The 72089-nt window shown below is 42.6% G+C and overlaps 2 protein-coding genes across 2 annotated transcripts; both read left to right on the top strand.

Annotated features, from left to right (window-relative positions):
- The first annotated feature begins 4885 nt into the window (after positions 1 to 4885).
- LOC123738288 (uncharacterized) lies at positions 4886 to 7164 on the top strand. The gene is made up of 2 exons (XM_045713347.2): positions 4886 to 5565; positions 5861 to 7164. The coding sequence occupies exons 1-2, from the start codon at positions 5551 to 5553 to the stop codon at positions 6602 to 6604; spliced, it is 759 nt and encodes a 252-aa protein (XP_045569303.2). The 5' UTR covers positions 4886 to 5550; the 3' UTR covers positions 6605 to 7164.
- Positions 7165 to 35646: 28482 nt separating this feature from the next.
- On the top strand, positions 35647 to 38573 carry LOC123728787 (endonuclease domain-containing 1 protein). The gene is made up of 2 exons (XM_045701747.2): positions 35647 to 36286; positions 37111 to 38573. Exons 1-2 carry the CDS (start codon positions 35942 to 35944, stop codon positions 37678 to 37680), a joined length of 915 nt encoding a protein of 304 aa, XP_045557703.1. The 5' UTR covers positions 35647 to 35941; the 3' UTR covers positions 37681 to 38573.
- The last annotated feature ends 33516 nt before the right edge of the window (positions 38574 to 72089 follow it).

Below are 72089 nucleotides of genomic sequence, written 5' to 3'. Positions count from 1 at the left end.
GTACACTGAGAGTTTTTCTTCCTCTCTCATGATCTATCAATGCCTCAGGATGTCACTGAGTAAACATTATCTTACTGAATGATTAACTATTCTCTCATGATATCTGGGAGAAGGTGTGTCTGAAGTTAACAGAGCACCCAGCCTGCAAGCAGTCAACTTCCTTTTCAGTTGTTTTATTACATTGACCAGATCAACCTGTAATTGTTTGTTTAAATGAGTCTTGTCTGGCATAATTATCTGACTTGAAACAGTCATTTTCCAACTTAGTGGCCTTGTGGGTAGAGTGTCCACCCTGATAGGGGTTTGGGGTTTGATCCCTGGTTGAGTCATACCAAAGACTCTAAAAAATGCTTCATGCTTCAGAAACAAGAGATAGGCTCTTGCCCTTTGGGCCGTTCTGGTTTCAGACAAGACTTACTTAAGCAGTCAGTTGACAATTAAAATGACATTTCACTCATTTTGTTTCCAAAGACACAGTTTAAGGTTGATCTTGTGAATTTGATGAATGAACTAAAATAAAATTGAAATAAATTAAGCTAAATGGTCAATTGACTTTTGAGGATTGTCATTTGGAGAAAAAAGCTGACACAAAATACAAAGACACAATACTGGTGCAGGCTTCCACAGTGTTAGAGTAGTAGTAGCCTAGTGGCAGGAATTAAATGTTATAATTGACCCAGTATGCAAAGTTTCCACAGGTTAATCATTTAAAAAAGGAGAGGGAGCAAGCATATTTACTTTAGTGACTCAAAACTCTTTTTAAACAAAACCTCTTGGTCATGTAGAGAAACTAACCAACCATTATCACATTGAATAAGAGCTTTCTACCTGGTTTCTAACTGGACTTATTTATCTGTTACAACTGACCCTGTGTTACTTTGTTCCCCAGTCTACCCTACCTTCATGGATAATATTTAAACTGACTGCTTCACTTATGTAAATCATTTTTACCTTCTTCAACTACATACAAATGTTAAACAGCTGAAGCAGGTCACACAATTATACTTCATATAAATGTTCCTTTGTAGTTGTGATTTAAAGGTGTGGACATTTATTTGTTAATTGTTTATATAAAGTGTTGCCTTAAATGTTGGCTTGTATGATGTATGACATACTATGAATACATTTCTTAGTTCATTAAACTACAGGAATCCTTATACATTATATTTGTTCAACATGCGTGTGGGGAGGAGTTTCCCTTTCTGTCCAATGACGTCAGTTCTGGACAATATTTCAGCAAGTAAAATGATGGTTCTACTTTAGAATGTGGAACACAGCCAATAGGGAGGTTTGATTGTTACACATTCTAAATAGTTCCACCTGTTCCACATACAGAGGAGTTTATCCAACCCTCCTTGTCCAGTCTGACCACTAATTATACCAGACAGGACTCATCTTCATACAGAGGAGTTTATCCAACCCTCCTTGTCCAGTCTGACCACTAATTATACCAGACAGGACTCATCTTCATTCAGAGGAGTTTATCCAACCCTCCTTGTCCAGTCTGACCACTAATTATACCAGACAGGACTCATCTTCATACAGAGGAGTTTATCCAACCCTCCTTGTCCAGTCTGACCACTAATTATACCAGACAGGACTCATCTTCATACAGAGGAGTTTATCCAACCCTCCTTGTCCAGTCTGACCACTAATTATACCAGGCAGGACTCATCTTCATACAGAGGAGTTTATCCAGCCCTCCTTGTCCAGTCTGACCACTAATTATACCAGACCAGACTCATCTTCATACAGAGTTTATCCAACCCTCCTTGTCCAGTCTGACCACTAATTATACCAGACAGGACTCATCTTCATACAGAGGAGTTTATCCAACCCTCCTTGTCCAGTCTGACCACTAATTATACCAGACAGGACTCATCTTCATACAGAGGAGTTTATCCAACCCTCCTTGTCCAGTCTGACCACTAATTATACCAGACAGGACTCATCTTCACACAGAGGAGTTTATCCAACCCTCCTTGTCCAGTCTGACCACTAATTATACCAGACAGGATTCATCTTCACACAGAGGAGTCCATTATTTCAGGGAAAAATACACACACACACACACACACACACACACACACACACACACACACACACACACACACACACACACACACACACACACAGCCAAACCCCCTGATACACACCGTGGAGTTGGAAGCAATGTGTTATCCACAGAGCACCACCCCTATGAAGGATGTTGAATACCTAAATATATGTTAGGAAGGTTGTTGAATACCTAAATATATGTTAGGAAGGTTGTTGAATACCTAAATATATGTTAGGAATGATGTTGAATACCTAAATATATGTTAGGAAGGTTGTTGAATACCTAAATATATGTTAGGAAGGTTGTTGAATACCTAAATATATGTTAGGAATGATGTTGAATACCTAAATATATGTTAGGAAGGTTGTTGAATACCTAAATATATGTTAGGAAGGTTGTTGAATACCTAAATATATGTTAGGAAGGTTGTTGAATACCTAAATATATGTTAGGAAGGTTGTTGAATACCTAAATATATGTTAGGAAGGTTGTTGAATACCTAAATATATATTAGGAAGGTTGTTGTGAATGATACTGCAACACTCATTAAGGTGTTATAACTGGTTTCATGAAGCTGTTAGGACTGGTTTCATGAAGGTGTTAGGACTGGTTTCATGAAGGTGTTAGGACTGGTTTCATGAAGGTGTTATAACTGGTTTCATGAAGCTGTTAGTACTGGATTCATAAAAATACTTTGATGGAAGTCGTTTCCTCAGTAGGTGATGTCAGGGTTGATGATGTGATGGAAGTCGTTTCCTCAGTAGGTGATGTCAGGGTTGATGATGTGATGGAAGTCGTTTCCTCAGTAGGTGATGTCAGGGTTCAGCATGTAGGAGAACTCGAGAGGGTACACTACATTAAACTAACAAAAGTGCTATTGCAACAGGCTCCTCCATCAACCTCACTACGACATCGCAACAGGTCAAGGTTCATCTGGTGAATTTGTCTCTCAGCTGCTAAGAGGGCAGGCATCTGTCGGGAGAAGGATGGGCAGGGAGAAAAACAAACATAATGACCTCAAATGGAGTCCTCCTAACACACAGGAGGGGCAGGGAGAAAAACAAACATAATGACCTCAAATGGAGTCCTCCTAACACACAGGAGGGGCAGGGAGAAAAACAAACATAATGACCTCAAATGGAGTCCTCCTAACACACAGGAGGGGCAGGGAGAAAAACAAACATAATGACCTCAAATGGAGTCCTCCTAACACACAGGAGGGGCAGGGAGAAAAACAAACATAATGACCTCAAATGGAGTCCTCCTAACACACAGGAGGGGCAGGGAGAAAAACAAACATAATGACCTCAAATGGAGTCCTCCTAACACACAGGAGGGGCAGGGAGAAAAACAAACATAATGACCTCAAATGGAGTCCTCCTAACACACAGGAGGGGCAGGGAGAAAAACAAACATAATGACCTCAAATGGAGTCCTCCTAACACACAGGAGGGGCAGGGAGAAAAACAAACATAATGACCTCAAATGGAGTCCTCCTAACACACAGGAGGGGCAGGGAGAAAAACAAACATAATGACCTCAAATGGAGTCCTCCTAACACACAGGAGGGGCAGGGAGAAAAACAAACATAATGACCTCAAATGGAGTCCTCCTAACACACAGGAGGGGCAGGGAGAAAAACAAACATAATGACCTCAAATGGAGTCCTCCTAACACACAGGAGGGGCAGGGAGAAAAACAAACATAATGACCTCAAATGGAGTCCTCCTAACACACAGGAGGGGCAGGGAGAAAAACAAACATAATGACCTCAAATGGAGTCCTCCTAACACACATGTTGTTTGTGATATTGAAATTCTAACAACATCAGTGTATTAAAACACTTATATAGAAAAAGTCCAGGAACGGGGACATGACATTCTCAATGGCAGTCATGGACCATTATAATCTGAAATGAACATGATTTATATTAAAACGTCTGTGGTGGTTCTTGTTAAAAGGCCTGGAGGTCTGATTACCATGCAGTATCCATGGAATCGGCCTACAGTTACAGCAGTTTATATGGAATAGGCCTACAGTTACAGCAGTTTATATGGAATAGGCCTACAGTTACAGCAGTTTATATGGAATAGGCCTACAGTTACAGCAGTTTATATGGAATAGGCCTACAGTTACAGCAGTTTATATGGAATAGGCCTAAAGTTACAGCAGTTTATATGGAATAGGCCTACAGTTACAGCAGTTTATATGGAATAGGCCTGAAGTTACAGCAGTTTATATGGAATAAGCCGACAGTTACAGCAGTTTATATGGAATAGGCCGACAGTTACAGCAGTTTATATGGAATAGGCCTAAAGTTACAGCAGTTTATATGGAATAAGCCGACAGTTACAGCAGTTTATATGGAATAGGCCGACAGTTACAGCAGTTTATATGGAATAAGCCTAAAGTTACAGCAGTTTATATGGAATAAGCCTACAGTTGCAGCAGTTTATATGGAATAGGCCTACAGTTACAGCAGTTTATATGGAATAAGCCTAAAGTTACAGCAGTTTATATGGAATAAGCCTACAGTTAGAGCAGTTTATATGGAATAGGCCTACAGTTGATGATGGTATAAAAAAATACAAAATAAAGTTTTTTTCTTTTCTTTGTATTATCTTTTACCAGATCTATTGTGTTATATTCTCCTACATTCCTTTCACATTTCCACAAACTTCAAAGTGTTTCCTTTCAAATGGTACCAAGAATCAGCATATCCTTGCTTCAGGTCCTGAGCTACAGGCAGTTAGATTTGGGAATGTCATTTTAGGCAACTTTTTTTTTTTAAAGGGGCGTCTCCTTAAGAGGTTATTAAAGCAGTCAGTCCTGACTCAGCTCAGCAGTCTCCAGTCTACCAACTGGTCTCTGTAATAACTATTTAAAGCAGTCTGTCCTGACTCAGCTCAGCAGTCTCCAGTCTACCAACTGGTCTCTGTAATAACTATTTAAAGCAGTCTGTCCTGACTCAGCTCAGCAGTCTCCAGTCTACCAACTGGTCTCTGTAATAACTATTTAAAGCAGTCTGTCCTGACTCAGCTCAGCAGTCTCCAGTCTACCAACTGGTCTCTGAAATAACTATTTAAAGCAGTCTGTCCTGACTCAGCTCAACAGTCTCCAGTCTACCAACTGGTCTCTGTAACTTCATCTTTGTCTCTGTGGTGTTCAGTCTTCAGGTGATGATGGGGGTATTGAATCATCTCTCTACTCTCCTCCTTCTCTCTCTCCTTCTTCCTGCTCTCTCTCATGTAGTGGAGAAGTTCAGTGATGTTAAAGATTGTGAGAAGTTCTTCCTGGAGGGGACAACTCCAAATCTCCCAGGTATTTTGGTTGGTGGGACAGTCCAGGACTAGAACCGCTACAAGCCGATTTGCCAGTTTTACAAGGACAGGTACAGGTTTGCAACTCTCCACGACACAACAAACAGGATCCCTGTTTTCTCAGCCTACACCTTCACTGGTAAGGTAGTTGGTAGACCAAGTCAGTCCTGGATGATAGAGCCCCAGGTAGTTCTAATCTCTATTCATTCAACATGTGTATTTGTTTACTGCTGTAGACATACTGTATCTTTGAGACACAATAATACACCTTTATTACAACCACTTTCAGCTTAATTCTGGGTTGTTAAATTGTGACTTTTTTGAGTTAATGTCTAAACTTGTTAAAGAGTTGTAATGTCTGAACTAGTTAAAGAGTTGTAATGTCTAAACTAGTTAAAGAGTTGTAATGTCTAAACTAGTTAAAGAGTTGTAATGTCTAAACTAGTTAAAGAGTTGTATTGTCTGACTGATGTTTCTGCAGCTTGAAGATCTAAAAAAACAACCTGACATGAAGGTGGATAATAAAGCTGTCACACACCAGGCTGTGGACACAGACTACGAAAATAACAACAAGCATCTGGACAGAGGTCACCTATTCCCATGTTCACACGCACTTGATGATGCTGCCAAGAGGTCCACTTTCACCCTGACAAACGCCGTTCCCCAGAACGAAAAGTTCAACCGAGGCAGCTGGAAGACAATGGAGTGCAGAGTCAGAAAATATCTTGTGGAGAACTGTAAGGATAACAACAACAAGATAAAGGCCTATGTGGTGACTGGAGCAGTTCCCAGTAAGAGCAACACACTGAACAACCGAGTGAACATCCCAGATCTCATGTGGACAGCCTACTGCTGTTACAACAACAACCTGAAACAGTGGGTGGCCCAAGCACACTGGAGTAAGAACGTACAGGACACCAACAAAAAAACATTGACACCGGAAACCTTGGGAGCACTTGAAGGCGAGTTGAAGAACAGCTACAAGGTTGATGGTTTTCAGGTGTTCCCAAAGAACTGTCCAAGAACCGTTATTCTGAGTGTATTAGAGGACGAGACAGGGAGGAACTTAGAGGGTGTAGAAGAGGTTGAGCCGGGGAAAAAGAGGGGCAGGGAAGGGAGCGGAGAGGGGAGCGGAGAAGGGAGCAATAAGATGGCGAGAACATCAGGGGAGTTAAAGGAATGTGATGATGAGGATGGATGTGACTGTGACTGTGATGAAAAGTGATGAGTTTTGTCCAGTGGTAATTCCCACAACTATTGCGTTCACATCCCCTAAGTTACAAGGGTTATAATGGTTAAGTAATAAGGGTTATAATGGTTATAATAAAAAGGTATAAGGGTTATAATGGTTATAATTAAACAAGTTTAAGGGTTATAAAGGTTAAAGACCAGCTCTGTTGCTTTGGCGACTAAGAAAGTATATTTTTAAACCTCCCACTTTGGGCTGGATGTATCAATGTGTCGTTCATACATGTAGAATCTATCAGCAGAATTACTGTTTCCCTACATTTCACCCCCCTAGCAATTTGAGTCTTAGCCATTGAGCATCAGCCCCTCACATTTGAGTGGGAACTAGTGTGGTGGCAGAATTAGTGTTGAATTGTTGTAACTTCTCAATGGACATGTTCTGTGTTGGACTGTGATGTCATGCCTTCCATAGAGTCCTGGTATGTCTGTACCTAAACACAAGGCCATTGTGTTCTGGAATTGTTGCTTGTAGAAAATAACTGTTGCTGGTGTCGTGTCTTTGGGCACCATTAAACTGAAGACATGTTTATCAAATAACTCTCTGTAATTATTATTATGCGATTTTACTGATTAATCGTTTAACTGTAATTAACTAGGAGATCAGGGCACCAAGGAAAATATTCAGATTACAAAGTTATAATTTTCCTAATATAACTTTCCTATATTATAACATTATATATTATATTATAGTATCTGACCGATTATCTTCTGGTTTAAATGGTGTATTCTTTACCTCGCGTCAGTCTCATTCCAAATGTCGTAAATTGTTGTTATCTGCATGAACGCAGTCTTCACTAAGAGTCATCCATACATCAATTGTCTTAAAATCATTTATTTACTAAACTAAGTAATTCACAGAAAGCATACAAAACAGTGGGTATCGTTACAAAGAAATGGTGGAGGAATGTGCCCTAGTGGGCTAAACCGGCATGGCGGCTTGTTGAACAAACAATGGGGTTGGGGGCAGCTGAGAAGGCACAACAGAGTTGATAAATATTAACAATTGATATGCTAAACCTTTGCACATGAACGCTCACTCATTCGGAAACAATTGCAATCAATATATATATTTACGCTCAGTGTGTCGTCGTGATCTTGGTTGGAGAGTTTCGTCCTCTCTCTCTCTCTCTCTCTCTCTCTCTCTCTCTCTCTCTCTCTCTCTCGGTTAGAATGGATGTTTCAAAGCGACATTCATTAATGTCGTTATAGAATGGATGTTTCGTCGGTCTTCGCGTTCAATGGTACCGAGTTTCTAGCTGCAGACTAGTACTTAATATCAAAGACTTGTTATTATTCTGTCGGTATCGATAGTCTAAAAGTTTAACCACGTGGTATGGTTATAACCTCTTGAAGCGCTCGTGCCGCATGCGGGATCAACATCCAGTGAAAAATCATATCGCCATATTCATAACCGAACCATAACGAAATATATATATATATTTTTTTCAAACATAGACTATTTTATACCGTTTTATAGATACAACTCTCCTGAATCGAACCACGTTGTCTGATTTCAAAAAGGCTTTATAGCAAAAGCAAAACATTAGATTATGTTAGAGGAGTACATCGTCAAACTAGCCACATCGCCATTTTCCGACCAACCACATGCGTCACAAATAACCAAAACACAGCTAAATGCAGCACTAACCTTTGACAATCTTCATCAGATGACACTCCTAGGACATCATGTTACACAATACATGCATTCTTTTGTTCGATAAAGTTCATATTTATATATAAAAACAGCATTTTACATCGGCGTGTGATGTTGAGAAAATATTTTCCCTCAAATGCATCCGGTGAATCAGCGCTACAATTTACTAAATTACTATTTTAAAATATTTTTTAAATGTAATATTGTCATTCAAAGAATTATAGATTAACATCTCGTGAATGCACCCGCATTGCCAGATTTAAAAATAACTTTACTGGGAAATCACACTTTGCAATAAAAGGGGATGCTATGCTCAGAAAAATAGGCTAGACGATACAGGTTAGCGCCATCTTGGAACAATCTAATATCAAATCTACTCTTGTATACTATTGTAAATATTCCCTTACCTTTGATTATCTTCATCAGAAGGCACTTCCAGGAATCCCAGGTCCACAACAAATGTAGTTTTGTTCGAAAAAGTTAATAATTTATGTCCCAATAGCTTCTTCTTGTTAGCGCGTTCCGAAGGCTACTCAAAATGTACCGTAGTGCGCGGGACTTGTCGTCACGAATGTGCAAAAAATATATATTTAAGTTTGTTCAAACATGTCAAACGTTGTATAACATAAATCTTTAGGGCCTTTTTCAACCAGAGCTTCAATAATATTCAAGAGGGACGATTGCATTGTCTTACTAAACGTTTTGAAAGGGGCGGGTAGCCAGGGGCGCCCGAGTCATAATGGTAATGGCCCTCCCCCTGTGACCAAGTTCCACAGCCTCTCTTTCGGTCAGTTTGTACCATAGAAGACTCAAACCACTTTGTAAAGACTGGTGACATCTAGTGGAAGCCTTAGGAAGTGCTCAATGAATCCTAACTCACGGTGTGTTTTATAGGCAAAGTGCTGAAGGTGAGTCCACAAAATCAGATTTCCACTTCCTGTTAGGATCTGTCTCGGGATTTTGACTGCAATATGAGTTCTGTTATACTCACAGACACCATTCAAACAGTTTTAGAAACTTTAGGGTGTTTCTATCCACATCTACTAATTATATGCATATCCTAGCTTCTGAGTTTTAGTAGGAGGCCGTTTAAAATGGGGACGTATTTTTTTCAAAATTCGCTGTAGCGCCCCCTATCCTTGGCGTGCGTCAAGAGGTTAAAGTTCAGTAGCGGAATGCATGGTCAAACCTATTGGCCAACTCGTAACGGAGTGGAGGCCTGGTCTGAAGAAAGTAATTCTGTGTGGGGCTTATATACTGAACGTAAAAAGGCTGCCACATGACGCCTTGTCCTGTCTGTGTCCCTGGGGGCGTGCCGTTGACAGAGTTAAGCTTTGTACAGAAATACAATTCTATCACATTAACATCAGTATATAGCATCTCAACATATTCCAAATAGCTTTAATCTTATTAAATCATTGTATACAGCCATTTAGATGTAAGTCTCATAGCTGAGGCTATTATATAAACATTATTATGGTAATATGGCAATATTGTCTCTAATGAGTATCATAAAATTGTACCAAGCGGACCAGTTCGTAGCTGGATTCTTCACCAATCCTTTATACCTTCTCCAGAACATAAATGTCGTCCGGTTCTCCAATTATGTGAGTTGGAAGAATTCCTTTGTCTCTCTATGAAAACACTCTGTCTCTTTATACTGGGGCTATGAGGCAGAACATTCTCCTTTGGAATTTTACGACCGCCAATACCACAGCAGTGTCAGAAGTATAGAGGTCGGGGGATGGTGCATAGAAAACCCAGAGGGCAACGTCATGACACTGGTATAAATAACTGTTGCTGGTATAAATAACTGTTGCCGGTATAAATAACTGTTGCTAGTATAAATAACTGTTGCTGATATAAATAACTGTTGCTGGTATAAATAACTGTTGCTGGTATAAATAACTGTTGCTGGTATAAATAACTGTTGCTGGTATAAATAACTGTTGCCGGTATAAATAACTGTTGCCGGTATAAATAACTGTTGCTGGTATAAATAACTGTTGCTGGTATAAATAACTGTTGCTAGTATAAATAACTGTTGCTGGTATAAATAACTGTTGCTGGTATAAATAACTGTTGCTGGTATAAATAACTGTTGCTGGTATAAATAACTGTTGCCGGTATAAATAACTGTTGTGTAACAATCTGATTGTATTATCACCTCTCACTATATAAGGGACATGGATCCATTTACTCAGGGAGTTCTTCCCTGTGAAATGAGAATAATCTCCCCTGCAGCTGCTTGATTAAAGATCTTTCTATACAATTAAAAAGTCTCTGCCTTCATCTTTGGATCTAATTTTCTACAACATTTGGTGCCGTGACCCAGATGGACTCAGACATCACTCTGATCGCAACTTAAAGAAGGTAAGAGACCTTATTAAAAACATCTCTGTGAAGGACAGTGTTTTCCAGCTGAGCCTTAATGGTGAAAGATCTCTTGTCCTCCTCAGCCACAAAATGTTGGTGTTCAATTTGGCAGAACAATTTCCTTATAATAATGAATCTAACTGGTTAACATTGATCAATGGGAGCACAGTGGTGTCTCCTATAGTAGTGATTGGTTTACCTATAATCACCTGAAACATACTGTTGGACCAGTATATTAGGAGGGATTGGTTTACCTATAATCACCTGAAACATACTGTTGGACCAGTATATTAGGAGGGATTGGTTTACCTATAATCACCTGTTGAACCAGTATATTAGGAGGGATTGGTTTACCTATAATCACCTGAAACATACTGTTGGACCAGTATATTAGGAGGAATTAGATAGCCTGCAGGTAGGAATTGGATAGCCTGCAAGCAGGAATTGGGTAGCCTGCAAGCAGGAATTGGATAGCCTATAGATTATAATACTGTATAGATAATCAGTTTTCAAACAGCTTCCAACAAAACATTTTGTCGCCACGTTAATCAGAGCCTTCATCCAGAATGAAAGGAAAACCACCCAGGTAATACCTGTTGAAACAAAACCCATGTCCTGTTCCATAGGACTGATCAATGTTGAACATGATTTTCTGTAATCACCCACTCAACCGTTTAACTTGCTAGGTAGAGACTGGTTAACTGAACTGAAGGCTACAATTTACTGTACTCCAGATGGACTTTTCATTGATACCCCAACAATGAAGATCTAAACCAATTAGCGAGTAGGCAAAATTTAACCACTCCCCAAGATGGAGTGGGAAACTGTCTCTCTCTCAGTCAATCCCAGGCCTGGGTAATTCCAGTCCTCGTGTGCCTGATTGGTGTCACACTTTTCCCCCCATCCACCCCATCTAGCAAACACACCTGATTTAAACTAATTGCGTTTTTAACTGAAGATCATGATTAGTTGATTATTGGAGTCAGGTGTGTTATCTGGGACTGGGGCAAAAGTGTGACACCAATCAGGCCCACGAGGACTGGAATTACACAGGCCTGGTCTATCCTGTGTCAGGTGACTCATTATGGACAGAGCACTCCAATGACAGTGGACTGATAGGCAGTACCAGCCCAGTTATAATACTGATCCTTGAAACAAACTCTAGTCTTGAGAGCTACAGTACCTTAAAAAGGAAGTTCCCTCCAAAGCGTATCTCTCCCCTTCTGAATTGGCCAATGAATTTTATAATTTCAACACATTACATATTAATCTCAAAATAATAGACGGATTTAGTCGGATTTAGCAGCAGCAGCACCACTGTCACCGGGGACGGGGAGCGACGAATCTGAGTCTGGGTCCAAGATAGTAGGGTCTTCTCCGGCATTGTTTGGAGGTGTAGCTGGGCCTGGTGCGACCACCTGTTCTTGTCCAGCCAGAGAGCTGTCATCATCGGTGGAAGTGCATGGCTCGGACTCCTCCGGTTTGTCCTCTTCGCTGCTAGAATCAGCTAACGGGGGCTCGTCGTTCTCGGTGAATGAATGGCTTGTCCTCGTAGGCTTGTAATTCTCCACACCGGCTGATGGACATTGCTGCACACTGATACATTTCACCAGAGATATTTCTTTGGTTTAGAGATTGTGCCTCTTTTCTCATTGTTTTTTTTAAATATTCGTGGGGGAGGGACTGTAGCAACACTATGAGCTGGTGGCTGGGGCGCAGCGGGCGGTGTAGTGACCGAACAGGGGCACCGGAGGGCGGCAGACAATTGTCAAAATATCACCTCAAATTCAAGTGCTGCCACAGGCGACGGCCTACTGGGAGGGCTGGCCCTGAACACGTCTGTAAACCCACAATGAGGACATCAAGTAAGTTTTCATAAATCATTGGGTTCCGTTCAAGAAAAAACGTCAGAGTAGTCTGAAGTGGAGGCATTAATTCATGTTCACATTTACAACATAACATGCATGGACATTTCATCATTAAGACCTTTAGGGAATAATGTCTGGAGGGTGAAAATCCCAAAACATTCTCATTAGCTCAGTGTTATATCACCTCCCCTGTCTGATATCTTGACTTTCTCTATGTCTCACAACCTAAAGGTAGAAATGTCATGTTTTAGGTCATTACAATGTACTGCGACTGGATAATCCCTGTCTTTACTCCTGATTCAACTTCTATGTTCACTAATTCTCTGAGATAACGAGAGGTTTTACCTACATAACACAGCTCACATGGACATGTAATAATGTAGATAACATGGGTGGTGGAGCAGGTAATGATGTCATTTATTTGGAACCGTTTTCCTGTATGTGGGTGACAGAAACATTCACACTTCATCATATTGTTGTACTGAGCTCAGCATCTGCATTTATAGCTACCATTCAGAAGAGGGTGTAAAGAGCCTGGCTCGTTTTCTTTTGTGGCTGGCAGTTTGGCATGGACCAATTTGTCACGTAAATTGCATCCTCTCCTATATACAATACGGGATGGGTTGTTAAATTCAGCTGGCAGAGCTGGGTCCGATGATAAAACATGACAATGGTTCTTGACAGCATCTCCCACTTTGTCTGAGTTCAAAGTCTATGTGGTGGTGAACATTACAGAGTTCTTTAGCTCTAATGGCTCTTTTTGTATCAGTTCATCTGGTGTTTTCCCTAATGCCACATTAAGAGCTTCATCCACACATTGTGGAGAGTAGCTTTACCTTAGAAACCTATTGCGCATCTCCGCTGATTTTTCTACAGAGTCCTCTTTGGAGTGGCAAATACCACACAGTCTGAAAAACTGGCTTCTTGGAAGTCCTCTTTTTAATGTCTCAGGGTGGAATCTGTCTCTCTGTAATATAGTATTGTCTCAGGGTGGAATCTGTCTCCCTGTAATGTAGTATTGTCTCAGGGTGGAATCTGTCTCTGTAATATAGTATTGTCTCAGGGTGGAATCTGTCTCTCTGTAATATAGTAATGTCTCAGGGTGGAATCTGTCTCTGTAATATAGTATTGTCTCAGGGTGGAATCTGTCTCTGTAATATAGTAATGTCTCAGGGTGGAATCTGTCTCTGTAATATAGTATTGTCTCAGGGTGGAATCTGTCTCTCTGTAATCTAGTATTGTCTCAGGGTGGAATCTGTCTCCCTGTAATAGAGTATTTCTGTTTGTTTTCTATACAGAGTTGTAAACAGGGTACCATGTGATTTCTCAATCCACATATCGAGGTAATGAACAAGTCTGGTGTCACATTCAATAGTGAATTTCAGATTGGGGTCAATGTCATTGAGAAATGCTATAAAGTCTGACAGCTCTTCTCCCGTTCCTCCCCATATGCAAAACATGTCATTAATATATCGATACAACTTCAGGATTTTTTATTTAAAAAACGATTTTAATTTTCATTGTTAACAAAATGTTCTTTAAAAATGACCCACATAAAGGTTAGCATTGCTTGGAGCAAATTAGGAGCCCTTCAACGTCCCATTCGTTTGGAGGTAGAATTCATCATCAAACCTGAAATAGTTATATGTCAAAACATATTCAACTGTAGAATAAAGTTTGTTGGGGGGTATTTGTTAGTTTCTCGTTCTCTCATATAATGAGCCAGGGCTGCCAGGCCCCGTGTGGGGAATGCTGGTATATAGACTCTCAACATCTAATGTGACCAAAATACATTGTTAAAAGTATTTTAGTTGAACTTCTCTCTGACAGGGCTTGTGATTAGTGTGTGTACACTACCTGTGGCTCCATTTAACACCATACAGACAAACCTTTAAACTCTCAAACACTTAAATCATTACAGTTTTTATTCCTTCAGTTGGGAAGAGGATGGATACATACAGTGATAGAATTACATTCAGAACATATAATAGTATCTCTATGGTAACAGTGATAGAATTACATTCAGAACATATAATAGTATCTCTATGGTAACAGTGATAGAATTACATTCAGAACATATAATAGTATCTCTATGGTAACAGTGATAGAATTACATTCAGAACATATAATAGTATCTCAATGGTAACAGTGATAGAATTACATTCAGAACATATAATAGTATCTCCATGGTAACAGTGATAGAATTACATTCAGAACATATAATAGTATCTCCATGGTAACAGTGATAGAATTACATTCAGAACATATAATAGTATCTCTATGGTAACAGTAATAGAATTACATTCAGAACATATAATAGTATCTCCATGGTAACAGTGATAGAATTACATTCAGAACATATAATAGTATCTCTATGGTAACAGTAATAGAATTACATTCAGAACATATAATAGTATCTCCATGGTAACAGTGATAGAATTACATTCAGAACATATAATAGAATCTCTATGGTAACAGTGATATAACAGATAGAACCTGATGTACTCTCTTAGATAAGAAGGTGTTATCAAGAACCTAAAAGTCCAACACAGAACATATTCCTTGAGAAGTTACAACAGCTCACCCCACATTCTGCCACCACAATTCCCCCTTTGGTGCCATGGAAACCATAGGCATCACCAAACATGACACATCTGAGATGTGGTCAGACAGAACTGAAAACCTTCTGGTTTCTGGGAAATTTGCATTTTACACAGAAAGGGGTGGCCTCAATGCAACTACTAAAAGGCCATTTAATAATAACAATCCAGGGAGTAGGGAGATTCATAGGGATCGTCTCGAATAGGACAATATCAGTATGTACTATCGTATGTACAGACCACAATCTCCTCACCAAGGATGTCAGGATGAGAACAGCCAGAATGATGTCACAAGGACGCCAACCAGGGCTAGGAGACTTTGCAACATGAGAGTTCCAATGTTCCGCAGGCTATTTTTCACCCATGCAAACAGATGCCAACCCCACTCGTTATCTTGCTTGTTTACAGTAGCAACCACCTGTCTTATAGTGGCAAAATACTCAGCAACCCCAATGGAAGAATCCAGAATGTAAGTACAACATTCTGAACAACATCCACACTTTTCTGCTAGGAGAATATCCAAAGACAATCTATTATGCAAGACCATGGTAATTATAGCCATAAGTTCAGCAATTCATTCTTACAAAGCAGTAGTATTCACCCATTCTTCCCACTTGATTGGCTAGTTCTCTAATGGAATCAAGCACAGTTGTCATGCCATCATTGGGAATTCATTCAGAGAAAAAAACGTTTGCAGGGCCAGCTACAATAGTCCTCCTATACAACTGAGAGAAATGGTGATTTTTGGGGTTCTGGGTTATCTTGGGCAGAGAGGTGGGATTATTCAAATAAAATCTTCTAATGTAAAACACCTTATCCTCCATCCAATTAACCTCTCTGTCTGTAAGGTTTCCTGCTTTGGTCCACATAAATATTTCATAAGCACCGAGGGGTACAGCTAGTAATGGTACAGTCTCAGCACCGTCTGGTAACCATCTACAACCTCAACAATCTGATACATTCTGTAGTACAGAGACATTACTAGATAATGTCTCTGTACTACAGAATGTATCAGATTATCTAGTAATGTCTCTGTACTACAGAATGTATCAGATTATATAGTCATCTGATACATTCTGTAGTACAGAGCAGTATACAGGGTAAGCAGAGAGCCCCTACTGGGTTGTGGGAGGTCCCAGGGTAAGCAGAGCGCCCCTACTGGGTTGTAGGAGGTCCCAGGGTAAGCAGAGAGCCCCTACTGGGTTGTAGGAGGTCCCAGGGTAAGCAGAGAGCCCCTACTGGGTTGTAGGAGGTCCCAGGGTAAGCAGAGTGCCCCTACTGGGTTGTAGAAGGTCCAAGGGTAAGCAGAGAGCCCCTACTGGGTTGTAGGAGGTCCCAGGGTAAGCAGAGAGCCCCTACTGGGTTGTAGGAGAGTCCCAGGGTAAGCAGAGTGCCCCTACTGGGTTGTAGAAGGTCCAAGGGTGTCACGACTCTCCTTGTTTGGGCGGTGCTCGGCGGTCAACGTCACCAGTCTTCTAGCCATCGCCGCTCCACCTTTCATTTTCCATTTGTTTTGTCTTGTTTTTCCGCACACCTTTTTTACATCCCCTCATCACTCTACGTGTGTATTATCCTCTGCTCCCCCCATGTCTGTGTGTGTAATTGTTCGTTACGTGTAATATGTGTGACGCTTCATGCTGTTTATTTTCACCGGGTCTTGTTTGGAACCCGTGGTATTGTATGCTGTATATTATTTGTGTGACGAGTGCGCTATTCGCTTTTGCCTTTGGCGGGAGTGTCGTTACGCAGTTGCGTCTGACTGTTTTCCTTCTGCAAAATAAAGTGTGCCTTTTCACTCATCTCTGCTCTCCTGCACCTTACTTCAGTTAACCAGGTCCGCACACTGTTGACACAGGCTAAGCAGAGAGATCCTACTGGGTTGTAGGAGGTCCCAGGGTAAGCAGAGAGATCCTACTGGGTTGTTGGAATAACAGCACTAAATCTTCCTCCAGCTCTCCTACTTGCTTACAGTTGTAGGCTTGGATCCAGGTGTCTTTCCATCAGCACTTAACCACCATTTGGGTGGTGATGACGGTCTGATTTGGTCCTGTCCACCTGAGTTTCAAAGGTTCTTTACGTCTGTCCTGCCTCCTGACCAATACCCAATCTCCAGGCTGGAGATGGTGATGGGGACGGTCATCTGGGGGAGATTGGGCAGCAGAGACCTGTGAGTGAACAGCTGGAATGCAGTTAGTCAGAGCTCTACAGTACTTCATAGCTTCATCCAACAGATGCAGATCAGGGACTGCTGCTGGTGGTGATGCAGGGGTCCTTATGGGATGGACTATCAGTACCTCATGAGGACTGAGGCCAGTTTTTGTAACTGAGGTGGAACGCATTGAATACAAGGCTATGGGTAGAGCATCCACCCAGTTAAGTCCTGGCTGAGCACATATCTATGGGTAGAGCATCCACCCAGTTAAGTCCTGGCTGAGCACATATCTATGGGTAGAGAATCCACCCAGTTAAGTCCTGGTTGAGCACATATCTATGGGTAGAGCATCCACCCAGTTAAGTCCTGGCTGAGCACATATCTATGGGTAGAGCATCCACCCAGTTAAGTCCTGGCTGAGCACATATCTACGGGTAGAGCTTCCATCCAGTTAAGTCCTGGCTGAGCACATATCTATGGGTAGAGCATCCACCCAGTTAAGTCCTGGCTGAGCACATATCTATGGGTAGAGCATCCACACAGGTAAGTCCTGGCTGAGCACATATCTATGGGTAGAGCTTCCACCCAGTTAAGTCCTGTCTGAGCACATATCTATGGGTAGAGCATCCACCCAGTTAAGTCATGGCTGAGCACATATCTATGGGTAGAGCATCCACCCAGGTAAGTCCTGGCTGAGCACATATCTATGGGTAGAGCTTCCACCCAGTTAAGTCCTGTCTGAGCACATATCTATGGGTAGAGCATCAGCCCAGTTAAGTCCTGGCTGATCACATATCTATGGGTAGAGCATCAGCCCAGTTAAGTCCTGGTTGAGCATATATCTACGGGTAGAGCATCAGCCCAGGTAAGTCCTGGCTGAGCACATATCTATGGGTAGAGCTTCCACCCAGGTAAGTCCTGTCTGAGCACATATCTATGGGTAGAGCATCAGCCCAGTTAAGTCCTGGCTGATCACATATCTATGGGTAGAGCATCAGCCCAGTTAAGTCCTGGTTGAGCATATATCTACGGGTAGAGCATCAGCCCAGGTAAGTCCTGGCTGAGCACATATCTATGGGTAGAGCATCCACCCAGTTAAGTCCTGGCTGAGCACATATCTATGGGTAGCACATCCACCCAGTTAAGTCCTGGCTGAGCACATATCTATGGGTAGAGAATCCACCCAGTTAAGTCCTGGCTGAGCACATATCTATGGGTAGAGCTTCCACCCAGTTAAGTCCTGGCTGAGCACATATCTATGGGTAGAGCATCCACCCAGTTAAGTCCTGGCTGAGCACATATCTATGGGTAGAGCTTCCATCCAGTTAAGTCCTGGCTGAGCACATATCTATGGGTAGAGCATCCACCCAGTTAAGTCCTGGCTGAGCACATATCTATGGGTAGAGCATCCACCCAGGTAAGTCCTGGCTGAGCACATATCTATGGGTAGAGCTTCCACCCAGTTAAGTCCTGTCTGAGCACATATCTATGGGTAGAGCATCCACCCAGTTAAGTCATGGCTGAGCACATATCTATGGGTAGAGCATCCACCCAGGTAAGTCCTGGCTGAGCACATATCTATGGGTAGAGCTTCCACCCAGTTAAGTCCTGTCTGAGCACATATCTATGGGTAGAGCATCAGCCCAGTTAAGTCCTGGCTGATCACATATCTATGGGTAGAGCATCAGCCCAGTTAAGTCCTGGTTGAGCATATATCTACGGGTAGAGCATCAGCCTAGGTAAGTCCTGGCTGAGCACATGTCTATGGGTAGAGCTTCCACCCAGTTAAGTCCTGTCTGAGCACATATCTATGGGTAGAGCATCAGCCCAGTTAAGTCCTGGCTGATCACATATCTATGGGTAGAGCATCAGCCCAGTTAAGTCCTGGTTGAGCATATATCTACGGGTAGAGCATCAGCCCAGGTAAGTCCTGGCTGAGCACATATCTATGGGTAGAGCATCCACCCAGTTAAGTCCTGGCTGAGCACATATCTATGGGTAGCACATCCACCCAGGTAAGTCCTGGCTGAGCACATACCTATGGGTAGCACATCCACCCAGGTAAGTCCTGGCTGAGCACATATCTATGGGTAGAGCTTCCACCCAGTTAAGTCCTGGCTGAGCACATATCTATGGGTAGAGCATCCACCCAGTTAAGTCCTGGCTGAGCACATATCTACGGGTAGAGCTTCCATCCAGTTAAGTCCTGGCTGAGCACATATCTATGGGTAGAGCATCCACCCAGTTAAGTCCTGGCTGAGCACATATCTATGGGTAGAGCATCCACCCAGGTAAGTCCTGGCTGAGCACATATCTATGGGTAGAGCTTCCACCCAGTTAAGTCCTGTCTGAGCACATATCTATGGGTAGAGCATCCACCCAGTTAAGTCATGGCTGAGCACATATCTATGGGTAGAGCATCCACCCAGTTAAGTCCTGGCTGAGCACATATCTATGGGTAGAGCTTCCACCCAGTTAAGTCCTGTCTGAGCACATATCTATGGGTAGAGCATCAGCCCAGTTAAGTCCTGGCTGATCACATATCTATGCTTAGAGCATCAGCCCAGTTAAGTCCTGGTTGAGCATATATCTACGGGTAGAGCATCAGCCCAGGTAAGTCCTGGCTGAGTACATATCTATGGGTAGAGCATCCACCCCGGTGAGTCCTGGTTGAGCACATATTTTTGCCAGTTAATTTTTCTAAACGTCATTGTAGCATTCTCTAGGTCCAGAACTATCTGGTAAACGGTAAATGCAAATTCCTCTTAATTTGCATCATGTCACACAGTTCTTTCATTATCTTCTTGGTGAAGTGTGTCCGACCATCACTATCTAGACTTTGTGGTACGTCGTGGAACAATGTCTTATAACAGGCAACTTAGCCACAGTCCTTGCTTCCTCATTTGATGTGGGGATGGCTTCAATCCATTTGGAGTAACTGTCTATCATTACCAACATACAGTGTTTTTATTTAACAGGCTGGCATGTGAACCAAACCATTTAGCATATCTACAAAAGAGCCCCAGGAGACTGGTAGTGTCACATGCGTGGATGAAAGGGGACCAAAACGCAGCGGGTATAGTGCTCATCTTCGTGTATTTATTTGGAGAGAGTGAACACTTAAACAAAATTAACAAAGACAATCAACAGTTCTGTAAGGTAACCAACTATACAGAAAGCAACCACCCACAAAAACACAGGAAAAACAGGCTGCCTAAGTATGGCTTCCAATCAGAGACAACGACAGACACCTGCCTCTGATTGGAAGCCATACCCGGCCACACATAGAAAAGAAAACTAGAACATATCCCCTGGAAACAAACAAACCCCAAAACACACAGAAACAACACCCCCTGCCACGCCCTGACCATACCACAATGACAACTGACCCCTTACTGGTCAGGACGTGACAGGTAGGCTTGACAAAGAGTTGGTACTTGCTTTCCTGCTTTTAGAGGTTGGACACAGATTTGAGCTGTGATTGTGGTAAATTTGGGTGTGTACCATTATTTTCTACAAGCACTTACCATTCCCCTTCTGGACACATGACTGACACCAAAACAATATAATACTGCTGGTTAAATACAAATAGACTAATCAGAATAACAAATACAATTAGAATGACAACCCCCGTGGAATAGACACCTTCTAAAGGAAACTATCCCAGAACCACTTTCACTTGTAATCTTATCATCTAGACCTGTAGAACCGACATATGTTCTGAATTATTGTCCCTGGGACATCAACTAGTAAAACGATGAAACCTGTTTTTTAACTAATCGGCTAGGGCTGTCAAAAAGTTGTTAATGGCTTATAAGCTTTAAAAATATATATTCCTCCCTGTTCCATCCTGTTCTACTCTCTCTGTTCCTCCCTGTTCTATCCTGTTCTACTCTCTCTGTTCCCCCCTGTCCATCCTGTTCTACTCTCTCTCTGTTCCTCCCTGTCTCATCCTGTTCTACTCTCTCTGTTCCTCCCTGTCTCGTCCTGTTCTACTCTCTCTGATCCTCCCTGTCTCATCCTGTTCTACTCTCTCTGTTCCTCCCTGTCACATCCTGTTCTACTCTCTCTGTTCCTCCCTGTCTCATCCTGTTCTACTCTCTCTGTTCCTCCCTGTCTCATCCTGTTCTACTCTCTCTGTTCCTCCCTGTCTCATCCTGTTCTACTCTCTCTGTTCCTCCCTGTCACATCCTGTTCTACTCTCTCTGTTCCTCCCTGTCTCATCCTGTTCTACTCTCTCTGTTCCTCCCTGTCCATCCTGTTCTACTCTCTCTGTTCCTCCCTGTCTCATCCTGTTCTACTCTCTCTGTTCCTCTCTGTCTCATCCTGTTCTACTCTCTCTCTCTGTTCCTCCCTGTCTCATCCTGTTCTACTCTCTCTGTTCCTCCCTGTCTCATCCTGTTCTACTCTCTCTGTTCCTCCCTGTCCATCCTGTTCTACTCTCTCTGTTCCTCCCTGTCTCATCCTGTTCTACTCTCTCTGTTCCTCCCTGTCCATCCTGTTCTACTCTCTCTGTTCCTCCCTGTCTCATCCTGTTCTACTCTCTCTGTTCCTCCCTGTCCATCCTGTTCTACTCTCTCTGTTCCTCCCTGTCTCATCCTGTTCTACTCTCTCTGTTCCTCTCTGTCTCATCCTGTTCTACTCTCTCTCTCTGTTCCTCCCTGTCCATCCTGTTCTACTCTCTCTGTTCCTCCCTGGCTTATCCTGTTCTACTCTCTCTTTCTCTGTTCCTCCCTGTCTCATCCTGTTCTACTCTCTCTGTTCCTCCCTGTCTAATCCTGTTCTACTCTCTCTGTTCCTCCCTTTGTCATCCTGTTCTACTCTCTCTGTTCCTCCATGTCTCATCCTGTTCTACTCTTTCTGTTCCTCCCTGTCTCATCCTGTTCTACTCTCTCTGTTCCTCCCTGTCTCATCCTGTTCTACTCTCTCTGTTCCTCCCTGTCTCATCCTGTTCTACTCTCTCTCTGTTCCTCCCTGTCTCATCCTGTTCTACTCTCTCTGTTCCTCCCTGTCTCATCCTGTTCTACTCTCTCTGTTCCTCCCTGTCTCATCCTGTTCTACTCTCTCTGTTCCTCCCTGTCTAATCCTGTTCTACTCTCTCTGTTCCTCCCTGTCTCATCCTGTTCTACTCTCTCTGTTCCTCCCTGTCTAATCCTGTTCTACTCTCTCTGTTCCTCCCTGTCTAATCCTGTTCTACTCTCTCTGTTCCTCCCTGTCTAATCCTGTTCTACTCTCTCTGTTCCTCCCTGTCTCATCCTGTTCTACTCTCTCTGTTCCTCCCTGTCCATCCTGTTCTACTCTCTCTCTCTCTGTTCCTCCCTGTCTCATCCTGTTCTACTCTCTCTGTTCCTCTCTGTCTCATCCTGTTCTACTCTCTCTCTCTGTTCCTCCCTGTCTCATCCTGTTCTACTCTCTCTGTTCCTCCCTGTCTCATCCTGTTCTACTCTCTCTGTTCCTCCCTGTCCATCCTGTTCTACTCTCTCTGTTCCTCCCTGTCTAATCCTGTTCTACTCTCTCTGTTCCTCCCTGTCTCATCCTGTTCTACTCTCTCTCTGTTCCTCCCTGTCTCATCTTGTTCTACTCTCTCTGTTCCTCCCTGTCTAATCCTGTTCTACTCTCTCTGTTCCTCCCTGTCTCATCCTGTTCTACTCTCTCTGTTCCTCCCTGTCTAATCCTGTTCTACTCTCTCTGTTCCTCCCTGTCTAATCCTGTTCTACTCTCTCTGTTCCTCCCTGTCCATCCTGTTCTACTCTCTCTGTTCCTCCCTGTCTCATCCTGTTCTACTCTCTCTGTTCCTCTCTGTCTCATCCTGTTCTACTCTCTCTCTCTGTTCCTCCCTGTCTCATCCTGTTCTACTCTCTCTGTTCCTCCCTGTCTCATCCTGTTCTACTCTCTCTGTTCCTCCCTGTCCATCCTGTTCTACTCTCTCTGTTCCTCCCTGTCTCATCCTGTTCTACTCTCTCTGTTCCTCCCTGTCCATCCTGTTCTACTCTCTCTGTTCCTCCCTGGCTTATCCTGTTCTACTCTCTCTTTCTCTGTTCCTCCCTGTCTCATCCTGTTCTACTCTCTCTGTTCCTCCCTGTCTAATCCTGTTCTACTCTCTCTGTTCCTCCCTTTGTCATCCTGTTCTACTCTCTCTGTTCCTCCATGTCTCATCCTGTTCTACTCTCTCTGTTCCTCCCTGTCTCATCCTGTTCTACTCTCTCTGTTCCTCCCTGTCTCATCCTGTTCTACTCTCTCTGTTCCTCCCTGTCTCATCCTGTTCTACTCTCTCTCTGTTCCTCCCTGTCTCATCCTGTTCTACTCTCTCTGTTCCTCCCTGTCTCATCCTGTTCTACTCTCTCTGTTCCTCCCTGTCTCATCCTGTTCTACTCTCTCTGTTCCTCCCTGTCTAATCCTGTTCTACTCTCTCTGTTCCTCCCTGTCTCATCCTGTTCTACTCTCTCTGTTCCTCCCTGTCTAATCCTGTTCTACTCTCTCTGTTCCTCCCTGTCTCATCCTGTTCTACTCTCTCTGTTCCTCCCTGTCCATCCTGTTCTACTCTCTCTCTCTCTGTTCCTCCCTGTCTCATCCTGTTCTACTCTCTCTGTTCCTCTCTGTCTCATCCTGTTCTACTCTCTCTCTCTGTTCCTCCCTGTCTCATCCTGTTCTACTCTCTCTCTCTGTTCCTCCCTGTCTCATCCTGTTCTACTCTCTCTGTTCCTCCCTGTCCATCCTGTTCTACTCTCTCTGTTCCTCCCTGTCTCATCCTGTTCTACTCTCTCTGTTCCTCCCTGTCTCATCCTATTCTACTCTCTCTGTTCCTCCCTGTCTCATCCTGTTCTACTCTCTCTTTCTCTGTTCCTCCCTGTCTCATCCTGTTCTACTCTCTCTGTTCCTCCCTGTCTAATCCTGTTCTACTCTCTCTGTTCCTCCCTTTCTCATCCTGTTCTACTCTCTCTGTTCCTCCCTGTCTCATCCTGTTCTACTCTCTCTGTTCCTCCCTGTCTCATCCTGTTCTACTCTCTCTGTTCCTCCATGTCTCATCCTGTTCTACTCTCTCTCTCTGTTCCTCCCTGTCTCATCCTGTTCTACTCTCTCTGTTCCTCCCTGTTCTACTCTCTCTCTTTTCCTCCATGTCTCATCATGTTCTACTCTCTCTGTTCCTCCCTGTCTGATCCCGTTCTACTCTCTCTCTCTCTGTTCCTCCCTGTCTCATCCTGTTCTACTCTCTCTCTGTTCCTCCCTGTCCATCCTGTTCTACTCTCTCTGTTCCTCCCTGTCTCATCCTGTTCTACTCTCTATCTGTTCCTCCCTGTCTCATCCTGTTCTACTCTCTCTCTGTTCCTCCCTGTCTCATCCTGTTCTACTCTCTCTGTTCCTCCCTGTCTAATCCTGTTCTACTCTCTCTGTTCCTCCCTGTCTCATCCTGTTCTACTCTCTCTGTTCCTCCCTGTCTCATCCTGTTCTACTCTCTCTCTCTCTGTTCCTCCCTGTCTCATCCTGTTCTACTCTCTCTGTTCCTCCCTGTCTCATCCTGTTCTACTCTCTCTGTTCCTCCCTGTCTCATCCTGTTCTACTCTCTCTGTTCCTCCCTGTCTCATCCTGTTCTACTCTCTCTCTCTGTTCCTCCCTGTCTCATCCTGTTCTACTCTCTCTCTGTTCCTCCCTGTCTCATCCTGTTCTACTCTCTCTGTTCCTCCCTGTCTCATCCTGTTCTACTCTCTCTCTGTTCCTCCCTGTCTCATCCTATTCTACTCTCTCTGTTCCTCTCTGTCTCATCCTGTTCTACTCTCTCTCTCTGTTCCTCCCTGTCTCATCCTGTTCTACTCTCTCTGTTCCTCCCTGTCTCATCCTGTTCTACTCTCTCTGTTCCTCCCTGTCCATCCTGTTCTACTCTCTCTGTTCCTCCCTGTCTCATCCTGATCTACTCTCTCTGTTCCTCCCTGTCCATCCTGTTCTACTCTCTCTGTTCCTCCCTGTCTTATCCTGTTCTACTCTCTCTCTGTTCCTCCCTGTCTCATCCTGTTCTACTCTCTCTGTTCCTCCCTGTCTCATCCTGTTCTACTCTCTCTGTTCCTCCCTGTCTCATCCTGTTCTACTCTCTCTGTTCCTCCCTGTCTAATCCTGTTCTACTCTCTCTGTTCCTCCCTGTCTCATCCTGTTCTACTCTCTCTGTTCCTCCCTGTCTAATCCTGTTCTACTCTCTCTGTTCCTCCCTGTCTAATCCTGTTCTACTCTCTCTGTTCCTCCCTGTCTAATCCTGTTCTACTCTCTCTGTTCCTCCCTGTCTCATCCTGTTCTACTCTCTCTGTTCCTCCCTGTCTCATCCTGTTCTACTCTCTCTCTCTGTTCCTCTCTGTCTCATCCTGTTCTACTCTCTCTCTGTTCCTCCCTGTCTAATCCTGTTCTACTCTCTCTGTTCCTCCCTGTCTCATCCTGTTCTACTCTCTCTGTTCCTCCCTGTCTCATCCTGTTCTACTCTCTCTCTCTGTTCCTCCCTGTCTCATCCTGTTCTACTCTCTCTCTCTGTTCCTCCCTGTCTCATCCTGTTCTACTCTCTCTCTCTCTGTTCCTCCCTGTCTCATCCTGTTCTACTCTCTCTGTTCCTCTCTGTCTCATCCTGTTCTACTCTCTCTCTGTTCCTCCCTGTCTCATCCTGTTCTACTCTCTCTCTGTTCCTCCCTGTCTCATCCTGTTCTACTCTCTCTGTTCCTCCCTGTCACATCCTGTTCTACTCTCTCTCTGTTCCTCCCTGTCTCATCCTGTTCTACTCTCTCTGTTCCTCCCTGTCTAATCCTGTTCTACTCTCTCTCTGTTCCTCCCTGTCTCATCCTGTTCTACTCTCTCTCTGTTCCTCACTGTCTCATCCTGTTCTACTCTCTCTGTTCCTCCCTGTCTAATCCTGTTCTACTCTCTCTGTTCCTCCCTGTCTCATCCTGTTCTACTCTCTCTGTTCCTCCCTGTCTAATCCTGTTCTACTCTCTCTGTTCCTCCCTGTCTCATCCTGTTCTACTCTCTCTGTTCCTCCCTGTCTCATCCTGTTCTACTCTCTCTGTTCCTCCCTGTCTCATCCTGTTCTACTCTCTCTGTTCCTCTCTGTCTCATCCTGTTCTACTCTCTCTCTCTGTTCCTCCCTGTCTCATCCTGTTCTACTCTCTCTGTTCCTCCCTGTCTCATCCTGTTCTACTCTCTCTGTTCCTCCCTGTCTTATCCTGTTCTACTCTCTCTGTTCCTCCCTGTCTCATCCTGTTCTACTCTCTCTGTTCCTCCCTGTCTCATCCTGTTCTACTCTCTCTGTTCCTCCCTGTCTCATCCTGTTCTACTCTCTTTCTCTGTTCCTCCCTGTCTCATCCTGTTCTACTCTCTCTGTTCCTCCCTGTCTCATCCTGTTCTACTCTCTCTCTGTTCCTCCCTGTCTCATCCTGTTCTACTCTCTCTGTTCCTCCCTGTCTCATCCTGTTCTACTCTCTCTGTTCCTCCCTGTCTAATCCTGTTCTACTCTCTCTGTTCCTCCCTGTCTCATCCTGTTCTACTCTCTCTGTTCCTCCCTGTCTAATCCTGTTCTACTCTCTCTGTTCCTCTCTGTCTCATCCTGTTCTACTCTCTCTCTGTTCCTCCCTGTCTAATCCTGTTCTACTCTCTCTGTTCCTCCCTGTCTAATCCTGTTCTACTCTCTCTGTTCCTCCCTGTCTAATCCTGTTCTACTCTCTCTGTTCCTCCCTGTCTCATCCTGTTCTACTCTCTCTGTTCCTCCCTGTCTCATCCTGTTCTACTCTCTCTCTCTCTGTTCCTCCCTGTCTCATCCTGTTCTACTCTCTCTGTTCCTCTCTGTCTCATCCTGTTCTACTCTCTCTGTTCCTCCCTGTCTCATCCTGTTCTAATCTCTCTGTTCCTCCCTGTCTCATCCTGTTCTACTCTCTCTGTTCCTCCCTGTCCATCCTGTTCTACTCTCTCTCTCTGTTCCTCCCTGTCTCATCCTGTTCTACTCTCTCTGTTCCTCTCTGTCTCATCCTGTTCTACTCTCTCTGTTCCTCCCTGTCTCATCCTGTTCTACTCTCTCTGTTCCTCCCTGGCTTATCCTGTTCTACTCTCTCTGTTCCTCTCTGTCACATCCTGTTCTACTCTCTCTGTTCCTCCCTGTCCCATCCTGTTCTACTCTCTCTTTCTCTGTTCCTCCCTGTCTCATCCTGTTCTACTCTCTCCGTTCCTCCCTGTCTCATCCTGTTCTACTCTCTCTGTTCCTCCCTGTCTCATCCTGTTCTACTCTCTCTGTTCCTCCCTGTCTCATCCTGTTCTACTCTCTCTGTTCCTCCATGTCTCATCCTGTTCTACTCTCTCTGTTCCTCCCTGTCGAATCCTGTTCTACTCTCTCTGTTCCTCCCTGTCTAATCCTGTTCTACTCTCTCTGTTCCTCCCTGTCTAATCCTGTTCTACTCTCTCTCTCTGTTCCTCCCTGTCTCATCCTGTTCTACTCTCTCTCTCTGTTCCTCCCTGTCTCATCCTGTTCTACTCTCTCTGTTCCTCCCTGTCTCATCCTGTTCTACTCTCTCTCTGTTCCTCCCTGCCTCATCCTGTTCTACTCTCTCTGTTCCTCCCTGTCAAATCCTGTTCTACTCTCTCTCTGTTCCTCCCTGTTCTACTCTCTCTGTTCCTCCCTGTCTCATCCTGTTCTACTCTCTCTGTTCCTCCCTGTCCATCCTGTTCTACTCTCTCTCTCTGTTCCTCCCTGTCTCATCCTGTTCTACTCTCTCTCTGTTCCTCCCTGTCTCATCCTGTTCTACTCTCTCTGTTCCTCCCTGTCTCATCCTGTTCTACTCTCTCTCTGTTCCTCCCTGTCTCATCCTGTTCTACTCTCTCTGTTCCTCCCTGTCTCATCCTGTTCTACTCTCTCTGTTCCTCCCTGTCTAATCCTGTTCTAATCTCTCTCTCTGTTCCTCCCTGTCTCATCCTGTTCTACTCTCTCTGTTCCTCCCTGTTCTACTCTCTCTCTGTTCCTCCCTGTCTCATCCTGTTCTACTCTCTCTCTCTGTTCCTCCCTGTCACATCCTGTTCTACTCTCTCTCTGTTCCTCCCTGTCTCATCCTATTCTACTCTCTCTGTTCCTCCCTGTCTAATCCTGTTCTACTCTCTCTCTGTTCCTCCCTGTCTCATCCTGTTCTACTCTCTCTCTCTCTCTGTTCCTTCCTGTCTCATCCAGTTCTACTCTCTCTCTGTTCCTTCCTGTCTCATCCTGTTCTACTCTCTCTCTGTTCCTCCCTGTCTCATCCTGTTCTACTCTCTCTGTTCCTCCCTGTCTCATCCTGTTCTACTCTCTCTCTCTGTTCCTCCCTGTCTCATCCTGTTCTACTCTCTCTGTTCCTCCCTGTCTAATCCTGTTCTACTCTCTCTCTCTGTTCCTCCCTGTCTCATCCTGTTCTACTCTCTCTGTTCCTCCCTGTCTCATCCTGTTCTACTCTCTCCGTTCCTCCCTGTCTCATCCTGTTCTACTCTCTCTGTTCCTCCCTGTCTCATCCTGTTCTACTCTCTCTCTGTTCCTCCCTGTCTCATCCTGTTCTACTCTCTCTGTTCCTCCCTGTCTCATCCTGTTCTACTCTCTCTGTTCCTCCCTGTCTCATCCTGTTCTACTCTCTCTGTTCCTCCCTGTCTCATCCTGTTCTACTCTCTCTCTCTGTTCCTCCCTGTCTCATCCTGTTCTACTCTCTCTCTCTGTTCCTCCCTGTCTCATCCTGTTCTACTCTCTCTCTGTTCCTCCCTGTCCTATCCTGTTCTACTCTCTCCGTTCCTCCCTGTCTCATCCTGTTCTACTCTCTCTCTGTTCCTCCCTGTCCTATCCTGTTCTACTCTCTCCGTTCCTCCCTGTCTCATCCTGTTCTACTCTCTCTCTGTTCCTCCCTGTCCTATCCTGTTCTACTCTCTCCGTTCCTCCCTGTCTCATCCTGTTCTACTCTCTCTGTTCCTCCCTGTCTCATCCTGTTCTACTCTCTCTCTGTTCCTCCCGGTCTCATCCTGTTCTACTCTCTCTGTTCCTCCCTGTCTCATCCTGTTCTACTCTCTCTGTTCCTCCCTGTCTAATCCTGTTCTACTCTCTCCGTTCCTCCCTGTCTCATCCTGTTCTACTCTCTCTGTTCCTCCCTGTCTCATCCTGTTCTACTCTCTCTGTTCCTCCCTGTCACATCCTGTTCTACTCTCTCAGTTCCTCCCTGTCTCATCCTGTTCTACTCTCTCTGTTCCTCCCTGTCTCATCCTGTTCTACTCTCTCTCTCTCTGTTCCTCCCTATCTCATCCTGTTCTACTCTCTCTATGTTCCTCCCTGTCTCATCCTATTCTACTCTCTCTGTTCCTCCCTGTCTCATCCTGTTCTACTCTCTCTCTGTTCCTCCCTGTCTCATCCTGTTCTACTCTCTCTGTTCCTCCCTGTCCCATCCTGTTCTACTCTCTCTCTCTGTTCCTCCCTGTCTCATCCTGTTCTACTCTCTCTCTCTGTTCCTCCCTGTCTCATCCTGTTCTACTCTCTCTGTTCCTCCCTGTCTCATCCTGTTCTACTCTCTCTGTTCCTCCCTGTCTCATCCTGTCCTACTCTCTCTGTTCCTCCCTGTCTCATCCTGTTCTACTCTCTCTCTGTTCCTCCCTGTCTCATCCTGTTCTACTCTCTCTGTTCCTCCCTTTCTCATCCTGGTCTACTCTCTCTCTGTTCCTCCCTGTCTCATCCTGGTCTACTCTCTCTCTGTTCCTCCCTGTATCATCCTGTTCTACTCTCTCTGTTCCTCCCTGTCTCGTCCTGTTCTACTCTTTCTGTTCCTCACTGTCTCATCCTGTTCTACTCTCTCTCTCTGTTCCTCCCTGTCCATCCTGTTCTACTCTCTCTGTTCCTCCCTGTCTCATCCTGTTCTACTCTCTCTGTTCCTCCCTGTCCATCCTGTTCTACTCTCTCTGTTCCTCCCTGTCTTATCCTGTTCTACTCTCTCTTTCTCTGTTCCTCCCTGTCTCATCCTGTTCTACTCTCTCTGTTCCTCCCTGTCTAATCCTGTTCTACTCTCTCTGCTCCTCCCTTTCACATCCTGTTCTACTCTCTTTGTTCCTCCATGTCTCATCCTGTTCTACTCTCTCTGTTCCTCCCTGTCTCATCCTGTTCTACTCTCTCTGTTCCTCCCTGTCTAATCCTGTTCTACTCTCTCTCTGTTCCTCCCTGTCTCATCCTGTTCTACTCTCTCTGTTCCTCCCTGTCTCATCCTGTTCTACTCTCTCTGTTCCTCCCTGTCTCATCCTGTTCTACTCTCTCTGTTCCTCCCTGTCTCATCCTGTTCTACTCTCTCTCTGTTCCTCCCTGTCTCATCCTGTTCTACTCTCTCTGTTCCTCCCTGTTCTACTCTCTCTCTGTTCCTCCCTGTCTCATCCTATTCTACTCTCTCTGTTCCTCCCTGTCTCATCCTGTTCTACTCTCTCTCTGTTCCTCCCTGTCTCATCCTGTTCTACTCTCTCTGTTCCTCCCTGTCTCATCCTGTTCTACTCTCTCTCTCTGTTCCTCCCTGTCTCATCCTGTTCTACTCTCTCTCTCTGTTCCTCCCTGTCTCATCCTGTTCTACTCTCTCTCTCTGTTCCTCCCTGTCTCATCCTGTTCTACTCTCTCTGTTCCTCCCTTTCTCATCCTGGTCTACTCTCTCTCTGTTCCTCCCTGTCTCATCCTGGTCTACTCTCTCTCTGTTCCTCCCTGTCTCATCCTGTTCTACTCTCTCTCTCTGTTCCTCCCTGTCTCCTCCTGTTCTACTCTCTCTGTTCCTCACTGTCTCATCCTGTTCTACTCTCTCTCTCTGTTCCTCCCTGTCCATCCTGTTCTACTCTCTCTGTTCCTCCCTGTCCATCCTGTTCTACTCTCTCTGTTCCTCCCTGTCTCATCCTGTTCTACTCTCTCTTTCTCTGTTCCTCCCTGTCTCATCCTGTTCTACTTTCTCTGTTCCTCCCCGTCTAATCCTGTTCTACTCTCTCTGCTCCTCCCTTTCACATCCTGTTCTACTCTCTTTGTTCCTCCATGTCTCATCCTGTTCTACTCTCTCTGTTCCTCCATGTCTCATCCTGTTCTACTCTCTTTGTTCCTCCCTGTCTCATCCTGTTCTACTCTCTCTCTGTTCCTCCCTGTCTCATCCTGTTCTACTCTCTCTGTTCCTCCCTGTCTCATCCTGTTCTACTCTCTCTGTTCCTCCCTGTCTCATCCTGTTCTACTCTCTCTCTGTTCCTCCCTGTCTCATCCTGTTCTACTCTCTCTGTTCCTCCCTGTTCTACTCTCTCTCTGTTCCTCCCTGTCTCATCCTGTTCTACTCTCTCTGTTCCTCCCTGTCTAATCCTGTTCTACTCTCTCTGTTCCTCCCTGTCTAATCCTGTTCTACTCTCTCTGTTCCTCCCTGTCTAATCCTGTTCTACTCTCTCTGTTCCTCCCTGTCTCATCCTGTTCTACTCTCTCTGTTCCTCCCTGTCTCATCCTGTTCTACTCTCTCTCTCTCTGTTCCTCCCTGTCTCATCCTGTTCTACTCTCTCTGTTCCTCTCTGTCTCATCCTGTTCTACTCTCTCTCTCTGTTCCTCCCTGTCTCATCCTGTTCTACTCTCTCTGTTCCTCCCTGTCTCATCCTGTTCTACTCTCTCTGTTCCTCCCTGTCTCATCCTGTTCTACTCTCTCTCTGTTCCTCCCTGTCTCATCCTGTTCTACTCTCTCTCTGTTCCTCCCTGTCTCATCCTGTTCTACTCTCTCTTTCTCTGTTCCTCCCTGTCTCATCCTGTTCTACTCTCTCTGTTTCTCCCTGTCTAATCCTGTTCTACTCTCTCTGTTCCTCCCTTTCTCATCCTGTTCTACTCTCTCTGTTCCTCCATGTCTCATCCTGTTCTACTCTCTCTCTCTGTTCCTCCCTGTCTCATCCTGTTCTACTCTCTCTGTTCCTCCCTGTCCATCCTGTTCTACTCTCTCTGTTCCTCCCTGTCGAATCCTGTTCTACTCTCTCTGTTCCTCCGTGTCTAATCCTGTTCTACTCTCTCTGTTCCTCCCTGTCTAATCCTGTTCTACTCTCTCTCTCTGTTCCTCCCTGTCAAATCCTGTTCTACTCTCTCTCTCTGTTCCTCCCTGTCACATCCTGTTCTACTCTCTCTCTGTTCCTCCCTGTCTCATCCTATTCTACTCTCTCTGTTCCTCCCTGTCTAATCCTGTTCTACTCTCTCTCTGTTCCTCCCTGTCTCATCCTGTTCTACTCTCTCTCTCTCTCTTTTCCTCCCTGTCTCATCCTGTTCTACTCTCTCTCTGTTCCTTCCTGTCTCATCCAGTTCTACTCTCTCTCTGTTCCTTCCTGTCTCATCCTGTTCTACTCTCTCTCTGTTCCTTCCTGTCTCATCCTGTTCTACTCTCTCTCTGTTCCTCCCTGTCTCATCCTGTTCTACTCTCTCTGTTCCTCCCTGTCTCATCCTGTTCTACTCTCTCTCTCTGTTCCTCCCTGTCTCATCCTGTTCTACTCTCTCTGTTCCTCCCTGTCTAATCCTGTTCTACTCTCTCTCTCTGTTCCTCCCTGTCTCATCCTGTTCTACTCTCTCTGTTCCTCCCTGTCTCATCCTGTTCTACTCTCTCCGTTCCTCCCTGTCTCATCCTGTTCTACTCTCTCTGTTCCTCCCTGTCTCATCCTGTTCTACTCTCTCTCTGTTCCTCCCTGTCTCATCCTGTTCTACTCTCTCTGTTCCTCCCTGTCTCATCCTGTTCTACTCTCTCTGTTCCTCCCTGTCTCATCCTGTTCTACTCTCTCTGTTCCTCCCTGTCTCATCCTGTTCTACTCTCTCTCTCTGTTCCTCCCTGTCTCATCCTGTTCTACTCTCTCTGTTCCTCCCTGTCTCATCCTGTTCTACTCTCTCTCTGTTCCTCCCTGTCGCATCCTGTTCTACTCTCTCCGTTCCTCCCTGTCTCATCCTGTTCTACTCTCTCTGTTCCTCCCTGTCTCATCCTGTTCTACTCTCTCTCTCAGTTCCTCCCTGTCTCATCCTGTTCTACTCTCTCTGTTCCTCCCTGTCTCATCCTGTTCTACTCTCTCTGTTCCTCCCTGTCTCATCCTGTTCTACTCTCTCTCTCTCTCTCTGTTCCTCCCTATCTCATCCTGTTCTACTCTCTCTATGTTCCTCCCTGTCTCATCCTATTCTACTCTCTCTGTTCCTCCCTGTCTCATCCTGTTCTACTCTCTCTGTTCCTCCCTGTCTCATCCTGTCCTACTCTCTCTGTTCCTCCCTGTCTCATCCTGTTCTACTCTCTCTGTTCCTCCCTGTCTCATCCTGTCCTACTCTCTCTGTTCCTCCCTGTCTCATCCTGTTCTACTCTCTCTCTGTTCCTCCCTGTCTCATCCTGTTCTACTCTCTCTGTTCCTCCCTTTCTCATCCTGGTCTACTCTCTCTCTGTTCCTCCCTGTCTCATCCTGGTCTACTCTCTCTCTGTTCCTCCCTGTCTCATCCTGTTCTACTCTCTCTGTTCCTCCCTTTCTCATCCTGGTCTACTCTCTCTCTGTTCCTCCCTGTCTCATCCTGGTCTACTCTCTCTCTGTTCCTCCCTGTCTCGTCCTGTTCTACTCTCTCTCTGTTTCTCCCTGTCTCATCCTGTTCTACTCTCTCTCTGTTCCTCCCTGTCTCATCCTGTCCTACTCTCTCTGTTCCTCCCTGTCTCATCCTGTTCTACTCTCTCTCTGTTCCTCCCTGTCTCATCCTGTTCTACTCTCTCTGTTCCTCCCTGTCTCATCCTGTTCTACTCTCTCTGTTCCTCCCTTTCTCATCCTGGTCTACTCTCTCTCTGTTCCTCCCTGTCTCATCCTGTTCTACTCTCTCTGTTCCTCACTGTCTCATCCTGTTCTACTCTCTCTCTCTGTTCCTCCCTGTCTCATCCTGTTCTACTCTCTCTCTCTGTTCCTCCCTGTCTCATCCTGTTCTACTCTCTCTCTGTTCCTCCCTGTCTCATCCTGTTCTACTCTCTCTGTTCCTCCCTGTCTCATCCTGTTCTACTCTCTCTGTTCCTCCCTGTCTCATCCTGTTCTACTCTCTCTGTTCCTCCCTGTCTCATCCTGTTCTACTCTCTCTCTCTGTTCCTCCCTGTCTCATCCTGTTCTACTCTCTCTGTTCCTCACTGTCTCATCCTGTTCTACTCTCTCTCTCTGTTCCTCCCTGTCTCATCCTGTTCTACTCTCTCTGTACCTCCCTGTCTCATCCTGTTCTACTCTCTCTCTCTGTTCCTCTGTATTGATTAATTTCTTTACAATCAAATGAGGAGAGACAAACTTATCACACATGTCAGAGTTCTAATTAATCTACATTTTTATTCAGGTATTATTAAGGGAGCAGGTCAATACAACACACATATAAAGTTAATTGATTGATTGCCCTGCGATAATGATGGCTGGTTGACTAATCACCCTCAGATAAGCCCCGAGATATAGCCCCTAAAGTTCCATCAGTTCCATGGAATAGGACTATAGTGACATCAGTTCTATGGAATAGGACTATAGTGACATCAGTTCTATGGAATAGAACTATAGTTACATCAGTTCTATGGAATAGGACTATAGTTACATCAGTTCTATGGAATAGGACTATAGTGACATCAGTTCCATGGAATAGGACTATAGTTACATCAGTTCTATGGAATAGGACTATAGTTACATCAGTTCTATGGAATAGGACTATAGTTACATCAGTTCTATGGAATAGGACTATAGTGACATCAGTTCTATGGAATAGAACTATAGTTACATCAGTTCTATGGAATAGGACTATAGTTACATCAGTTCTATGGAATAGGACTATAGTTACATCAGTTCTATGGAATAGGACTATAGTGACATCAGTTCCATGGAATAGGACTATAGTTACATCAGTTCTATGGAATAGGACTATAGTTACATCAGTTCTATGGAATAGGACTATAGTTACATCAGTTCTATGGAATAGGACTATAGTGACATCAGTTCTATGGAATAGAACTATAGTTACATCAGTTCTATGGAATAGGACTATAGTTACATCAGTTCTATGGAATAGGACTATAGTTACATCAGTTCTATGGAATAGGACTATAGTTACATCAGTTCTATGGAATAGGACTATAGTTACATCAGTTCTATGGAATAGGACTATAGTGACATCAGTTCTATGGAATAGAACTATAGTTACATCAGTTCTATGGAATAGGACTATAGTTACATCAGTTCCATGGAATAGGACTATAGTTACATCAGTTCTATGGAATAGGACTATAGTTACATCAGTTCTATGGAATAGGACTATAGTTATATCAGTTCCATGGAATCAGAGAGGATTTTAAGCAAATTCAACCCTCCTCCACTATTGACACATGAAGGAGGAGTCTCTGAAATAACTATTTAAAGCAGTCTGTCCTGACTCAGCTCAGCAGTCTCCAGTCTACCAACTGGTCTCTGTAATAACTATTTAAAGCAGTCTGTCCTGACTTAGCTCAGCAGTCTCCAGTCTACCAACTGGTCTCTGTAATAACTATTTAAAGCAGTCTGTCCTGACTCAGCTCAGCAGTCTCCAGTCTACCAACTGGTCTCTGAAATAACTATTTAAAGCAGTCTGTCCTGACTCAGCTCAACAGTCTCCAGTCTACCAACTGGTCTCTGTAACTTCATCTTTGTCTCTGTGGTGTTCAGTCTTCAGGTGACGATGGGGGTATTGAATAATCTCTCTACTCTCCTCCTCCTCTCTCTCCTTCCTCCTGCTCTCTCTCATGTGGTGGACAGGTTCAATCCAGAGTGCAATGAGTTCTTCCTGGAGGAGACAACTCCAAACCTCCCAGGTATTTTGGTTGGTGGGACAGTCCACGACCAGAACCGCTACAAGCCGATCTGCCAGAAGTTTAAATACACGAAGAAAAAGGTTGTTTACGAGACCTACATGTTTGCAACTCTCTACGACACGACCAACATGATCCCTGTGTTCTCAGCCTACACCTTCACTGGGTTTGGATCGAGCGAGAAAAGACCAGATAAATGGATGATTGAACCTCAGGTAATTTAACCATATTTTCAAATCGACATTTAATGCCAAGGTAGAACAATAACCTTCAATAGACAATTACTACTGTCTGTTCTAGCAAGATTACATGTCTGTATCGTTCCTTAAAGGGATAGTTTCTAAAATAAAAAACAGAAATACCTTATTTACATAAGTATTCAGACCCTGGTTTTGCTTTGTCATTATGGGGTATTGTGTGTAGATTGATGAGGGAAAAAACAATTGAATCAGTTTTAGAATAAGTCTGTAACGTAACAAAATGTGGAAAAGTAATTTGGTCTGAATACTTTCTGAATGAATGTACAGGTCCAATATACAGGTCTAATATACAGGTCTGATATACAGGTCAGGTCTAATATACAGGTCTAATATACAGGTCTAATATACAGGTCTGATATACAGGTCTAATATACAGGTCTGTTATACAGGTCTAATATACAGGTCTGATATACAGGTCTGTTATACAGGTCTAATATACAGGTCTGTTATACAGGTCTAATATACAGGTCTAATATACAGGTCTGTTATACAGGTCTAATATACAGGTCTGATATACAGGTCTGATATACAGGTCTAATATACAGGTCTGATATACAGGTCTAATATACAGGTCTGATATACAGGTCAGGTCTAATATACAGGTCTAATATACAGGTCTAATATACAGGTCTGATATACAGGTCTGATATACAGGTCTAATATACAGGTCAGGTCTAATATACAGGTCTATTATATATACAGGTCAGTGCCAGTAGCGTTATATCAGACCTGTATACAGTATAACTGCATTGAATGAATGATGAATACTGTTCTTACAGCTGGATGGAGGAGTAGAACCAGTTATGAGTCTGGAGGATCCAGGAGTCATTTATACACACCAGGCTGTCAATCAAGATTATGATATAGATGGTAACAACAAGAAGGTGAACAAAGGTCACATGTTTCCAAAAGTTTTCGCTCACCAACCTGTTAATCAGGACTCCACCTTTACCCTGACAAACGCTGTTCCTCAAGTAAAGACATTTAATGAAGGTAGCTGGAGAACGATGGAGCTTGAGGTTAAAAAGGATCTGAAGCAGTGTCTAGATAATACTGGTAAACCCAAGGCCTATTTGGTGACTGGAGCAGTTCCCAGTAAGAGCAACACACTGAACAACAGAGTGAACATCCCAGATCTCATGTGGACAGCCTACTGCTGTTACAACAACAAGAAAAAGTGGATGGCTAAAGCATACTGGGGGTGGAACCAAGAGGAACTGATCAAAAAAGTTTTGGAACCCCATACCTTGGCAGAGCTGTATAAAATGTTGAAGGATCACTACCAAGATGGTGGTGATGTCCAGGTGTTCCCAGAGCATCCATGTCCATTGGAGTCATTCTCAGAATGAGAGAGAGAAGAGCAGAGAGAGGGAGGTAGGAAGGGGGATGTTAGCGGGAAAATGTTAATGGTATGTGATGAGGATTGTAAATGTCTCACGTTGTACGTGTTACAGAAGAGTCCCAGAGTTTAGTCCAGTGGAATCACAGACTACAATAAAGTACATTCCCCCATGGAAGACCAGGGTTCAAGCCCAGAGTCAAATCTTTCTATTCTATCCTACCTTCTACTTTCACTGCTATGTCTGTATATCACATGAAAGGGAATAGAGTTCTGTAGAAAATAAAGTTTAATTAATTGATGATATAAAGACATTACTGTTGTTAATACATAGTCCAACATTATGTCAGGTTCTGACTACCATGTAACTGTTACCATGGAGATACTATTATATGTTCTGAATGTAATTCTATCACTGTTACCATAGAGATACTATTATATGTTCTGAATGTAATTCTATCACTGTTACCATAGAGATACTATTATATGTTCTGAATGTAATTCTATCACTGTTACCATAGAGATACTATTATATGTTCTGAATGTAATTCTATCACTGTTACCATAGAGATAATATTATATGTTCTGAATGTAATTCTATCACTGTTACCATAGAGATACTATTATATGTTCTGAATGTAATTCTATCACTGTTACCATAGAGATACTATTATATGTTCTGAATGTAATTCTATCACTGTTACCATAGAGATACTATTATATGTTCTGAATGTAATTCTATCACTGTTACCATGGAGATACTATTATATGTTCTGAATGTAATTCTATCACTGTTACCATGGAGATAATATTATATGTTCTGAATGTAATTCTATCACTGTATGTATCCATCTTCTTCCCATCTGAAGGAATAAACATCTATAATGAATGAAGCCTGTGAGAGTCTGGTGTTTTGTTCTCATAGTAATTAAATGTAGCCAAGTGTCTCCAAAATGTTCCAATTCAACATTAGACCACGTTATTTGAGCTAAAAAAATTAATGATTGAAGGCACTATTTTAGTTGTCAGATATTCATTCAAACTTTGACATAACTATGTGCCCAACCAGCTATGGTCCAAGATACCAGCTAGCTACCATGTCTCTAAACATACCTGGAGCTGGTCAAGAAGCTACCATGTCTCAAAACATACCTGGAGCTGGTCAAGAAGCTACCATGTCTATAAACATACCTGGAGCTGGTCATGAAGCTACCATGTCTCTAAACATACCTGGAGCTGGTCAAGAAGCTACCATGTCTCAAATCATACCTGGAGCTGGTCAAGAAGGATTTACAAACATTGTTCTGGAATCATCAAAATCCAGGCTTCATCACATCCGTCCGTGATTGGGTGTCCCATAGGGTGGCGCACAATTGGCCCATCATCGTCCAGGTTTGGCCGGGGTAGGCCGTCATTTTAAATAATAATTTGTTCTTAACTGCTTGTCTAGTTAAATACATTTTCAAGCAGTGTTCTCCAATCACCTCACCAGCAGGTGTCAGTCTTGTTCCAGTTTTCAAACCTCCACTCCATGAGCTCTGAACAGGAAAGGTTTTGGATTGATTGATTGATTAATTGATTGATAAATATATTATATATATTTTCATCATCTGTGTTTTTAGATCTATTATCCAAATAATTGATAATTAGCATATTTGCATTCAGTTACGATAAACAAGCAGACTAAAAACAGATTGTGAGACTTTACATCCCACATTCAGCCACACTTGAACCAGGAAATGTCCCCCTTTTGTCCAAGTCCACAAACAATAAATACTATTATTTCTCATCAAAATGTCACTGGATGAACTGCTTTAAAAAATATTACAAAATGTTTCCCTGCATTCAGTGGAAGGCAACTAAAGACACACCTGATGCTGAGGTCAGAGAGACAGGCTGACCTGACGCTGAGGTAAGAGAGACAGACTGACCTGACGCTGAGGTAAGAGAGACAGACTGACCTGACGCTGAGGTAAGAGAGACAGACTGACCTGATGCTGAGGTCAGAGAGACAGACTGACCTGACGCTGAGGTAAGAGAGACAGACTGACCTGACACTGAGGTAAGAGAGACAGACTGACCTGACGCTGAGGTAAGAGAGACAGACTGACCTGACGCTGAGGTAAGAGAGGCAGACTGACCTGACGCTGAGGTAAGAGAGACAGACTGACCTGACGCTGAGGTAAGAGAGACAGACTGACCTGACGCTGAGGTAAGAGAGACAGACTGACCTGACGCTGAGGTAAGAGAGACAGACTGACCTGACGCTGAGGTAAGAGAGACAGACTGACCTGACGCTGAGGTAAGAGAGACAGACTGACCTGACGCTGAGGTCAGAGAGACAGACTGACCTGACGCTGAGGTAAGAGAGACAGACTGACCTGACGCTGAGGTAAGAGAGACAGACTGACCTGACGCTGAGGTCAGAGAGACAGACTGACCTGACGCTGAGGTAAGAGAGACAGACTGACCTGACACTGAGGTAAGAGAGACAGACTGACCTGACGCTGAGGTAAGAGAGACAGACTGACCTGACGCTGAGGTAAGAGAGACAGACTGACCTGACGCTGAGGTCAGAGAGACAGACTGACCTGACGCTGAAGTAAGAGAGACAGACTGACCTGACGCTGAGGTTATAGAGACAGACTGACCTGACGCTGAGGTTATAGAGACAGACTGACCTGACGCTGAAGTAAGAGAGACAGACTGACCTGACACTGAGGTAAGAGAGACAGACTGACCTGACACTGAGGTAAGAGAGACAGACTGACCTGACGCTGAAGTAAGAGAGACAGACTGACCTGACGCTGAGGTAAGAGAGACAGACTGACCTGACGCTGAGGTAAGAGAGACAGACTGTCCTGACGCTGAGGTAAGATAGACAGACTGACCTGACACTGAGGTAAGAGAGACAGACTGACCTGACGCTGAGGTAAGAGAGACAGACTGACCTGACGCTGAGGTAAGAGAGACAGACTGACCTGACGCTGAGGTTAGAGAGACAGACTGACCTGACGCTGAGGTAAGAGAGACAGACTGACCTGACGCTGAGGTAAGAGAGACAGACTGACCTGACGCTGAGGTTAGAGAGACAGACTGACCTGACGCTGAGGTTAGAGAGACAGACTGACCTGACGCTGAGGTAAGAGAGACAGACTGACCTGACGCTGAGGTAAGAGAGACAGACTGACCTGATGCTGAGGTCAGAGAGACAGACTGACCTTGGGGGATGAAAGAAGAACCAATGTTGGAAAAAGCTGATGCTTTTCCACAAGTGATTTCAGTAATACTCTGAAATGAACAGCCCCTTCCATTTTACTTCCGGGTCGTGTCCCCAAATCTTTTGAAATGGCTTGACGTTTATGTCATAACATTTGTGAAAACACGGTCATTTACAATATATATATATATATATATATATATATATAATATGTTTTGGGTGAATTTACCTCTGCCTGGATTCCTTTTATGGATTATTTGGCTTGAAGACCATTGTGATGCGTTTTTGCCAATTGAAGACTATTCAGAAAGACCACAAAATACTACAATGCTACTTCCTGGAAAATGACGTGTCACTTTAGTAGTGTTAAGAAAAAAAAACTTGGATGAGTAGGAGAGAGAGAGAGAGGCAGAGAGATAGAGAGAGAGACAGAGAGAGAGAGAGGCAGACATAGATAGAGAGAGAGACACAGAGAGAGAGACAGAGAGAGAGAGAGGCAGAGATAGATAGAGAGATGGAGGCAGAGAGGGAGGCAAACAGAGATGCAGAGAGAGAGAGTCAGAGATTGAGAGACAGACAGAGAGATAGAGACAGACAGAGAGACAGAGAGAGGCAGAGGTAGATAGAGAGATAGACAGACAGAGAGAGAGAGACAGACAGAGAGGTAGAGAGAGAGAGAGACAGAGAGAGGCAGAGGTAGATAGAGAGATAGATAGAGGCAGAGAGAGAGAGAAAGAGGCAGAGATAGATATGCCATATATTCATTTGAGACAGTTTCACACAACAAGAAAATAATCCTGCAGCAACAGGAAATTGTAATTGTTATGTTGTTTATAATTAACAGGGACTTATGTAGTGGGGAGAGAAGGGTGTGGTTCATAGTTTACAACCAATGTCTGTTCACTTGGGCGGGGCCACTGAGTGAACAGGGTTTACCTTATCTCTCATTTAGAAGCTAAAATTACAATTCATCTTTTCACAAAAAGTTTCATATTTAAACATTTAAATTGCACAACAATTCCATGTGAATCTGATAACTAGAATGTGTAGACTTTCCCAGATACAGTTTATGAGAGAGAGAGGGAGGCAGAGAGAGAGAAAACGTCATATATTCATATGAGCCAGTTTCACACAGCAAGAAAATGATCCTGCAGCAACAGGAAATTGTAATTGTTATGTTGTTTATAATTAATGGACATTTTTTGTAGGGGTTTTTAAAAAAATTGTTAGGTCCAAAAAAGTCTGACATTTTTAAAGAAGAAAATACAAACTTTAGAAGCCATTTTAACCTGGAATACATTACAAATTAGCATTTCATTCTGTGCAGGAAAATTCCTACAACAACAAGACGATCAAATTAAGATACGGCTCCTGTAGGTTTCACAGCAGTATTTCGTTCCAAACAGGTTTTTCAGTTTTTGCAGCAAACAAAAAGAAAATACCCTTTTACAATGAACAAAATACAGCAAATATCATATCTGGTGTCAGAGATATGATGCAAAACGTACGTTCAGAGTGTCAAGATCCAGACGGGTTTGAGCGCTATCAGGAGAACCTTCCTTGGGAACCTAAATCTAGACAGATACACAGACAGAATGACAGACAGACAGATACACAGACAGAATGACAGACAGACAGATACACAGACAGAATGACAGACAGACAGATACACAGACAGAATGACAGACAGACAGACAGACAGACAGACAGACAGACAGACAGACAGACAGACAGACAGACAGACAGACAGACAGACAGACAGACAGACAGAATGACAGACAGACAGATACACAGACAGAATGACAGACAGACAGATACACAGACAGACAGACAGACAGACAGACAGACAGACAGACAGACAGACAGACAGACAGACAGACAGACAGACAGACAGACAGATACACAGACAGACAGACAGAAAGACAGATACACAGACAGACAGACAGACAGACAGACAGACAGACAGACAGACAGACAGACAGACAGACAGACAGACAGACAGACAGACAGACAGACAGACAGACAGATACACAGACAGAATGACAGACAGACAGACAGAATGACAGACAGACAGATACACAGACAGAATGACAGACAGACAGATACACAGACAGAATGACAGACAGACACATACACAGACAGAATGACAGACAGACACATACACAGACAGACAGACAGACAGACAGACAGATACACAGACAGAATGACAGACAGACAGATACACAGACAGAATGACAGACAGACAGATACACAGACAGAATGACAGACAGACAGATACACAGACAGAATGACAGACAGACAGACAGATACACAGACAGAATGACAGACAGACAGATACACAGACCGAGTGGTGAAGTTCAGTGACGTTGAAGATTGTGAGAAGTTCTTCATGGATAAGTTAACTCTTAGTACTCTGGGTATTTTGGATGGTGGGACAGTCCAGAACCAGAACCGCTACAAGCTGATTTGCCAGTTGTTCAACAACATCTACAGGTTTTGCAACTCTCTACGACACGACCAACAGGATCCCTGTGTTCTCAGCCTACACCTTCACTGGGGATGGGGAAAGAGACCACCCTTATTTGTATTTGTTTACTGCTGTATATATACACTCTGGCCAGTTTATTAGGTACACCTATTGTGGGAGTTAATGTAAAGAAGCTAGATGCAGCTGCTATGCTGAAGAAACATAATTGAATAGCAGGAAGTAAGGACAATGAGTACATTGACCGGATAGAGAGCTAGGGGGCTACTAGGGGCAGCTGATATGCTGAGCCACTAATGTAAACAATGAGTACATTGGCCGGATAGAGAGGTGGGGGAATGCAGTACAATTGCCATCTCTGAGTAGGATGTCATGACAGAGATTGCATTAGCTGAGAACATAATAACATTTCCGCCTTCTAACATACTATTGTCAGGAGGAAACAGGAGAAGAATGGTGGCAAATTGACTGACATGTGAACCATATACAATAAATGTATTTTTGTTGTATAAGCTAGGGGGTTCTACCACCATTGTAATCCAAACCGGAACAGATGTGTGCGTCATCAGGCGTTAACAAGCAAGAACTGATATGGAGAGATAATGGTGAAGAACGGTCTAGGGAAGCTATTTTCATATAGAGGGAGGGGACTTTATACGTTATGCAAAGACAGAATCCTATAAAGATAGGACTCTGTAATATGAGAATTTAGTCTTTTTCATGAAGGGCTCGGCTCTGTTGCGTGTGTAATAGGGTCCTTCCATGGAAGGGCTCGGCTTTGCTACTCTGTATTAAAGTCTATATTGAATTCACAAGTTCTCGTCAGAGTGTTATATTTTTGAAGCAATATTCCACGACATACATGCCGAGCTTGCCAGGAGATCGAAGGGACCTCGGACAGTGTCGTTCTTGGCTGGTGACAGTTTCTCTGGACAATCTCACAAACGGGTGACCGCCCAACTATATACAGGTAAGCTTGTTCTTACGCAGTTGAAATGTTTGTGTAGATTGCTTCAGGGATTTTAGAAACTGCATGCATGCATGAATTTTGGGGGTTGTTAAATGTGATTATATGTATGAATTTGTGGGGACTAAATGTGTGGTGAGCGGTAGGCCTGGCCTGGTATGGGGCTGCTGCTGCCTGCCCATATGGTCAAAACAAATAAATAAGTAGATAGAAAATCCTGTCATAACGCTTCGATAAATTAGTACAAGGACTGCATGGACAGGTTGCTTATGAATACAGTTCTAAGAGAGTAGAGGTCTGCATAAATAAGTAGGTAGAAAGCCCACGAGACCGCTTTTAAAATTAGAAAAAGGGTCGGCCTGGGTGAATAGTTAGGGAGCAGGAAAACGTCGACCCGATTAGGTGAGGTTCAACTGCAAAACAGATCCTGCAGATAAAACGCTCCGTCTAGCTAACGGAGTCAGTAAATCAGTAGGCCACACCTCGTTGCTGCTCTGAGGAACAGAGTATAGCAGGGAGGGGGTGAGTGAGATATGAAGGAAGACTGACCCGTTTAGGCAGAATTTCCGTCAAATTGTGTTTGAACGTAAATAGGATAGGAAGGGAAACTGACCCGATTAGGTAGGACTTCCGTCAACTGCCCGGGGTCCTCCACAGCAACCCGCCCAAGCCCCCACCATTTCTCCTTCACCCATATCCAGATAGCTGATGTTCTGAAAGAGCTGCAAAATCTGGACCCCTACAAATCAGCCGGGCTAGACAATCTGGACCCGCTTTCTAAAATTATCTGCTGAAATTGTTGCAACCCCTATTAGTAGCCTGTTCAACCTCTCTTTCGTATCGTCTGAGATTCCCTCTTCAAAGGTGGAGACACTCTAGACCCAAACTGCTACAGACCTATATCTATCCTACCCTGCATCTCTAAAGTCTTCGAAAGCCAAGTTAACAAACAGATTACCGACCATTTTGAATCACACCGTACCTTCTCCACTTTGCAATCTGGTTTCAGAGCCGGTCATGGGTGCACCTCAGCCTCACTCAAAGTCCTTAATGATATCATAACCGCCATCGATAAGAGACATTACTGTGCAGCTTTATTCATCGACCTGACCAAGGCTTTCGACTCTGTCAATCACTACATTCTTATTGGCAGACTCAACAGCCTTGGTTTCTCAAATTACTGCCTCGCCTGGTTCACCAACTACTTCTCTGATAGAGTTCAATGTGTCAAATCGGAGGGCCTGTTGTCCGGATCTCTGGCAGTCTCTATGGGGGTGCCACAGGGTTCAATTCTTGGGCCGACTCTTTTCTCTGTATACATCAATGATGTCGCTCTCGCTGCTGGTGAGTCTCTGATCCACCTCTACGCAGACGACACCATTCTGTATACTTCTGGCCCTTCTTTGGACACTGTGTTAACTAACCTCCAGACGAGCTTCAATGCCATACAACTCTCCTTCCGTGGCCTCCAACTGCTCTTAAACGCAAATAAAACAAAATGCATGATATTCAACCGATCATTGCCCGCACCTGCCTGCACATCCAGCATCACTACTCTGGATGGCTCTGACTTAGAATACGTGGACAACTACAAATACCTGGGTGTCTGGCTAGACTGTAAACTCTCCTTCCAGACTCACATTAAACATCTCCAATCCAAAATTAAAACTAGAATCGGCTTCCTATTTCGCAACAAAGCATCCTTCACTCATGCCGCCAAACATACCCTCGTAAAACTGACCATCCTACCGATCCTCGACTTCGGCGATGTCATCTATAAAATAGCCTCCAACACTCTACTCAACAAACTGGATGCAGTCTATCACAGTGCCATCCGTTTTGTCACCAAAGCCCCATACACTACCCACCACTGCGACCTGTACGCTCTCGTTGGCTGGCCCTCACTTCATACTCGTCGCCAAACCCACTGGCTACAGGTTATCTACAAGTCTCTGCTAGGTAAAGCCCCGCCTTATCTCAGCTCGCTGGTCACCATAGCAGCACCCACTCGTAGCACGCGCTCCAGCAGGTACATCTCACTGGTCACCCCCAAAGCCAATTCTTCCTTTGGTCGCCTTTCCTTCCAGTTCTCTGCTGCCAATGACTGGAATGAACTGCAAAAATCTCTGAAGCTTGAGATTCCCATCTCCCTCACTAGCTTTAAGCACCAGCTGTCAGAGAAGCTCACAGATCACTGCACCTGTTCATAGCCCATCTGTATACAGCCCATCTATCTACCTCATCCCCATACTGTATTTATTTATTTATTCTGCTCCTGTTGCACCCCAGTATCTCTACTTGCACATTCATCTTTTGCACATCTACCATTCCAGTGTTTAATTGCTATATTGTAATTACTTTGCCACCATGGCCTATTTATTGCCTTAATTCCCTTATTTTACCTAAATTGCACTCACTGTATATAGACTTTTAGTTTTCTTTTTTTCCTACTGTATTATTGACTGTATGTTTTGTTCATTCCACGTGTAACTCTGTGTTGTATGTGTCTAACTGCTATGCTTTATCTTGACCAGGTCGCAGTTGCACATGAGAACTTGTTCTCAACTAGCCTACCTGGTTAAATAAAGGTTAAATAAAATAAAATAAAAACCTGAATAAATAAAAGCTTCTCTGTGTCTGCGGAAGTGAATCAGAGAAGCTAAAGACTGCAGTTAAATATACTATATACTGGTGTGTGTGTGTGCCAACTAGTCAAGGGGAAGGAATGCCAAACCTCTCTGTGACATAGAGAAGGGTGTGTCTAGAGTGGAATAAGAAATGAAGTCATCTGTAGTGTTCAGTAATACAGTTGCAGACAGTATAGAGTGGGCTTTAATTAATCGGAGGTATTAAGTGCTGTGACTAATGAATTATTATCTGAGAGAATGAGTAGCCCCTACCTTGGAGAAGAGTTAATAAAAGGTGTGTATTATAGACGGGAGTGTTTAGGGAATAATAAATAGTGGCATGATGACAAACGGACTGTTTTCTCCCTGGAATATGGAGATCGCGGAATTTAATAAAGCCATGGAGTCGCTGAAAGAAGCGCACATTCATTCTACCAATTCGGTTTGAATGTGAAAGAGCAAACTAGATAATGTAGGGCAACATTACCCGGTAAACTGGATAAATAAAATACAATAAAATAAAAAATTCAGGGAGGCAGGTATGAATTGAAACAATCACATAAAACCAGAATAAGAAGCTCAACTTACCAGCGTTTTGAAATCAGCATTCTATCATCAGAAAATACATGACGATGGGGGCCAGATGTGACTCTGCTCGCCTCGCAGACGTGCGAGGGGAGAGTAGAGCCATAAAATATCAAAGCGTAAGGTGATAGCTCCCTGGTTCAGAAATGAGACTATTAAATATGAGAAGAATGTGTGTAAGGAGACGCTGGAACCTAGTGCAGTAGCAGGAAATGCAGCTATACGAGAGTTTGCATCTTTTTCAAAAGAGCAACAACTAATCGTTTTGAGGTTAGTAAGAATGAAACTTTCACAAAGCGGTGTCTCTGTTCGATCAATGAGTGATTCATAGAGATTACAGTTTCTATGTGATGGAAGACGTATTAGATCACGTTTTACCTAACTGTTATTAGAGCACCGATGGGATTTACAAATAGTCCCACTTGGTATCATTTAGCATTGAAACAATAGTTTCTGTGGTGATAAAATACGAGGATGATTTGTTATTGGCGTCAAACGACGGAAAATAAACTTATATGAGAGATCACCACCTTAGTAAATGAATTGGAGGAACAGGCAAAGCAAAATGTAACATGTTTGAGGTTTTCCATTTCTGAGGGCAAGACAGAACACGGGTTCGGGTAGAAACTGTGCGTTCTGAGGCTAAACTCTCCGCTCATATCAGGAAAACCTAAGGGCTTTTCAATATTGTTAGACATTGTATACCGTCATTCTCTGAAACTGCTAAAACACTTGTAGAATGGAATCAAGAGTGTGAGGAAATGTTTGTCGAGTTAAATAAGTAGTTGGGTTAAATTAAACTTTTAAAATGTTTTAGTTAGTTTATGAACATGGTGGTGGATGGAAACAAACATTTAATGATTGGAGTAAGGATAGTGGAAATATAATTGTGATGTTCAGTATATAAGTAATACTATTGGCTTGCTGATTAAAAGGTAACATTGTGAATACTAACGAAATGTACACTTTCTTTTCCAGAAGGGGTTTTCATTTTCTCTTATCGGAAATGTCCTTGGAGACTGCGATACTGGGGAAAGCAGTTAGTGATAGTCGGCTGTTTTAAGAGTAAAAGTATCTGGATTAGGCTAATAAAAGAGTCCAGTTCCTGTGTTCCTGTGTTCTTGACCTACCAGCAAGTACACACCATATACCTGGAAAGAATATGCGTTAGTGGATTTATTTATAGAAGGGATAGAGTAAAATGGGGTGCTTGGTAATGTTGTTCAGGCTATTTTGGTGGGATGTCAAAAGCACTAGTATGGATATACCAGAGTGCAGAGTAATGGATTAGTTTACAAATGTCTGATTGAATATTGCCGGTGTCAGTAAACGTCAGGGAAGAAACATAATTAGAATTATTGCAAGCAGCACAGTTAAACGTTAGCTTGGGTGTTTGACTGCCACATGGGAAAAATAGTAGGAAGTAATGATTCAGAAGTTTGGTTCAACCCTGTTCATTACAACATATTTGGGGTTTTGAGAACCATGTGACTCAAGAGAAAGGTAGTCTTTGTTTCGGTATTCAAAATAAATGTATTGAAGAGACATACGAATTGGCTGATGTATTTTCTACATTTGGTGCTTTACAGGTTAATCTTAAACTAATGGATGTTTAATGAGTGTTGACAGTATGTGAATGGTAATATATTATTCATGTCTCTATAGAACTCTAATGATGCGATATTTTAGTGAATTGAAAAACTAAGGTTTCAATACAAGGATATATGATGAAATACATTGAGCCTTGAGATTGTAAAAATAAAAAAGAATAAAATAATTTGCGGTTGGAAGCAAACAAGCAACTAGTGCGATGTTTCAAATAAAGGTATGAATAAACATGACTATTGTTTGGTTTTATAGTTAGAATAAACTAGTAAATTTGAGCAGGAAAGTTATGTATTCTGGACATTGTAATCTGTTTCCATTATGGGGTACAGTGTCTAGTAATACAATAGAATGAATTACGTCTTGACTAACAAGATGATAAGACAACATTAACTTTTTGAAGGTTCTACAGTGGTTAACCAATAGTTTTGTATTATACTAAACTAATGACACAGGTTGAAATGAGAAGATTACTGGAAAGGGCCTCTGGGATTTCATTTGGATGGACCTTTTTCAATTCAGTTTTAAACTGGGTATACAGGAAGATGGAAATGTTTTGAAATATGTGTAAATGGTTTCTGAAGGACAGGGACCGAGAAGAGAAAGGAACAATTTAATGGTGTCAAATGCCCTGAATCCTAAACATTTCCCGTGAAGACTGATTAACTTCACTAGAAATTATTGGAACAGGTGGGTGACTAAGAAACACCAGTCTCTATTCAGAGTGTACAATTACTTTGAAATTGTATTATTTCCATATGAAAATTATGAAGAGTTGTAATCTTAAATTGACTAGTTACTCAAATAATTGTATTTTTTGATTTAACATGTTGTTGAATCATGTGAGGGGAATTATCAGTTCCATTGGGTTATGGTCTTTGGGTAAATATACACATGTGCTTTGTTCAGTCTGCATATAGAAGGGAAATATATGTTATTCTGTTTTGGGGTTGGACAATTTATAAATGTTTTAGATATGATTTGGATATAGAACTGTTTAGATTTACTAGGCCTAGGGAAGCTCTGGACAATTTATAAATGTTTTAGATATGATTTGGATATAGAACTGTTTAGATTTACTAGGCCTAGGGAAGCTCTGGAAACTAATCCTGAGACATGGAGGATGACATAACTTACAGAAGATTTAAGGTTTTTGTTTCTTTTGTGTTATTATGTCATTAGAATGTTCATTTTAAGTTGTATTGATATAATTAATTGCATAAAAGGTTTAGTCTGTTTTGCGATAACACCCAAAGATGAAGAAGAAAGCAGACCAACATAACATGGGCATAGAACGAAACGGATGGTCGTTTTCCCCAGGTTTAGTTACATTATGAGTAGTGGTTTAGTTACATTATGAGTAGTGGTTTAGTTACATTATGAGTAGTGGTTTAGTTACATTATGAGTAGTGGTTTAGTTACATTATGAGTAGTGGTTTAGTTACATTATGAGTAGTGGTTTAGTTACATTATGAGTAGTGGTTTAGTTACATTGTGAGTAGTGGTTTAGTTACATTATGAGTAGTGGTTTAGTTACATTATGAGTAGTGGTTTAGTTACATTATGAGTAGTGGTTTAGTTACATTGTGAGTAGTGGTTTAGTTACATTATGAGTAGTGGTTTAGTTACATTATGAGTAGTGGTTTAGTCACATTATGAGTAGTGGTTTAGTTACATTATGAGTAGTGGTTTAGTTACATTATGAGTAGTGGTTTAGTTACATTATGAGTAGTGGTTTAGTTACATTGTGAGTAGTGGTTTAGTTACATTATGAGTAGTGGTTTAGTTACATTATGAGTAGTGGTTTAGTTACATTATGAGTAGTGGTTTAGTTACATTATGAGTAGTGGTTTAGTTACATTATGAGTAGTGGTTTAGTTACATTGTGAGTCGTGGTGATTTGTTAAAAATATGTAGTTATTATAATTTATTTTTCTCTTTTCTTGTCTGGTCAATTTCTTTTTGTTTTAAGGAACATAAGTGTGTTTATTGTTCCTGAGGAGTGAATGTTATAAATTGACAAAAATGGATTTGAGAATGTTTTAGTATGTATCAAACTATGAAAGGAAGTTAGAAGTAGTAAATCATGTGTAATGGATTAGGAACCATGTGACTGCATTGGGGATCTGAGGGGGCTCATAAATGAAGGTTATGGTAGTAGAGGGGTGTTATGGATTAGGAACCATGTGACTGCATTGGGGATCTGAGGGGGCTCATAAATGAAGGTTATGGTAGTAGAGGGGTGTTATGGATTAGGAACCATGTGACTGCATTGGGGATCTGAAGGGCTCATAAATGAAGGTTATGGTAGTAGAGGGCTGTTATTTCTAGAGACTATGTATATTATTAGAGGAAGATAACTCACAGAAGAGAAAGGACAGCTGGCTGTGTAAAATATAGGGATGTACAATATAGGGACAATTCTGAGTAAATTGAACATTACACATACCTAGATTATGGTAAGAGTAAAAGTGATAGTGGTGACATTTAACACTATGGTAAAAGTTTAAGAGAGTTATGACTTGGATTTTTAAGAGGTTGGATATTCTTCCAACTGGAAGACACTTGACTGATTACATGTATTTCTTACAGCAGTTGCTGTAGGGACCATCATTTGCCTATCATTAGGTATAGGTATATCTGTGGTAAAAGGAGAGGTGTTTGAAACAGAATGTTTAAATAGGGCTGTTATTTAAGAAGTAGTGATCTTGACATGAGAAGAAAGTTTGTTGTCAGGAAATAACCCATGTGTTAGTGTGTATGTCCTCAGGAGAAAAGCAGCACATAAGAAGCCAGAAATAACCAAGGGCATGGGCTGAATTCTGGAGATTGAGTGTACATCAAGATACACCAGGCTGGGGGTTTACTTCTTACAGCACCTGCAGTGGTAAAGATCGTCATGTCTCTCTTCGGTGGGCGCATAATTCTCACAAGGAGTAAGGTCCAGCTGAATAATGTGTGAGCTTGAAAACACCATGACAGAGGACGTGGAGAAAGAGAGACTAGATTCCACTGTAGACATACAGTTGTTGGGTTTGGGAGCTACTTGTTCTATTGGTTAATGCATCATGTGAAAGAGGATAGATGTTAGGGTAATTGTGCTCTAAACAACATGTTGAAGGCATTAATGTGAAAGCATATACAGTGATGAATTACTTCAAGAAGATATAATGTTGATTAGGAATATACACATGCCTATCAGTTGAAATGGAGCAGATGGGAAACAAAGTGAAAATGACATGATTTGGGAACACCTCTCAGATCCTGGGGCCGAAAGGGGAAGACTGGGTGGAAGCATGAGGAAGCTTTTTAAGGCTTTTATTTTTGTGGATTCCAGCAGAAAGTATCCTGGAGACATAGAGTCAGGTGAAGAGACAGTGGGAATTGTCATGGTCTCAGATTTCGGTTTTCATGAATGTATTTATGCATGACATATCACATTGTCAATACTGTTGTGTTTTTGTTTTTCACTTTCCAAGTCTTATGCTTAGGAACCAGAAGGAGAGGGGTCGCCAGCTTCAGCTGGAATGTTAGTGTTGTGTGATGAGTGATGGAAATAAGTGGATGTATGGTGTGATCATAAAACAGAGGCCATAAGTCTCTAAGTTTGAATGCCTCACAGAAAGAAGGCAGAAACCTGAACCAGGACCAGAGGTTCCACGTCTGGTGATCCAAGGTGACCAGGTCCAAGTGTTCCGGAAGAAAGGAATGAGCCAAGGAGGGAGGGTCCCTACAAGGTGGCTCGAACAACGTTAACTGCTGTCCAGGTGAAAGGAAGAAAAACGTGCTACCATTTAAACCCCTGTACCAAAGTCCCGTTGGAAAGGAGGAGACAACCACCAGGCTATGAAGACGAAGAGGATGCTGATACTGTAACGGCCGTCGTCGGAATGAGACCAAGGTGCAGCGGAGGATGTGTTCATCATAATAGATTTTAATGATCAAATGAAGACAAAAAGAAACCACGAAAAAAGAATGACAGCCAAAACAGAAAACAATCACCCACAAACCCCAAAGGAAAAACAGGCTGCCTATGTATGACTCTCAGTCAGCAACAACGAACTACAGCTGTTCCTGATTGAGAGCCACACACGGCCGAAACAAAGAAATAAACCAACATAGAAAAATAAACATAGAACGCCCACCCATGTAACACCCTGGCCTAACCAAAAATAGAGAAAAAACCCCTCTCTATGGCCAGGGCGTGACAGATACACCAGGTGGGTGTCCAAAGGGAACGGGAGCAGAGGAGATCGAGGAGCCAGGCAGGAGACAGGTAGGAGACAGGCAGAAGACAGGCAGGAGCCGAAGAAGAGGTGGATCAAGGAGCAACTTCCAACAGCCAACAGACACTCTCTCATGAATATCCAGAGAGTCCAGGGATGGGGAGGAGTGACATGCCTGTTGCTCTTAATGACATACCTACTCTGTCAGATATCCCTGACAGAGGTGCTGGCCAAGGGGACGAAGAAACAACAACAGGAGAATGGAAAGGAGACTTTCTTATCATCAACTTCTCTGTCCTCACATGGTCTTTATAAACATACAGTGAAACAGGACAGATGAGGAACGGTAGAATGGCTTTGACAGCAACAGCGACAAACCTAGAAGAAATTGTAAAATCACCTCCCACTAGAGACTAGTACACCAACTAAGACAATAGCAAAACCACAAGAAAGTGGGTTGATGCAGAAAATCTGGACATCTGTTACCAACTGGCTACAATGAAGAAACTACCCCAGAATCAAACATTGATCAAAAATGTTGAAAAGCAATAACAAATGGCGTGTATAAGTGGGCTCAGTAAGCAGCAACTAAACATAGGATGGACAATTGCATTTTGTGTAGCAAATCACATTTGTCTGATCTTTTAATAGTACCTGAACTTGCATCTTTTGAAGAATGTGTTAGGTGGAAAATGTTCAATGTATTCAGAGAAAATACTACATCCCTTTGTGTAACATAGAATGTAGAATTGCCTTAGGTAGTACCAGGGGTAGAAGTGTCTTAAATGAAACTATGTTGGGAGAACATGAATGTACAACATATGACATAAGAACTGAATGAAATGGTCCTCATAATGATAGGTTTACTATTGTAAAAAGTAGATATGAATGTTTCTACAGCTATGGAGATAATGGGATAGATGTGAGAAACACTACAGTTAATTGTTAAATTATTTGGGTGTTAGAAACTGCAGGAGTTGGTAAATTTGATGATAAAGGAATGATTGTGAATCACAAAGGTAAACGTGGTAATATAACTCAAGTAGCATTATCTCTTGAAATGTTAAAGAATCAGGAAAAAGGTATAGCTGATAGTTTCAGGATGTGTGGGCAGAACAAACTCTTGAATGTCTTCCAAAAAGACTGAACAGGTCTCTGTATTTTAGTTAGAGCGATTAAACAGGTGTTTTCATTTGTGATTTCACTGTTGTTAGAGAGGTATGGAAGGATCTTGTTTAAATGTCGTATTTAGAATGACATTATAAGGGTTTTCTTATTCTCTGTATATTGTACATATCTGAGATAACCTCAGGCTATGTACTACATGCTCATGCCTCTTCACAGTACGTTGGTTCATTGATAGTGTTTTTATTTAGTTTTTGACTGGATCTTTTACTCCTGTCTGTGTTATTAATTGGAGATGTTTGGTCCAGTTTTATTTGTGTGCCTTATTCACATTTTGTTCCATCTTTCTATTATATTTTGTGTGTATGTGGTTGATATCTTTTTGCTTCCATCCTTGTACTGTTACTTTGGTTTGAAGGACTAATTAGTCCCAGAGGAGGGATTTATGTGGGAGTTAATGTAAAGAAGCTAGATGCAGCTGCTATGCTGAAGAAACATAATTGAATAGCAGGAAGTAAGGACAATGAGTACATTGACCGGATAGAGAGCTAGGGGGCTACTAGGGGCAGCTGATATGCTGAGCCACTAATGTAAACAATGAGTACATTGGCCGGATAGAGAGGTGGGGGAATGCAGTACAATTGCCATCTCTGAGTAGGATGTCATGACAGAGATTGCATTAGCTGAGAACATAATAACATTTCCGCCTTCTAACATACTATTGTCAGGAGGAAACAGGAGAAGAATGGTGGCAAATTGACTGACATGTGAACCATATACAATAAATGTATTTTTGTTGTATAAGCTAGGGGGTTCTACCACCATTGTAATCCAAACCGGAACAGATGTGTGCGTCATCAGGCGTTAACAAGCAAGAACTGATATGGAGAGATAATGGTGAAGAACGGTCTAGGGAAGCTATTTTCATATAGAGGGAGGGGACTTTATACGTTATGCAAAGACAGAATCCTATAAAGATAGGACTCTGTAATATGAGAATTTAGTCTTTTTCATGAAGGGCTCGGCTTTGCTACTCTGTATTAAAGTCTACATTGAATTCACAAGTTCTCGTAAGAGTGTTATATTTTTGAAGCAATATTCCACGAAACCATCTAGTACTGGGTCGGACCCCCCTTTGTCTCCAGAACAGCCTGAATTCTTTGGGTTTATATTCTACAAGGTGTGGAGATCAAAAGTTGTTCAGTTGGTATCAAGGGACCTGACATTCCCTGTACCGTTGACTCCAGGCAGGATGGGGCCATGGACTCATTCTGCTTTCACCAAATCCTGACTCTGCCATCAGCATGACGCAACATGAACCAGGATTCATCGGACCAGGCAAAGTTTTTCCAATCCTCAAACGTCCAGTGTTGGTGATGGCATACCCACTGGAGCAGATTCTTCTTGTTTTAAGCTGATAGGAGTTCAACCTCTCTCATCAAGCTGTTTTCGAGCACAGGACTGCCGCTGACTTGATGTTTTTTGTTTGTAGCACCATTCCCGGTAAACCCTAGACACTGTCGTGCATGAAAAGCCAGCCGTTTCTGAGATACTGGAACTCGTGCGCCTGGCACCGACAATCATACCAAGCTCTAAGTCACTTAGGCAACTCGTTTTGATCCTTCTAATGTTCATCTGAACAGTAACTGAATGTCTTGATGCCTGTCTGCCTGCTTTATATGGCAAGCCACGGCCACATGACTCACTGTCTGTAGGAGCAACCCGGGTCAACCCCTTCTGGTCTATCTCTGCTTGACACAGAGGTTAGCTCACTCCTTCATAGTGTTAACACTTCAAGGGTAGTTTGTGACACTGTATACTACGCATCAGTGAGGGCTAATGAAAATCAGTAACACTTCTCTTTTGGTTCCACTAGGTAATGAAAACCAGTAACACATCTCTTTTGGTTCCACTAGTTAATGAAAACCAGTAACACTTCTATTTTGGTTCCACTAGTTAATGAAAACCAGCATCTCTTTTGGTTCCACTAGTTAATGAAAACCAGCATCTCTTTCGGTTCCACTAGTTAATGAAAACCAGCATCTCTTTTGGTTCCACTAGTTAATGAAAACCAACATCTCTTTCGGTTCCACTAGTTAATGAAAACCAACATCTCTTTTGGTTCCACTAGTTAATGAAAACCAGCAACACTTTTGGTTCCACTAGTTAATAAAACCAGCACCTCTCCACTGGGATTCTCTGCCTCTAACCTTATTACATCATCACTTCAGTAGGTACTATGATTGAGTGTAGTCTGGCCCAGAAGTGTGAAGGTGAACGGAAAGGCACTGGAGCAATGAACCGCCCTTGCTGTCTCTGCCTGGCCGGTTCCTCTCTCCACTGGGATTCTTTGCCTCTAACCCTATTACAGGGGCTGAGTCACTGGCTCACTGGTGCTCTTCCATGATGTCCCTAGGAGGGGTGCATCACTTGAGTGGGGTTGTGCCGTGGCGGAGATATTTTTGGGCTATACTCGGCCTTGTCTCAGGATGGTAAGTTGGTGGATGAAGATATCCCTCCCGTGGTGTGGGGGCTGTGCTTTGGCAAAGTGGGTGGGGTTATATCCTGCCTGTTTGGCCCTGTCCGGGGGTATCATCGGATGGGGCCACAGTGTCTCCTGACCCCTCCTGTCTCAGCCTCCAGTATTTATGCTGCAGTAGTTTATGTGTCGGGGGGCTAGCGTCAGTCTGTTATATCTGGAGTATTTCTCCTGTCTTTTCCGGAGTCCTGTGTGAATTTAAGTATGCTCTCTCTAATTTTCTCTTTCTCTCTTTCTTTCTCTCTCTAGGACCATGCCTCAGGACTACCTGGCATGATGACTCCTTGCTGTCCCCAGTCCACCTGGCCATGCTGCTGCTCCAGTTTCAACTGTTCTGCCTGTGGCTATGGAACCCTGACTTGTTCACCGGACGTGCTACCTGTCCCAGAGCTGCTGTTTTCAACTCTCTAGAGACAGCAGGAGCGGTAGAGATACTCTCAATGATCGGCTATGAAAAGCCAACTGACATTTACTCTTGAGGTGCTGACTTGTTGCACCCTCGACAACTACTGCGATTATTATTATTTGACCATGCTGGTCATTTATCAACATTTGAACATCTTGGCCATGTTCTGTTATAATCTCCACCCGGCACAGCCAGAAGAGGACTGGCCACCCCTCATAGCCTGGTTAATCTCTAGGTTTCTTCCTAGGTTTTGGCCTTTCTATGAGGTTTTCCTAGCCACCGTGCTTCTACATTTACATTTATGTCATTTAGCAGACGCTCTTATCCAGAGCGACTTACAAATTGGTGCATTCACCATATGATATCCAGTGGAAAAACCACTTTACAATAGTGCATCTATATCTTTTTTGGGGGGGGGAGACTAGGGGGGGAGGGTTAGAAGGATTACTTATTCCTATCCCAGGTATTCCTTAAAGAGGTGGGGTTTCAGGTGTCTCCGGAAGGTGGTGATTGACTCCGCTGTCCTGGCGTCGTGAGGGAACTCCTGCATTGCTTGCTGTTTTGACAGGGTAGTATAGGCCTATAGGCTACTGCTGATACAGGGTAGTATAGGCCTATAGGCTACTGCTGATACAGGGTAGTATAGACCTATAGGCTACTGCTGATACAGGGTAGTATAGGCCTATAGACTACTGCTGATACAGGGTAGTATAGACCTATAGGCTACTGCTGATACAGGGTAGTATAGACCTATAGACTACTGCTGATACAGGGTAGTATAGACCTATAGGATACTGCTGATACAGGGTAGTATAGACCTATAGACTAGTGCTGATACAGGGTAGTATAGACCTATAGGATACTGCTGATACAGGGTAGTATAGACCTATAGACTAGTGCTGATACAGGGTAGTATAGACCTATAGACTACTGCTGATACAGGGTAGTATAGACCTATAGGATACTGCTGATACAGGGTAGTATAGACCTATAGACTAGTGCTGATACAGGGTAGTATAGACCTATAGACTACTGCTGATACAGGGTAGTATAGACCTATAGGATACTGCTGATACAGGGTAGTATAGACCTATAGACTACTGCTGATACAGGGTAGTATAGACCTATAGGATACTGCTGATACAGGGTAGTATAGACCTATAGACTAGTGCTGATACAGGGTAGTATAGACCTATAGGATACTGCTGATACAGGGTAGTATAGACCTATAGGCTACTGCTGATACAGGGTAGTATAGACCTATAGGCTACTGCTGATACAGGGTAGTATAGACCTATAGACTACTGCTGATACAGGGTGGTATAGACCTATAGACTAGTGCTGATACAGGGTAGTATAGACCTATAGGATACTGCTGATACAGGGTAGTATAGACCTATAGGCTACTGCTGATACAGGGTAGTATAGACCTATAGGCTACTGCTGATACAGGGTAGTATAGACCTATAGACTACTGCTGATACAGGGTAGTATAGACCTATAGGCTACTGCTGATACAGGGTAGTATAGACCTATAGACTACTGCTGATACAGGGTAGTATAGACCTATAGGCTACTGCTGACACTGACAAACAAGCATTTCGCTCCACCTGCAATAACATCTGTTAAATATGTGTATGTGACCAATATAATTTGATTTGAACAGATCAATAAAACCACCTTGTCTGCAACCACATCATCTATGAAAAGGGAAGACAGAAATTCTGCAAGGTGAAGTCCATCTAACCTGGATGAGGAAATCATTGTCCAAAAACAAAGTTTCAAGTGTCTCTGACTGACCCAATGATAAAGAGTGAATATGCTCACAGCTCAATCACCAGGGATATGGATGATGCTGTCCACTGGGGACAATAAATAGCCTGCTATTCACTCAAATTGAGAATTTTAATAACTAAATGACTATTTAGTATATTCATTGTCTTCACTTTACAACAACAACCATTTGCTTTCCAAACTATGTTTTCCCGTGATTGTATTGTGAAATATTGTGACATGTCTGGGCCTGTTTTAGCAGATTTTTACTGACAGTCGCTACGCAACAATCATCTATGTTTTGTATTTTCTGCCCAAACTGAGGACCTTCTAACTGTAGGCTGTGATTTAAAATGATCCACATCTTCTGTTTTAGAAATCAGCGAACGATCATCTGTGGCTTAATAATGCTTGCTGGTGTGCTAACCTATTTTCATTTTATTGATTTATGTATAGATACATTTTGTCAATTTAATGAAATTAACTTTGAATTAAATTGCCTGCCTCCACCCTCTCTCTCTCTCTTCTCTCCCTCTCCTCTTCTCTCCCTCTTGTGGTGAATATCAAGTGATCTGGAGCAGTGTTTGCAATAGTCTTCCACATCTGTTTTCTATTAGTTTCTAATTCTAACCTGGTGAAAAGGGAACAATATGAAATAAGGAACATGTCATTCTCTCACCCTCGGCTCGCAGGCCTGCTGCTGCACATGTCAAACACGTAGGCGTACTAGCCCATTAGTCAACGCAGCATTGGGCACCGCCCAAGTCTATTTATTGTTAACCTGCAAATACTTTATTACAAAGGTGATTTTTATAATAAATCATGTGACAGTGGAAGCTTGAAAACTGAAACCAGGCAGACAATGCAGGGCTGCGTTCAGTACATTATAACTAAATAGAACGTTCAGTAATTTAAAACTAAATAGAACGTTCAGTACATTATAACTAAATAGAACGTTCAGTACATTAAAACTAAATAGAACGTTCAGTACATTAAAACTAAATAGAACGTTCAGTACATTAAAACTAAATAGAACGTTCAGTACATTAAAACTAAATAGAACGTTCAGTAATTTAAAACTAAATAGAACGTTCAGTACATTAAAACTAAATAGAACGTTCAGTACATAACAACTAAATAGAACGTTCAGTACATTAAAACTAAATAGAACGTTCAGTAATTTAAAACTAAATAGAACGTTCAGTACATAAAAACTAAATAGAACGTTCAGTATATTAAAACTAAATAGAACGTTCAGTACATAAAAACTAAATAGAACGTTCAGTACATAAAAACTAAATAGAACGTTCAGTATATTAAAACTAAATAGAACGTTCAGTACATAAAAACTAAATAGAACGTTCAGTACATAAAAACTAAATAGAACGTTCAGTACATTAAAACTAAATAGAACGTTCAGTACATTAAAACTAAATAGAACGTTCAGTACATTATAACTAAATAGAACGTTCAGTAATTTAAAACTAAATAGAACGTTCAGTAATTTAAAACTAAATAGAACGTTCAGTACATTAAAACTAAATAGAACGTTCAGTACATTAAAACTAAATAGAACGTTCAGTACATTAAAACTAAATAGAACGTTCAGTACATTAAAACTAAATAGAACGTTCAGTACATTAAAACTAAATAGAACGTTCAGTAATTTAAAACTAAATAGAACGTTCAGTACATTAAAACTAAATAGAACGTTCAGTACATAACAACTAAATAGAACGTTCAGTACATTAAAACTAAATAGAACGTTCAGTAATTTAAAACTAAATAGAACGTTCAGTACATAAAAACTAAATAGAACGTTCAGTATATTAAAACTAAATAGAACGTTCAGTACATAAAAACTAAATAGAACGTTCAGTACATAAAAACTAAATAGAACGTTCAGTATATTAAAACTAAATAGAACGTTCAGTACATAAAAACTAAATAGAACGTTCAGTACATAAAAACTAAATAGAACGTTCAGTACATTAAAACTAAATAGAACGTTCAGTACATTAAAACTAAATAGAACGTTCAGTACATTAAAACTAAATAGAACGTTCAGTACATTAAAACTAAATAGAATGTTCAGCACATTAAAACTAAATAGAACGTTCAGTACATAAAAACTAAATAGAACGTTCAGTACATTAAAACTAAATAGAACGTTCAGTACATTAAAACTAAATAGAACGTTCAGTACATTAAAACTAAATAGAACGTTCAGTACATTAAAACTAAATAGAACGTTCAGTACATTAAAACTAAATAGAATGTTCAGCACATTAAAACTAAATAGAACGTTCAGTAAATTAAAACTAAATAGAACGTTCAGTACATTAAAACTAAATAGAACGTTCAGTACATAACAACTAAATAGAACGTTCAGTACATAACAACTAAATAGAACGTTCAGCACATTAAAACTAAATAGAACGTTCAGTACATTAAAACTAAATAGAACGTTCAGTACATTAAAACTAAATAGAACGTTCAGTACATAAAAACTAAATAGAACGTTCAGTACATTAAAACTAAATAGAACGTTCAGTACATTAAAACTAAACAGAACGTTCAGTACATTAAAACTAAATAGAACGTTCAGTACATTAAAACTAAATAGAACGTTCAGTACATTAAAACTAAATAGAACGTTCAGTACATTAAAACTAAATAGAACGTTCAGTACATTAAAACTAAATAGAACGTTCAGTATATTAAAACGTAGTGGAGCGTTCAGTTGAATAGAAATGGTGCTGTACTGAACAACCAGCTGAAGAAATGGGGAGCGGTTGGGTTGTGGGGTCAAAATGCACCGTTGCTCTTTAATGTCCACCACCTGCTGCTTAAAAAAGGTATTTTCTCTTTTCACAACACATTCAAATGTTATTTCATTATTTTTAATCAGAAGGATGAAATATACATTCAAAAATAACATTGTAATCACGTGCAAAGTGAGTCCAGGCTAAGCAGTAATTAATTTAGAGATTTGTTTCAAAGTACATTTGTAGGAAGTTGATCCTGAGATTAACATGATGTATGTTATTGAATTATCATGTATGATGTCGATCACAGTTTGAATTTTAGATCAGGTCAAATCTAATCTCAACACCCAAAACCAAATCAGCTACTCTGTTATATTCTCTAAGAATCAATGGCAACATATCATTCATTTAAAAGTCCAAAAAAGGATACAACAATCACAGATTGACCCTTTAACAAGAGAAATAGACTTACAAATAATATACAGAGTGAATCTACTAAAGCAGGTCAGTAGTCTACTAAAGCAGGTCAGGTCAGTAGTCTACTAAAGCAGGTCAGTAATCTACTAAAGCAGGTCAGTAGTCTACTAAAGCAGGTCAGGTCAGTAATCTACTAAAGCAGGTCAGTAGTCTACTAAAGCAGGTGTCGTGTCTTTGGCTATGCCAGATTAAGTGATATGACATGCTATTCTATAAAATCCTTTCTCTGTAATTAATATTACCTGATTAAGCTAATCATGTAAATGTAATTAACTAGAAAGTCGGGGCACCACGGAAGAACATTTATAGAGCCGTTATCTTCCGAATAAACTCTTAAAAGACTTAGTAATATTTTACATCGATTGCCGTCATCTCAATCCTCACCTTATTTCAGTCTCATAATGAAAGTTGTAAATTCTTGGTTATCTTCACGGACCCTGGCTAACAAGTTGAATCAGCAATACAAAATTGGGTTTAATTATATATTTACTAAATACCTAACTAATCACACAGAATTACATATACACAGAATACAAATGATGTCATACAGAAAACGTTCCTGGTGGACGGAGCCGACATGGCGGCTTGTTACACAAAGAAAGGGGGTTGGGCTTGAATGAAAGAGCAGGAAGACTGAGGAACACAGAAACAGCTTTGCCATCGTAAATACATTATCTTATGCATTACTAAATTACCGCCTATTTGGAAAAGGAAAATGCAATAAATATTTACTCTGAGCTGCGCTTCGGTAGGTTGGTCGTAGATGCTGGCCGTGTTGGCCAACAGATCATCCTGTCCTCGGAAGAATGTCTCTGGTGGTAAATTGGATACGTTGTGGTATCTTCGTCTGTGTTAGACTGTATCCGTCGTCCGTCCTTTCCTAGCCCACGTCTACAGCGGCCGCTGCTAACTCAACGGCTAGGAAGTATCACTTCTGTAGTGAATAAGCATTCAAAGTTCATACCATTCACAACCAAAGCTCACGCCGAGGTTGGCTTAGTTCTGTACTTGACATGTGTGTCCCTTTAACGCAGAGGCTGCAGGTCAGGTCAGTAGTCTACTAAAGCAGGTCAGGTCAGTAGTCTACTAAAGCAGGTCAGTAGTCTACTAAAGCAGGTCAGGTCAGTAGTCTACTAAAGCAGGTCAGTAGTCTACTAAAGCTGGTCAGTACAGTAGTCTACTAAAGCAGGTCAGGTCAGTAGTCTACTAAAGCAGGTCAGGTCAGTAGTCTACTAAAGCAGGTCAGTAGTCTGCTAAAGCAGGTCAGGTCAGTAGTCTACTAAAGCAGGTCAGGTCAGTAGTCTACTAAAGCAGGTCAGGTCAGTAGTCTACTACAGCAGGTCAGGTCAGTAGTCTACTAGAGCAGGTCAGGTCAGTAGTCTACTAACGCAGGTCAGGTCAGTAGTCTACTAAAGCAGGTCAGGTCAGTAGTCTACTAAAGCAGGTCAGTAGTCTACTAAAGCAGGTCAGGTCAGTAGTCTACTAAAGCAGGTCAGGTCAGTAGTCTCCTGTGCTGATTGTTCAGAAAGTATTGTCATTAAAAGTGCATGTTGATCACAGCGTGAAACTCAGGTCAGACTAAACCAGGTCCATTATTACCTGCTTGACCTGATGATGTCACATGTATGTGATTGTTAAGTCACTAGAGACGACATCATCATCAACAGCACAGAAAAACAAACAACAGGTAAGGAATGACCTTTGATCCCGACAGAGGAACAGACACAGTCCTCATCATAGACACTATGATCATGTACATCCCCATCCTTGAGGAGAAGCTCTCTCAGAATATCACCTTTTGGACTCTGATCTGGGAACACCTGGACACCAACTGAATATTTTCAACATGTCATACAGCCCTACAAAGGTTTGGGGATCCAATACTTTTTTCCGGTCCTCCTCTTGGTTACGGCTCCAGCGTGCTTGGGCCATCCACCCTTTTTACTTGATGTTGTAACAGCAGTAGGCTGTCCACATGAGATTCAGGATGTTCACTCGGTTCTTCAGTGTGTTCTTACTGGGCACTGCTCCAGTCACCACATAGACCTTGGGTTTACCAGTATTATCTAGACACTGCTCCAGTCACCACATAGACCTTGGGTTTACCAGTATTATCTAGGCACTGCTCCAGTCACCACATAGACCTTGGGTTTACCAGTATTATCTAGACACTGCTCCAGTCACCACATTGACCTTGGGTTTACCAGTATTATCTAGACACTGCTCCAGTCACCACATAGACCTTGGGTTTACCAGTATTATCTAGGCACTGCTCCAGTCACCACATAGACCTTGGGTTTACCAGTATTATCTAGGCACTTCTCCAGTCACCACATAGACCTTGGGTTTACCAGTATTATCTAGACACTGCTCCAGTCACCACATTGACCTTGGGTTTACCAGTATTATCTAGACACTGCTCCAGTCACCACATTGACCTTGGGTTTACCAGTATTATCTAGACACTGCTCCAGTCACCACATAGACCTTGGGTTTACCAGTATTATCTAGACACTGCTTCAGTCACCACATAGACCTTGGGTTTACCAGTATTATCTAGGCACTGCTCCAGTCACCACATAGACCTTGGGTTTACCAGTATTATCTAGACACTGCTCCAGTCACCACATAGACCTTGGGTTTACCAGTATTATCTAGACACTGCTCCAGTCACCACATAGACCTTGGGTTTACCAGTATTATCTAGACACTGCTCCAGTCACCACATTGACCTTGGGTTTACCAGTATTATCTAGACACTGCTCCAGTCACCACATAGACCTTGGGTTTACCAGTATTATCTCGACACTGCTCCAGTCACCACATAGACCTTGGGTTTACCAGTATTATCTAGACACTGCTCCAGTCACCACATAGACCTTGGGTTTACCAGTATTATCTAGACACTGCTCCAGTCACCACATAGACCTTGGGTTTACCAGTATTATCTAGGCACTTCTCCAGTCACCACATAGACCTTGGGTTTACCAGTATTATCTAGACACTGCTCCAGTCACCACATTGACCTTGGGTTTACCAGTATTATCTAGACAATGCTCCAGTCACCACATAGACCTTGGGTTTACCAGTATTATCTAGGCACTGCTCCAGTCACCACATAGACCTTGGGTTTACCAGTATTATCTAGACACTGCACCAGTCACCACATAGACCTTGGGTTTACCAGTATTATCTAGACACTGCTCCAGTCACCACATAGACCTTGGGTTTACCAGTATTATCTAGACACTGCTCCAGTCACCACATAGACCTTGGGTTTACCAGTATTATCTTGACACTGCTCCAGTCACCACAGAGGCGTTTTTGCAGTGTCCAGTGGCTCTTGCCCTTTGGGACATTCTGGCTCAGGCAATACCATATTACCTGTTTCTTTGGAAACAAAATGAGTGAACTATCGTTTTAACTGTTGTCAACTGACTACTTAAGTAAGTAAACCTTGCCTCACTACTTTACATTGTAACAAAGTGTAATTTTTTCAGTGTTGTCACATGAAAAGATATACTCAAATATTTACAAAAATGTGAGGGGTTTACTCACTTTTGTGAGATACTGTAAATATCCAATGTTTTCTCTCCCCTCCCTTTTCACTGTAAGGTCTACACCTGTTGTATTCGGCGCATGTGACAAATAACATTTGATTTGATTAGGGGAGAGAAAACAACAGCTGGTGCACGATATGTAAGGAAGTCTCGAGTCATTGCTCTACTGAGGTAGTTTCTCATGAAAGAGCTGTAGACCACATTACCTACTGAGAGAGTTTTTATCTATATTCTTTGCAGCTGTTTACATACTACAGCAGTCAGAGGCTGGAACCAAGATAGCATTGAATGAGCTGTATTCCACCATAAGCAAACAAGAAAATGCTAAGGGCAAAGTGCAACTGCCAACATTCATTATCCAAAGGGATACATTCTAATGACAAGCATCTCACATAAGCATATTATGCAAATACAACATCTTAATTATCTATGTTACCCAACTAATTCTGATTCATCCGCCACACTTCTCAGGGCTTTGACTGTCCTGTCCTCTTCACTATCAACATGTCTATGTTCTACCATTAACTCTAGCTTTTCTACATCTAAACGTCCATCAAATTCGTACTTATTTCTCCATTTTGGGCCATTATCCTTGGATTCAATATATCTCTCTTAATTCCGGGACCTCCTTTGAGGATTTACCACCCATATTATTCAATTACTTTCCTTGTTATTATGCTTATTCTCACAATCTATGTGTGTGCTTTTACTGTTTTTATACTTAAATCTTACAATCTATGTGTGTGCTCTTATTCTCATATATTTTTAATAGTCCCAGACTACTTCCCATATACCCCAAATAGTCCCAGACTACTTCCCATATTCCTCTAATAGTCCCAGACTACTTCCCATATGTTTTTACTTGTCCCAGACTACTTCCCATATACCCCTAATAGTCCCAGACTACTTCCCATATACCCCAAATAGTCCCAGACTACTTCCCATATTCCTCTAATAGTCCCAGACTACTTCCCATATGTTTTTACTTGTCCCAGACTACTTCCCATATACCCCTAATAGTCCCAGACTACTTCCCATATACCCCAAATAGTCCCAGACTACTTCCCATATACCCCAAATAGTCCCAGACTATCTAGATACTTTGTTACTTTTGAACTTTCTCTATATAAACTTCTAAAAACGCTATACTGAATATGAATCCTCCTGGACGTTGTCACGTCATGACCAGTAATAGGGGTTATTTGTTATGGTAGTTTGGTCAGGACGTGGCAGAGGGTATTTGTTTTAGGTGGTTTGGGGTGGTTGTGTGTTTAGTGGTGTGTTTGATTTATTATTCCGGGTTTTGGGCACTGGTCTATGTTAATGTATTTCTATGTTTAGTCTAGTTATTTGTATTTCTATGTTTATGTAATTGGGGTTTGGACTCTCAATTGGAGGCAGGTGTTTTCTAGTTGCCTCTGATTGAGAGTCCTATATATAGGTATGTGTTTGTTTGAGTATTTTGTGGGAGATTATGTGCTGTGTATAGCTTTGTGCCTTACCGGCCTGTTATTTGTAGTCGTGTTTTCTGTATACGTGTTTATTTTGGTTTTTCCTTCTTTGCCGTTAATAAAAGAAGATGAGTGTACATATACCCGCTGCGTCTTGGTCCACTTTACCCTACGACAACCGTGACAGAATCTCCCACCAACCAAGGACCAAGCAGCGGAGGAAGGAGCAACGGGTGGACTGTCGGGAGCAGCACCTGGAGTGGAGAAAACAGCGCGCTCGGGAGGTAATGGCATCCTGGTCGCTGGAGGTATTAGAGGCAAGGATTGACTGGACGTGGGTACAACTACTGGACCATTGTGACAGCCTGCCTGGGAAACAGGTAAAGGTGGAGAGGACGGTAGTTTGGCTGGGCAAGGATTAAGCCCCAAGCCAAATCCCCGTGCTTTTGTTGAGCAACCTTTGACTGGACAGGTCCCGTGCTTCGGGTTATTGCGTACTGTGGAGAGGCCAGGTGTTTTTAGGCCGGTGTGTGCAGTGCCAGTGCCCCGCATTTGCCAGGGGGAATTGGGCACCCAGCCAGTAAGGGCGTTGCCAGTCCTGCGCTCGAGACCGCCAGTGTGCCTCTACGGTCCAGTACATCAGCCCAGTCCAGTATGTCCTGTTCCCGCTCCTCGCACTAACCTTGAAGTGCGTGTATCCAGTCTGATACCTCCAGTACCAGCCCCACGCACTAGGCTTCCAGTGCGTCAGCCCAGTCCAACTCGGCCGGTTCCTGCTCCCCGCACTAGCCCTGAGGTGCGTGTCCCCAGTCAGGTACCTCCACTACCAGCCCCACGCATCAGGCGTCCAGTGCGTCAGCCCAGTCCCGAGCTTCCGGCAACAGTGCCTCGTCCAGAGTGTCCGGAGACAGTGCCTCGTCCAGAGTGTCCGGAACCGAGTGAGTCGGCCTACAGTCTGGAACCGAGTGAGTCGGCCTACAGTCCGGACCCGAGTGAGTTGGCCTACAGTCCGGAGCTCCCAGAGACGCTCTACAGCCCCAAGCATTCAGCAGGGGTGGACAGGTTTGGTGGGGGAAGTAGACCAGAGCCTGAGCCACCTCCAGTATAGGTGGGTTGGGGAGGGGGGGGTGTAGCCTTCCCTGTAGCTCAGTTGGTAGAGCATGGTGTTTGCAACACCAGGGTTGTGGGTTTGATTCCCACGGGGGGCCAGCACAGAAAAAAAAAAAAAAAAAAAATCTATGAAATGTATGCATTCACTGCTGTAAGTCGCTCTGGATAAGAGCGTCTGCTAAATGACTAAAATGTAAAAATGTAAAAAAAAATGTGTAGCACAGTAGCCGTCGTTGACGGCAGCCACCCTCCCTTCCCTCCCTTTAGTTAGGGGTTTATTTTGGGGTTTTTTGTTGAGGTGCATACAGGGTCTGCACCTTTGGGGGGGGGTGATGTCACGTCCTGACCAGTAATAGGGGTTATTTGTTATTGTAGTTTGGTCAGGACGCGGCAGAGGGTATTTGTTTTAGGTGGTTCGGGTGGTTGTGTGTTTAGTGGTGTGTTTGATTTATTATTCCGGGTTTTTTGGGCAATGTTCTATGTTTATGTATTTCTATGTTTAGTCTAGTTATTTGTATTTCTATGTTTAGGTAATTGGGGGTTGGACTCTCAATTGGAGGCAGGTGTTTTCTAGTTGCTTCTGATTGAGAGTCCTATATATAGGTATGTGTTTGTTTGAGTATTTTGTGGGAGATTATGTGTTCTTGTTTAGCTGTGTGTGCCTGAGAAGACTGTCAAGTTCGTTTAGTTTTTTTTGCATACGTTTTTCTGTGTTTTTCCTTCTTCACTAAATAAAAAGAAGATGAGTATACATTTTCCCGCTGTGTTTTGGTCTACACCCTACGACAACCGTGACAGACTTTAGTAATTATCACCTTACCTACACAAGATTTATAACAATGTATACGTCTAATGCAAGTTTAGATCCTACCCCCAAAATCCATGAATAAAGACTACTGACCTTATTCTTGCAGCTGAGAATTCAATGTAGGTTGGATCTCGTCACCGTTTCTGTTGCATACCAATTCGCCATCGGTCTGTAAAGAACCCTCAGTCTGGGGCCAGGTCTTTAATCTATGGATATCTCATCCGCCCGTGCACGGTTTCGGTGTCTCCATGTCCGACAGAAAAAGGTATTGAGATCCGGCTCGAAGGACCAAGCTGTCATAAGAATTTTTCAATCCCAATGATGATAACTAACAGTCAATAAGCTTTGACTAATCCCCGAGGTTTGTAAGACACTGGGTTAATAATAATTAGGCAAAGACTCAGCTTCTGCAAAAGGTCCGTACAGTTTAATTCAGAGAACGTTCTGAAGTTCATAATCCAAAGACATCCATTTTATAGTTCACTGCCTACGTACACACATACATACACACGAATGTAGATATCCTACACACATACATACACATGAACGGTAGGTGAGTTGTATCCCTCCCCAGAGTTCTCACCACTGTTTATCACTACCCAGCACTGTCCATTCCATTCCCCCGAGATTAGAGAAACCTTGAGAAGTATTCCCTGTCCTATCATAAGTTCCTCAGAGTTTTAGCCAGGTCGGGCCAAACACAGTCTAATTGTTCTCGGTATTTTCTTAGGCACACACATACAGATCTCTTCCTCACAGGTCTCTACTAAACCTTATGGGACTTACGTTTAGTACTTTAATTATTCATTATACATGCTACATAACCTAATAATCACTAATAGTTAGGTTTCAGGGTAGAATTATTTAATCATTACATTTAAACATATAAATCCCTTATCAGGGATGTCTTCTACCTGGGGGGATGTCTTCTACATCCTGAAATATATTCCTGGGGGGATGTCTTCTACATCCTGAAATATATTCCTGGGCGGGGATGTCTTCTACATCCTGAAATATATTCCTGGGGGGGGATGTCTACTACATCCTGTAATATATTCCTGGGGGGATGTCTTCTACATCCTGAAATATATTCCTGGGGGGATGGCTTCTACATCCTGAAATATATTCCTGGGGGGATGTCTTCTACATCCTGATATATATTCCTGGTGGGGATGTCTTCTACATCCTGAAATGTATTCCAGGGGGGGATGTCTTCTACATCCTGAAATATATTCCTGGGGGGATGTCTTCTACATCCTGAAATATATTCCTGGTGGGGATGTCTTCTACATCCTGAAATATATTCCAGGGGGGGGATGTCTTCTACATCCTGAAATATATTCCAGGGGGGGGATGTCTTCTACATCCTGAAATATATTCCAGGGGGGGATGTCTTCTACATCCTGAAATATATTCCTGGTGGGGATGTCTTCTACATCCTGAAATATATTCTTGGTGGGGATGTCTTCTACATCCTGAAATATATTCCTGGGGGGATGTCTTCTACATCCTGAAATATATTCCTGGTGGGGATGTCTTCTACATCCTGAAATATATTCCTGGTGGGGATGTCTTCTACATCCTGAAATATATTCCGGGGGGGATGTCTTCTACATCTTGAAATATATTCCGGGGGGGATGTCTTCTACATCCTGAAATATATTCCAGGGGGGGATGTCTTCTACATCCTGAAATATATTCCTGGGGGGATGTCTTCTACATCCTGAAATATATTCCTGGGGGGATGTCTACTACATCCTTGTCACGTCCTGACCATAGTAAGTTTTTATTTTCTATGGTAGAGTGGTCAGGGCGTGTACTCACCATGTTACCAATCAATCACCAATCACTTTGCTGATCCATCAATAACCAATAAATATCTCCAGGTCTGTTGAGTGTGTGTATTGTGTACATAGTTAGAATACATCCTGGTACTAGAGGTTCTGATCTCTACCGTTCAACAGTTTGGGGTCACTTAGAAATGTCCTTGTTTTTGAAAGAAAAACAAATTTTTCGTCCATTAAAATAACATCAAATTGATCAGAAATACAGTGTAGACATTGTTAATGTTGTAAATGACTATTGTAGCTGGAAACGGCTGATTTTTAATGGAATATCTACAGAGGCCCATTATCAGCAACCATCGCTCCTGTGTTCCAATGGCACATTGTGTTAGCTAATCCAAGTTTATCATTTTAAAAGGCTAATTGATCATTAGAAAACCCTTTTGCAATTATGTTAGCACAGCTGAAAACTGTTGTCTTGGCTAAGGGGTTAATATTGTAACTAGGTATTGTCTCTCTCTCTCTGGTACCAGGATATATTGTAACTGTGTCTCTCTCTCTCTCTAGTACCAGGATGTATTGTAACTGTCTCTCTCTCTCTAGTACCAGGATGTCTGTTGAACAAAGGTATTTTCATTGTAAGTGGGGTCATACTGACACACACACACACACACACACACACACACACACACACACACACACACACACACACACACACACACACACACACACACACTTTCTGCAGTGATTGGCATTTTAAAGTAATTTATGTATTTATGTTCTATTGTACAGAGTTGTCTACTGTTGTCTGTCGCCCCCCAGTGGTTCTTTGTTGTAATTACGAACTTATTTCCTTCCCAAATGGTACCCTATTGTAGTGCACTATAAAGGGAATAGGGGGCC

This window comes from Salmo salar, chromosome 18 (genome assembly GCF_965601325.2).
Source record: "Salmo salar chromosome 18, fSalSal1, whole genome shotgun sequence".
NCBI classification, from domain to species: domain Eukaryota; kingdom Metazoa; phylum Chordata; class Actinopteri; order Salmoniformes; family Salmonidae; genus Salmo; species Salmo salar.
This window is presented reverse-complemented; position numbering and strand designations above follow the sequence as displayed.

What these genes read in the sequence shown, in the direction of transcription:
- LOC123728787 (XM_045701747.2), top strand. Translation starts at nt 35,942, where the DNA reads ATGGGGGTATTGAATAATCTCTCTACTCTCCTCCTCCTCTCTCTCCTT. An exon ending in AATGGATGATTGAACCTCAG is followed by an intron (nt 36,287 to 37,110) that starts GTAATTTAACCA and finishes CTGTTCTTACAG; the next exon opens with CTGGATGGAGGAGTAGAACC.